Source organism: Panthera tigris, chromosome A1, assembly GCF_018350195.1.
Source record: "Panthera tigris isolate Pti1 chromosome A1, P.tigris_Pti1_mat1.1, whole genome shotgun sequence".
Lineage (NCBI taxonomy): Eukaryota > Metazoa > Chordata > Mammalia > Carnivora > Felidae > Panthera > Panthera tigris.
The window spans coordinates 15,950,845-16,022,933 of NC_056660.1; the positions used below are offsets into that span (position 1 = coordinate 15,950,845).

General features: G+C 36.8%; 1 long non-coding RNA gene across 2 annotated transcripts; it reads right to left on the reverse strand.

Annotated features, from left to right (window-relative positions):
• Positions 1–1,454: 1,454 nt before the first annotated feature.
• On the reverse strand, positions 1,455–50,834 carry LOC122231354. Of its 2 annotated transcripts, XR_006208574.1 has the most exons (6): positions 50,697–50,834; positions 45,153–45,259; positions 40,429–40,499; positions 39,079–39,217; positions 2,297–2,396; positions 1,455–1,510 (listed from the first exon to the last, which is right to left on the reverse strand). It is a non-coding gene; the product is annotated as an uncharacterized LOC122231354 (long non-coding RNA). The 2 variants fall into 2 exon arrangements; XR_006208567.1 differs by lacking the exon at positions 40,429–40,499.
• Between the last annotated feature and the right edge of the window lie 21,255 nt (positions 50,835–72,089).

Below are 72,089 nucleotides of genomic sequence, written 5' to 3' on the forward strand. Positions count from 1 at the left end.
ACCACACATGATAACAAGTTTTTTCTTGATACATCTTTATAATAAGCAAATAATATCAGGAAGATGATATTTTATGATTTTATAAAATACCTGGTCTTTAACTCCAACCAAATAATTAGATTAAGAGTGTTGATTAAATAAGAAAATTATATTTTGCTTAAATGTTAATACTTTCCTTACAATACTAAAACAATAAGTGACAAATACAATTAATATAGAGATGTACAATTGAATACTTGTATTTTTAGTTAGTTGTGTCATAACCACTCTAGCCCTTCCCAAGAAGTGAAATACATTTGATAGATCATAACAGCATTGTTTGTGGGCACACGATGAATGGAGAATGCAAGTCAAACAAAACTTTCTAAGTAGTCCTGCTTTTTTTCCCTTTTTACAAAAATACATTTTGTAATAGTTTATTTCTACTTCAATGGAACATAAGAATCACATCTTTAAAAAAAGAGAAGAAATATGTTAAATGGTTGGGAAAGCAATTATGTTACACGAAGAGAATTGAATTCTCAACCGATTTTTGAGCGTCTTTTAGGTTGGCCTTTTATAACCAGTTTTTGAGGATATTTTCAGGAAGATGGATGTGAGGCCTTGCTTTGGTGCTACAGGGCTAATGCAACTCTCTATGCTCTGGGGTGAGGGACTGGTGAATCCAGGAGTCAAGCAGGAAGATTCTGGTTGCTCATGGGCTGATTGATCTTTTCTTACCCATCTCTGCCCCTTAAGGAACAGAAGGGAGTAACATGTCAACTATTCTCAGAATCTCTTTGCAGAATGCCCAGATACTACAATTTCTCAGGCCTCTAGACAGATGCTGTGTCACACTGCTGAGGAGCATGGTGTTGAACTTCCTGCTACCTAAGGCATAATCAGCATGTCAGCAGCTTTAATTTTCTGTTTTCCTTCTGAACATTTGGCATAAACATGAGAATAAACCACAATGTCACTTTGTACAGCAACAGTGACCTCACTCTCAACTTGTGTGTATAATCATGCAAATGTAACTCTTACAATACACATATTTTAAAAACCCAAATGAGTCTCATGTGATCTGGTCCTGCTTCCCATGAAGCAAGTCATTGAAGATGTGTGCTTAGGGACACATGGGAGAATGTGTTTTTCCAAGTCCCTAAGAGTTGAGTCAAAGTATTCTTAATTAGATGAACAAAATAAAAACATTAGATATAGCATTGAGTGGTAAGTCTATGTGAGCATATGATAATCTTCTTTTGGTACATGTTCCCCTTTGGGCCTCAACAGTGTCTCCGAGCAGTTTTGTCCCTCGTGTGGCATCTCATGCAGAGCCATGTTTTAGGCTCCTACCAGCGCCTTGTGCATATTCCACCTAAGTAATGAGTACTTACTTAACTCACAGATGTGGCCCTCACAACTTTCAAAACTTCACACTTTATTTTAGACACATCTAATACAGCATATTTGTTTATAGCTTTCCTTTGACTTCACTTTGCAGTTTGGAGAGTGAATTTGAGCATCACCTCTGTGGAAAGATTAGATTAGTGTTTATATCCCTCTCACAGTGACGTTCCATATTTCTATGGCTTGATACTTAACTCATCAGTCCCTGAAAATAATTTCAATTGTTTCTTCCTTTTTTCTTTAGCTTTGCTTGATTTGTCAGTAAATAATTAAGAAATCCGTGTTGTGCTAATTCAATTATATATCATAGACAGCCAAAATAATAGCGGTTTAAGGAGAAGTTAGGATTCAGAGTTCAGTACAGTCAAGATGTCTCAGTAGCTAACTGGGACTCAGGCTACTTTGAGATCTCCACGATGTCATTCCTAGGGAACGATCTTCACCCTCCTGGTCTAAATTGTACCTCCAGCTACCACATCCACGCTTTAAGTAGGATGGGGGAAAGGGAGAAGAAGTGGCCTGGACTTGCCTTTATAGTATGTCTCAGAATGTAGTTACATCATTTCTTCTAACATTTCATTGATCAGAACTTCCCGCAGGGTCATGGCTAGCTGCAAAGAAGGCTGGAAAAGTCTTTCCCCTGGTACTTATGCCTGTACCCTCATCCCTTCCCCCTGCTCACAGAGGATTTCTATTATTGTTGAAAGTTAGAATGCTTCTTAAAATATACATAGCACACTCAGATACTATACACACACACACACACACACACACACACACACCAGTTTTCCAGAATATGTCACCATTTTACACTCTTTAGCAGAGTAGGAAGGTATATTTTCCAGATGTCAACTAAAATTTAATTCAATAGAAATGAATTACATGCCTATTTTGAACTGCAGCTTACCTAATGTTGTACATCAACCTTTGCCATAGATTGCTATGAGGTTGTCAATTACACTGTGTGGTATGAGCAGGTTAATCTCTGTGATTCTCCATTTCCTCACCTGAAAATAACATATAACTTACTGAGGTAGTATCGTATTTAAATGATATAATTTATATATATATTTCTTAAAACAGTGTTGGGCACATAACAAATACTCAATGAAGTTAGTTTCAATTAAAAAATTCTCAAGTACTCTGAAAAAATAAAATAAAATAAAATAAATGAGTCCCAGTCCCCTCACTAAATGACTTTATGGACATTAAGTCAGCTTAGTGTAGAGAAGAAAGAGTGAAAGTAAGAAGCAGAGAAGAAACTTGTAATTCTGACCTAATTGCATGAACTTGAGCAAGTTACTTCTGTTGTATCTGATTTTTTCATTTGACAGATGGCATCAATTATAATATATGTCAGAGCTTCTTGACAGGGCATCTGGGTGGCTCAGTTGGTTGAGAGTCTGACTGTTAATTTTGGCTTAGATCATGATCCCAGGGTTGTGGGATCCTGAGCGTCGAGCCTGCTTGGGATTTTCTCTCTCTCCCTGCCTCTGCTCCTCTCCCCTGCTCATGCTCATTCTCTCTCTCTCTCTCTCTCTCAAATAAAAATATTAAAAAGTCCACTGTTATAATAATAATAACATATGTCAGAGCTTCTTGAATATTACCTTTGAAAACTGAGGAGCACTACTTTATGGGGTATAATGATGTAGTATCTGCTATTAACAAGTATTAATTCACACAAAAATTGTGCTGAAATCTTTATACATACTATTTCACTTAACCTGTTTAGGAATTCCATAACATGGGTATTATTCTGGTGGTTCCCCAAGGAACCCATTCTGATTCCTCCAGGATGAGAAAAAAAGAGACTTAAAGTTCCAAGATCACAGCACAGTTTGTTGGAGGAACTAAGCGTTCAGACCCAGGTGTATTTGTTTCTAAAGCTAATATTGTAAAATAAAGTTTATGGTCTTTCTAACAATGGAGTGGTTGAGTGCATGGGGAGAATGTTCTGGGAACAATGGATGGTTTAAGTTAACCAGATGACAGAGAATAGAGTGGAGTAGTGAAAGTCAAGACTGGTGGTTAGGCTGGAAACACTGTTTGGAGAGCTTTAAATATAACTGTGAAGATTCAAAATGTTATTGAGAAATAAATTTTAAAAATATGGAGGATGTTTATGAATATACTAACTACAGCTTAGAAAGAGTAGAAGAGTTTGGATTAAGGAATGGAGAAGGAAAAACAGGAGATGGCTAAGAGGCTATTTTAGCATTCTGGGATGGAGTACAATTGGGCCACTGATTATGGGAATACTACTTAGTGAGTCTTGTCTAGAAATGTTAAAGTTCTCACATATTATTTATTAAGCAGTGTGTTCAAGAAGAAATTGTTAATATGTCATTTTAAGGCAACCCTCTCATATTATCAGGAAGGCACCAAAGTTATACTACAACCAGAATTCTGGGTTTGCAGAGTTCTTCATGTGCTAGGCCTTTGCCATATTCTCCCTTCTTGTGGCTTATCTCTTGTTTCTTCTTGCTTGCTTCAAATCTATCTTGTATATTGACACCTTCAGTTTTCCTGGCCTTCGACCTCTGTGTTGTAAAATGTAAGTATTCTTATTCATATTTGGTGAGGCCAACAGATCAAGTGAAGGTTTTCGTTTGAAAGAGTTTATTACTCACAATTCATAAGAGGAGGGGACACATCACACCAGACAGGGACACATAGGGGATCCACCAGGATTGGTCAGGAGGCAGAAGGACCAAGGGGAAAATGTAGGAAAGAGCCTTTATTGTGGTTTCTGCAGAAAGTAATGGGCAAGACAGGGAAAGCAGATTTGGATTGGCTAGTTTGAATAATTTCAGTGGGCTCTGGGGTGTAGGAGCTATTCTTAGTGTTACCAGACAAGGACCTGTTCCCAAATATGCAGCAATTCAAACACTGACACCAGTGTCTTTTGTGGCAGAGAAAAAGGTTTTATTACAGGGCACCAAGCAAGAAGACAGTAGAAAAATTTTCAAATCCACCTGCCTGAGGGTTGGGTTGGTGTATTTAAGGGTAAGGGATAAGGCTGAATGGAGTAGGATAATTAGATATAGGGACAAAGGGAGGAATGAGCATGTACATTTAGGAATCATGCCTCTTCATAGGATATGTGTTCAGAAAATGGTGGCCTAGGAATGATGATGGGGGAAAGATCTCCAGGTGGGTCATCACAGATGTTCACTCTTTTGTTCACTCTTGGTCCCTTCTGCACAGCTGCAAGAATTCTTGCCATTTTGCTCCAATCTTAGTTAGTCTCATTGGTGGTCAGTCAGCTTCTGCAAAAAAGGCTCATACGCCAATCAAGTAGCCAGTTTCGTTAGGCTAGATTGGTAGAACATTTGTTAATGTACAACATTAACATGCGTTGGTTTCAATTAGTTTTCTGTTTCCTGGCTCTGGGATAATTAGGGCAGGAGAATAGTGGCCCAGAGTATGAGAGAGTTTTGGTGTGGCCTCTAGATTGATTGGTATACATAGGGAAGATGTACTTGCAGGCCAGTTCTTTACTATCCCTAGGAATTGGCTGGCCCCAGGAGGGGCACTGTAGAGGAGAAAAAATTAATTCTTTCTTTACCTCTCTAGGTTCTTGTTTGAGACCCTTCTGTAATAAAGGACAAATTAACAGGATAAAAAACAAACATTTGATAACATGCATGCCTCCTGTATACATAGGAGGTACCTAGGAAAATGGAGTAATACCCAAATGGCTCAGGTCACCACTTTAAATATCATCTCCAGCTAAAAACAAAAGATGTTGGGATGAGGGAAGCCAGTTATGGGAGGTTATCAGGCAAAACACAGTAAAGAAGGGTATTGTTGCTATGCAGATTTAAGTCAGGTGTTTTCTCCATTCATGAGCCTCTAGAGTTATAGGCATTGTCCTCTTCCTGATACAGAGAGAAAGACACCCTTACAAATGGAGATTTCCCTTGTAAATGTAAATGTCTTTTACATAAGGGTAATTTCCACTGGTTTTCAGAGATTTTCTTGTGTTCTCTGTTTCTTAAAAATAATCAGCTTAAAATAATCTTTATGCCAAAGAGGTATAACCCTAACCCTTAAGCCTAACCCTAATTTTGGGATGGCATATTTATTGTGTTTCCCTTAAGCCTCAAATGTCAAAGTATCAAATATAGAAACTAGGAAATGTTGCTGCTACACTCTCACCCACTACTTTTTTTCCTAACTCATAATTGACCCTTTTATTCTTGACTCAGCAAAGACAGACTTACTAACAAGTACTTTTTAAGCTTTCTGTTTTAGTCCAAAGCATTTCTTAATGGGCAAGAGGAGGTGGGGTAAAATAGATCCAGTGAGCAAGGTCTCAAATCAATGTAATGGCTAAATTCTTGGCTTTTTATAATGATCAAGACTGTGAGAAATACAGCTTAGGTATATTTTAAATGGTGTGTCATAATCTGTATGTGACATTAACTCATTCGTAGGTAATGATGTGGTAAACATAGGCAAAAGGAAAAATTAAATTTCCTTGCTACTGCCGTGATTATGGCACTTTGCTAAGGGAAAAAGGCAATCTTACTACATTATCCTGACCTCCAGGATCCGGTAAGTGTACATACAAAAATTCCTCTGGAAAATTCCTTCATCTCCACCCCCCAAATGGATGTTAGCAATTATCCTCCAAGCAAGCATTTGGCCCACTAAAATACATCTGAAGGGTCTCATGACTAAGGTTTTATAGACAGTAATAAATGACCTTTTCTTAACAATAGCTAGCCCCCTCAAGGTCCTGGAAACCTTGCTTCCAAAATTCCTTAGAGACTTACACTGTCCCCAACCCTTTCCCAACTTGAAAATGTATTATCAGTCACCCCTCACAACCTCAGTGCCGCTCTTTCTGCCATGGCAGTCCTGTCCCCGTGCTTTAATAAAACCACTTTTTGCACCAGACACATCTTAAGAATTCTTTCTTGGCCATCAGTTCTGAGTCCCAGCATTTCCACATCAGTTAACATATGGAATCAATGTATGTTCTATACAATCATTTATGCAGTGAGGATTCAGTCTATTTTCTGTATTGACACCATCTATGCGACTCTGGGTAAGTCCCTTTGCTTCCATGGCTTTCGTTTTTCTCTTTTGTAAAGAAAGGATTGGATTAGGTGACCTCTAAAGTTCTTCTAGCTTTATCATTCTTCTATGTTAACACTGAAAAATAAAATCATGGAATACATACAGTATACTACCTATAGGGATTTCTTTTAAATTTTAAATTGATATGCCAACTAGATGGACTTTTAGTTTTTAGCTCAAGTATTCTATTACACCCCTCATCCTTCCCTTCAAAAGAAGTGCAATGTTAGGGAATTTATTACACATAACAAAACATGTGTTTATGGTTCAGTATGAGAGAACCCACTGTCCTCCCCACCCCCAATATTGGATAAAAAACAGCAGCTTAATCAGTGATTATGAATTCTGAGCTCAGTTTTCCATTTACAAACAGTGAGGCTGAAAGCTATAAACATTCTGACTTCTGCCTGGGGAGAGTTGAATGTTCCAGGAAATGTACATTGCACTGGAAAATCCAGGATTAGTTTTCAATTCCGTAACATGCTGTTTCCACAATTACTCCTCAAGTTAGCAGAATGTCCTCAGGATTTTGGATATTACTGTGTCCTGGCAGGACTTAGGAAGTTTCACTTCCTCAGAGCTGGACACATTGAGCTAAAGCTCTCAGGGGGTTAGAACTTTATTTAACATTACCCTCCCTCACTTTTTTTTTTTGTTGAAATAAGGTGGTCAAAACAGTCTATTGACTTGTGAAATCTTCAAAGATGTATCTTTTTAAAAAAAAAACACTTCAGGGGTGCCTGGGTGGCTCAGTTGGCTGAGCGCCTGATTTTGGCTTAGGTCATGACATGATCTCATGGTTTGTGATTTTGAGCCCCGTTTCGCGCTGTCTGCTATCAGCATAGAGCCAGTTCCATTCAGATTCTCTGTTTCCCTCTCTCTCTGCCTCTCCCCTGCTCGCACATGCATTCTCTCTCTCTCTCTCTCTCTCTCTCTCTCTCTCTCTCAGTCTCTCTCTCTCTCAAATCACTCTGTACATATATTTACATCATGAGGAGAGTCAGGGCTGCTTATTCATACTAGCTGAGTAGCAATCTTTAAATTCATATTATAATTTTAATGGTCGAACAGGAGGAAAAGTAGTTGAGTTTATGAATGGTGGTGATAAGGAGAAGTAGAAGGAGGGGATTCAAAGAAGGCCTGGTTGAATTCTCAAGGCATACCTATTTGGTAATGTTTTCTTAACTTGAATTACATACAGAAAAGCTCAATAATATTATTTCTTTACTCATAAATTGTTAATAGAGTGTCATGAAGGTTAAGTGTTCCGAGACGCAAATTATCAGACTTTGAATTGGTAGATATTTCTTTATAAACACTCTAGTGCCTGTATTTCTCAATACTTCTAAGGCAAAGACAATGTTCTTTCTCAAGAAACCTTGAGATTTCTTGAAGGTAGAGAATAAATGTGCCATCTTCTTGGAACAACAGTTTTTACTTGAAGGTTATTTTTATATTGTTAAAAAGAAAACTGGAGGCCCAAAGTGGAGTCACTTGTTCCAGGTCAGCAAAACAAGATTTAGTTGTAGTTTTAACCTCTCCTGGAGTAGAATTTTAAGCCAGTCAATATGGAATTTTCTAGTTAGCACCAATGAGATTACCTGTCATATGGGCCCACTCTATGCCCTGCCCTCAATCCCAAAGGAAGAAAAAACCTTCCATTTTGCACATCTGCTCAGAACTCCCATCTACTTGCTGGATTGGATGTTGCCTGATTCATGAGTTACTTGGTAAAGCCAATTAGATCTTCACATTTACTTGGTTGAATTTTTTTAACATTATTAAAATAAAATTTATGAAAATAAAATGTCTATATTCAAAATAAAACCTAAAACTTGAATAAAATTTCCAGTGGTGAGAGGCTGTTTCTAGTTATACTCCCTCACACCCTGAGGATAAGTACTGACCATCCTCCGAATAGTTTAAATGTCACAGATCTAGATCATCGCTTTCACTTCAGAATTTAGGCTATTGTACCATAGATGTTACGTTGCCATGGCAACCCAGATCTGCGAACTGCAATGCTGTTCATTCATTTGTCCGATAAATGTTTAGTATTCATTCACTATGTCCAAGGCATTCTCCCTTGGTCTGCTGTCAGAGAGTCTCTACCTTCATGGTCCCATGATAATAGAAACCATGCTCCAGACCTTACAATGTCTCACTTTCACATCCAGAATAAGAAACAAAAATTTATCTTCCACAAATAACAAGGGGTTGCATGTCATTTGTTCTTACTGGATCGTGCACTTATTACAAAACCAATCTCTCTTTCTGGAGAATTATAATGCTTTGATTTGCTTATGCCAGGTGAAATGCTGCAACGCTTCCTGAAAGGAGGGAACCTATTTAAAGCACATGGTCAGAAAACAGGGGATGGATTGGTTTCTATAAAGAAAAATGACTTATGATTGTGAAAGGAAAAGTGACCAGATACTGGATGGCAAAATAACACGTGTGCAGTAATAATACTCCTGTGACCAAAATAATGACAATGATTATTTTTTTTTAATTTGAAGAGCTTAGTTTTTTGTAATACTATGGCAGAGGTTGTAATTTGGCAGCCTTTGGGCCAAATTTAGTCAGAATAGTGTTCTTAAAAAGCATGTCGGAAAGGCTTTAGCAGCGGTATGCTTCCATAGTTCACTCTTTTTGTCTTTGGTACCACTAGGGACTTCATTCATACACGCTACTTACGACGTCTGACTCCATATAAGGGATACTTTAGGGAATTTTCAAGATCATAACTAACTAACAATAATTTTAAGAATGGTTATTATCCAACAAAAAGAAATATTATGCTCTCTGTGCCTAAGTGATTTGCTAATGACCTTTCCCTTCCCCCATGACTTTTTATGTCTCATGGGTCAATTCTGTTTTGAAGTTTACAAAACCTTTAGCATTGGGCCTATGGGAAGGACTCAAATTTCATACCAGAACATTTTCTCATTGCCCATATATTACTCCTTATAATTTTGACAACTTCCCCAGCAGCCCAGCAGTCTGTCTTTTTTTGCCACATCCCATTAATCTTGAGTGAACACAGACTGTGCCTGGTATAGCTCACAAGTGGGGTCCTTCTCCAAGCAATATTGTTTGGTGTCTCACAGAAGGTCATCCCAGTAGGATGTCAAGCCCACGTGAGCAGGGTCTTTCTTTTGTGCACCATTCTTTCTTCAGCTCCTACAACAGTACCAGGCATAAAGCAAGTACTCAATATTTATTGAGATGACTTCATGAGCAACATGTACCCAGTGTATGACACCACAGTCAAGAGTATGGAGATAGTTTTTCTTCTTTCTTTTCTTCTTCATATGAACACTTGCCAGTGTTGTCTTTCTTGCTCATTTTCCTCTCCTGCTTGCGTGAGTCTCAGAACTGACTTTTGTCCTTGTTCCACAGCACTGATTTCTATTATACATTTGGGCAGGGTTGGGTTAGTCTGGGGAGCTAAGTGTCATCAAAAAGAACTGTGTTCGTGTGTAAGGATACTGTACCACACTGCAGTCACAACCTGTATTGCAAAACTCTGATATTGAGAGGTAGGTGCGCTAAAACAAGACCAGATGAAGTGGTCGCTTACACATATTGACAGTTGCCTATGTGTTGAATAACTTTACCATATGTTAAAAAGAATGTATGTTTATAAAGCTGGGCTTTATATCTTGGAAGCTGGACTTTAGATGAAGACTTTATTCTTTCAGATATTTCATTCCTATCTGCATAGTCCCAGTGTAGATTTTGGGATTCAGAAGTTTATACCATTCTATCTTGGACATCGTGACTGGTCTCTCTGCTCTGTACCCTGATGGTGCTGTCTTCGTTTTGTGACTCTTACATCAGTAACTCTATTCGATGTAACTAAGTCATTCTATATTTGGTAGTTCTCTAATTCCAAGCCTACATCTGACATTTTTATTTATTTTTATTTTTAATTAATTAATATTTTTACAATTGACAGTTTTAACGCAACACTTATTTAGTCTGGCTGTGGTGATAAGCAGAATTGGTAATAAGTTTCTTCCTTTCTTATGTTCAAGAAATATGAAAAGGACTTAATATAATAGTTGACTTAGACTGTAATCAAAAGTACTTTGAAGGAGTTCCTCAAGGTTAAGTGGCAGAAGAAATTCAAACTGGCCTTTCTGATTTTCTAATATAATTATATGGTTAGAGTAGGATATTCATGTATACTTTTAATACTATGTTCCGTCATTCAATTTTATTTTGACAATTAACACAAAGTTATTGCTCATGGAAAATACATTTCCTTCTAAAGTTACTCTAATGCTTTTTATATTTTAGTAGTAACTTTGAAAACAAAGAGGACATATCTTTTAGTTTGTTCATAACCACAATATCTAAGTAATGATATTTTAAGGGAAACAAAGACAAAGAAAATTGACCACAAAATTGAATACAGAATTCCTTTCTGATAAAACAAAGCCACTTTTTTGGATTAGTGGAAAAGTAAATAACAAAACAGTTTGTATCTCTGGTTACTATATTCTTTTAACTTGAAAATGGAGTGACTTTCTGCTCCAATAAGAGCACTAGCACTGGTGTAGATGTTCTTGCTCTGTTAGCTGTACAGTGACTCATACTCTACAGAAACCAAGAAGAAAGGCACTGTTTACATCAGTTATGTGTGGATTTAAAATATGGTATAAAATAACTTGCAAGAAACATATTTGATAAATGAATATAACAGATGTTCATAAAACTGACTTTTTAATGTACTTTCAAAGTAGAACACGTTTTTATTCCTTTCTAAAAAACAAAGTTCCTCCTCCAAGTTGAAGCTTCAATTAGGTATTTACAAGGGGGAGATATGATCCAGCTTTCTGAGTAACGTGATTCTAAATCCAAAACATAGAAATAGATATGACCACCAATTAACAATTGACTGAACTCCCACTAAATGCAAAGAAATGACCTAGATTTCTGGGCATCTTATGTAGTTTATTATTTCAAAGGGAGTTTTTACCCTCTAGTTGAAAATGTTTATTAAAAAAAAATAAGAAGAAAGAGAAAGAAAGAAAGAAAGAAAGAAAGAAAGAAAGAAAGAAAGAAAGTCACTTCCATAATGAGCTACCTCTAATTTCAGAATCTGAGTTTGCTTTCAGATTAATCATGTGTTCTGCCAGCAGTGGCTTGGGTGGGGAGTAAGGAAGGGCTGTGGGTTATGGAAACTGTGGAAATTGTGGGAAGCAAAATGCACAGGAAGGCGAGACAGAGTTCCACAAAATTAGAGATGGCAATGACATGAGTTGGTAAAACAAGGGTGATCCCTCCTGGCATGTATGTTTTCTTCCACCATGCCTTGGTCTGGGCTTTGTCCTCTCAACATTCCCACACAGCCTTACATGTCTGTCCCTTACTTTAAGAAAATGCCTGACTCAAGGGAAATTCTAGATGAGCCTTGATGTTCCAAGTACATTGCTATTACTTTTTGTCCCACCATCCTTCATTTCATGTTGAGTATTTCCTCTGCATGCAAATGTGGTTAAGAAGTCAGATACCAACTAAGCACTAAATGCATGGGGGCTGCAAATGATGCTGTATTCAGGGCAGATTTTAAGTAATGCTTTTTCAACTTGGTATGTAAAGACATATAACAAATTTGAAAAAAAAAGTGAAAAATTTTGCCAATTCTCTCATTGTTTTGAAATATCTAAATGTATTTCATGTTATAGCCCAAATACCTGTATGGTGGGCTATTTTTGTCTCTTGTATTTTTTAGAGTTCAGTATATATAGATTCAAACTCACAAATGCCTCTAAGCCTTTGCTTTAATCATTTAGTGTAGAACAGATATTCTCCAATTTCATCATTCATATCCAAACAATGTAAGCCCTTCTAAGTGCTGATTACTTTTTTTTTAAATATTGAACCTTATATCACTTGCTGAACTTAACCTGGGTTTAAGTTTATCCTAAGATAGAAACTAGGTCCTCAAGGGTTAGTATCTTTCAGTTGTTGATATATATGCCCCAAATTTGATTGTGGACCCAGAAACTTAGATAAATTTGGATGTTAGCAGTGGGAAAAAACTGAGTTAACACTTATTCAACATTCTCAGCATAACCAAGGAGGAAATCCCTTGGTTCTCTTAGCGGAGTTTCTTGACTTCCTTTCCTAATTCACAGAGTTATGAGTCAAAGCATAGAAGAATATTCTAACTTGGTTCCATGTGTGACCCTTGCTCATGTCCCAGCTTTCTCTTCACTGAAATTAGGATATCATTTTAAAATTATGTTTGTCGGAGATCATTTTTATTTCACCAAGAGTTGCATATAAGCCCCTCTATTTTAGCTCTGTCATCTGTTTTTTTTTCTCAATATTATTGCTTTATGATAATGCTCAATAGCATGGAAATTGCTATTTGATTGGAGGCATAGTGGTTTTTGTGTGATTGGCAGAAACTATAGCTGTATACAGCACACAGCTCAGGCCACATTTCCTCCTAAAAACTTTGACCTTCACAGAGAGCTATATTCTTTTGGTGTGCTTAATACAGAGGTCAAAAAAAAAAAAAAAAGAGAGAGAGAGAGAGAGAGAGAGAGAGAAAGGAACATTTCCGTATGAACACACAAAAGTGTTAATACGTAGCCCATCACTTAACATAGTACTAATATAATAGTTTAAGCAGAGCATTAATAAGTCAACAGATTCTAGAAGAACAGAGAAATAAGAGATACTTTCAATTGAGAAGTCTTGATCGAAAGAGAGAATTTTTAACTGGATCTTGAAAAATAAATAGCATTTCACCAGAAAGAGAAGGAATAGAAGGGGACAGTGCATAAAAATATATGGCTTTAAAATATATATGTGGTTATAATGGGAGAGGAAGGTTAGGCCAAATTTTGGAAGGCTTTGAATGCCGTTGTACCACATTTCATCCTTAAACGATGGAAAAAACTTTAAGATTTTGTTAGGTAAGTGACATATTTTTGTTTTGTTTTTAGTTAGTTCATCAGGTCTGAAACAGATGGCATATTCCAATCAGGTAATTCGATAAGAGTTTAATAAAGGTATTCTACAAAAGATGTTTGCAAAAGTATGGAAATCAAAGAAATACAGCCACTAGACCTTGAAACTGTGGCTGGAGGCAGGGCTTTACCGTCTACAACTCTAAATAATAAAATTTGGAGAGAGAAGTATGTAAAGAGGGCCACCTGATAGAATCAAAGACATCGGGGCAATAAATAACCTGGATTCACTTTGCTTTTACCCTTTGAACTCCTACCAGCATTTCTCATTGGGAAGATAAACCAAAACCAATGGGAAGCTAAAGGACAAGAATTCTTCTTGATGTATTCCAGATACCTCAGCTTTCAGGGGGACAGATCAATGTGGATAAGGATACAGAGTAGATTTGAAGGGACAAATGGGAGAGACCCGGTACAGTTGCAATTTGGGAAATAGTTTGGGATGGCAAGAGAATAAGCAGGGCAGTAAAGCAAATAAAGGAAATTCTTGGAGCAGTTCAGACAAAGCTACCAAGGGTCTGAAACAGATCAGCATTAATGACAATGGAAGGGAAGAGAGGCTAGTTGGCATATAGAGATGGAATTGTCAAGACTTAGTAATGTTTTGGATGTAAAGGGTAGAAGAGAAGAAGAAAACAAAAGCAGGTTACAGAAGAAAGAATTGATGTTTTTAGGGACAGTAACAAGTTTACGCTTTGGAGAGTAGTAACTTAATTTCTTAAGTTTCTATTGATTATGTAACTTTGCATTGAGCTCTAAGATAAGCAATACTGAGGATATAAAATTGACATGGAACATACTGTTGCTCTCTAGAGACTCACAATCTTATTGAAATTGCTGGAACATAACGCAGGCAATATAAATAATACAAAGCTAAATGGAATATTTTTAAATGATAAAATATTTGCCCTGGAGAATTCCATTGTTAGTCAGAAGGAAGAGACTAGTTTCACTTGAAGATGTTACAAAATATGTATCAGGATCTCCAGCTCACAGTTCATTAGAATGTAAGGCCCCCTCAAGAAATACTGCTAACATTTCTTTTGTATGGCAGTGGTTTCTTTTCCTTACAAAATTTGAAAAAGGTAAACTGAAGCATGAGTTAACAGTAGGACTGATTGTGATGAGTGAAAGTGTGAAGGAAAAATCTGGACAGAGGAATAGACATAGGGAGAACTTCATCGGAAGATTGGAGTTTTGCAACCAGCCAAGGAACTACTAGTAGCTAGAAGAAAAGCCTGGAACAGATCCTTAGAGCCTTCAGAGGGAGCTGCCCCTGACTATACCATGATCTCAGACTTCTAATGTTCAGGATTGTGAGACGTTACATTTCTGTTTAAGATACTCTGTAGTACTTTGTTGGGCTGTCTGTGTGGCTCAGTCAGTTGGGTGTCTGACTCTTGATTTTGACTCAGGTCATGATCCCACGGTGGGATGGAGTCCAGCATCAGGCTCTGCACTGGCAGCACAGAGCCTGCTTAGCATTCTCTGTCACCCTCTCTCCCTGCCCCTCCCCTGCTTGCTCTCTCTCTCTCACTCTCTCTCAAAAATAAATAAACATTTTTTAAAAAAGATATTCTGTAGTATTTTGTTAACAGCATTCCTCAAAAACTAATATGCCATCTTATCTACACCTAGGGTTTCCACTACTATCATAAACCTACAGTTTTCTGGGGAAGAGATTTCCAAACTGTGTGCCCCCAAACACTGGTCCCTGGAGGCGCTCCACAAAGAAGGATGTTAAGGGCAAACACCTGGAGTTTTAGAAGACACTGTAAAAAACTTGTTTCTTGAGAGTCCTGCAGTCAGTGAAAAGTCAGAATTCCTCCCATATGTGACCATATAACACTTTCTGATTATAACATGTTTTGAGAAATTCATTCTGGCCATATGTATAGTGCAATGAACTGCAGGCTTTCAAAGTGTTACTGTTGCTTGAGTAGTAAACCTCCAATACAAAGCAATTGATGTCATAAATATATGTTTTAAATATATTTTTTAAATTTGGGGCAATTTTAACACCTTTTGTTATAACTTCTAATGCTCTTCCTCAAACCCATTTTGCTAATTGCTGTTCTAGAGACATCTTAAAACTGACTTCAAATGGTATGCTGTATTGTGTGTGTGTTCTAAAATACATTATTACATATTTTGGATCACCAAATGAATAATAACTTTTACTTAAAGTGCAGTTAGTCTAAATTTATTTCTGTAAATAAATTGGAGAGTTGAAATAATTTAAGATGAACACACGAGACTGATAATTGCAGTTCTCCACTTAATTACTTTGTAAATACTGCTTTAAAAATAAGCATATTATATGAGGATGAAACCCAAGTGTCAACTTTTCCTATCTACAGGATAGCACCAACCTCTTGCTAGTCTTTATCCATCATAATTCTGAATATCAATAGGGTAGAACACCATATTTTTTCTTGGAAACATTTCCTTTTATCTTCAATAAGCAGAAGTTTTCTCTGATCAGCATCTTAGAAGTCATTCAGTTCCACTTAGAGTTAATTGGTGATCATTTCATTTTATGCTTATTTTCGATAGTTATATTTTTCTGTCTTATTTTCATTGTTTGGGGGGGTTGTTATGTTTTTATGGGAGATTGCTGTTATATTCTATTTGCTAAACTTACTGCTAATTTGCTCTTTTGCCCTATGCTGTTTGTGTGGCATCTGAATCAACTGCTTTACAAATGTTTCTTCAGCCACATAGATGCAACTTTGAAACAGAATAAATTGGCAGACAAGACCACATAGACACTGAGAGTGTAGAGCAATAATAATCAGTCCTTAAATCACCCAGGGTTTGCTCCTTTAGGGCATACTTTTTGCATTGTGTCACAAGAATAATTTGTGAGAAATGTTTGTACCAGAAATGTAGGGAAACACCCATAGCTTTGAATACTTTGTACTTCTTATGAAGGCTTAGCTTGTGAAGTTGGCAGATTTGGGTTTTACTGAAAGAAAATAGCTAATTACCACACCATTCTTTTCCTAGATGACTAAAGTGGCTTTAAAAGAAGTTTAGCATTGTCTCACACATAGCAAAAGAAAGCCAACAAGGACAGAAGATAATTTCCAACTCTAAATGACCCTGTGGGTCCCATGTCTATAAATATGGATGTCTCAAAGCCAAGAAAAATAAGTATCATATAAAACTCTTGGCCTTTTATGCATTAGTACTATTGACTATTATTAGGGAAGAAAGAGCATAGCAAACTAAGCTTGTGGTAAACTTAGTTTACTTTATCATTAAAGGTTTTGACTCTAAGGCCTAGTATTTTCTTAACCAAACATCTTTAGACTACATAGTCCTTCCTAATCATTATGTTCTGCCCACAGTGAGGTTGCTTTTCCTCTTCCCGATCTAGACATCATTCACAGTCTATAGGATATAAGAGGCATATGCCTGAGTATTTATCATTCTGCACCATTAGCACAGAGGCCACTTTAAGAATTTTGTACTACCTGAAGGGTTAATTTTGTGTGTTTGGAGTTCCCTGAGTCTGTTAAATTCTTTAATCAGCTCTTTGCCTGCTTTGCTACTGTGGCAAACTTTTAAACTGAAATAAATTCCAAGCCAGTTGGTCAGGGTCTTGGCAGTGTTTGAAGGTCAACCTTCTCAACTTCCAGTTGGCCATCAAATGCTTTTCAGAGATTGTCCCATAGAGTTGCCAAAAGTTTGGGGCTGCATGTGGTGGATGAGAAAGCAAGAACCTCATTTTTCCTATGAATTCTTGTCACAATCTTTATTGGTAAGGATGAATTTAGCATTTTCTTCTCCTTGCTAATCTAGCTTTTCTCAGAGAAATATGCAGTACCCTGTTATAATGCAGCTGCTGGGCAGATTACCTAGGTTTTTGTTTTTGTTTTTGTTTTTGTAGAGGACAGTGAGTAATCTGAATGGATTTTACAAGGGATGTGTGTTTAGGTTGTGTGTGTGTGTGTGTGTGTGTCAGTGTGTCTGTTTGTTGCCTGTGGATATTTGATGGAATGAATGAAGGAGGGAGGGAGAGAGAAGGAGACAGAGTGAGAGGGAAAAAGTGGTACCTTCAGTAGGAAGTTGAAATGGGGTGAAAGAGCAGAGATGCATAAAGGAGATACTTGGGAAGTTTGTTCATGCACAATATATTCCCCTTCTCTATTTCCCCAAACAATAGTGTAGAAACTTGTGTTTCTTCATTTCCCCTGGTTTTTCATTTTGAAAATTTAAAAAATGGAACACCTGTAAACCCTTTACATAGATCCATTTGTTTTTTATGATTTTGCCACGTTTGCTTTTCTCCCTCCACACACAAATTGTCATTTGGTGAATCATTTGAAAGTAAATTGTGCACATCGTGGCACCTCAATTCCAGATACTTTAGCATATGACTTCTAAGAATAAAGATTCTCCTATGCAGCCATTATTGAACATAGAGATTTTAACAATAATTCAATAATGTAAAACACCATCATCTCATATTCAAATTTCTCCAGTGGCCTTGAAAAGTTTTTAGAGTTAGTTCTTTTTTAATTTTTAAAAAAATCCAAGATCCATTCAAGATTCCTCTCTCGTATTTGAATGGTTCTGTCTCTTTAGTGTCTTTCCACCTGGAACAGTGTTCTGCTCACCCTCCGTTTTTTCCTCTGACATTGACTTTTTGAGGCATTCAGGCCAGTTGTCATACAAAATGGTTCACGTTCTGGATTTGTCTGACTGTTTCTTCATGATTAGATTAATGTTGAGCATTTTGGGGGAGAATTCTAGATGATATTATGTAATTTTTATTGTATCACATAATTACCAGATGTCCAACTGTCATTTGGTTAAGTTGCTAAATGCCAGATCTCCATTGTAAAAGCATATTCTCTCCTTTCTAATCGTAAGAAATTTGTGGGGCGATAGCCTGACTCCGTGTAAAAATTCTGTTTTCAACAATCTTTCACTCAATAGTCTTACCTCTTTGATGAGTCAATTATTATACTGGAGGTTTAAAAATACATTTTTAAAAAATTCTGTCACTTTTCCCACATTTATTAGAGTTTCTTCTCTCTCTCTCACCCTCTGTTTTAGCTATCTCTACTGACTCATGGCTTCCCTGTGTTATTACCTATAACTTTTATTATTATTCTTTTTTAATTGAAGTATAATTAACATACAGTGTTACATTAGTTTTAGGTATACAATATAATGATTTAATAATTCTATACATTACCGAGTACTCATCGAGGTAAGTGTACTCTTAATTTTCTTTATTTCTATTACCATCTTAATCATTTTACAGTATAGTAGTGTTAATTATGTCAACGTTGTGCAACAGATCAGTAGAGCTTTTTCATCTGGCAAAAGCGAAACAACACCCATTGAACTCCTCTTTTTCCTCTACTCTCAGCCCCTAGTTAGTGCCATTCTACTTTCTGCTTTTAAGAGGTTAACTACTTAGATATCTCATAAGTGGAATCATGCAGTATTTATATTTTGTGACTGGCTTTTTTTTCGCTTAGCATAGTATCCTCAAAGTTCACCAATGTAGTAGCATATGACAAGATTGTCTTCTTTTGGGGGCTGAATAATATTCCATTGCATTAATATACCACATTTCCCATGTCCATTCGTCCTTCGGTGGGCATCTAGGTCACTAGATGAGGGGATGGGCTAAATAGGTGATGAGCATTAAAAAGGGCACTTGTTGGGATAAGCAATGGGTGTTATACGGAAGTGATGAATCACTGGGTTCTACTCCTGAAACCAATACTATACTGCATGTTAACTAACTTGAATTTAAATAAATAAGTAAGTAAGTAAATAAATGTAAAGAAATAATGAGACACACACACACACACACACACACACACACACACACACACACACACAACCAGTTGACTTCAAGTTAAAGTGAGATCATTCTGGGAGGGTCTGATCTAATCAGGTGAGCTCATTAAAAGAAGTCTCATGCTTTTCATTAATTCGGAAGTGTGAACCAGCAGCCTCTTTCTTTCTCTGTCAATTTTTCTCTATCTCTTGTTCTCTTTTGCTGTCTTTGAAGAAACATGTTTCCGTGAATTCTACAGTTATAAGAAAATTAATTCTGCCAACATTCTGAGGGATCTTAGAAGTGGGTTGCTCTCTAGTCAAACCTCAAGATGAGAGTACGGCATAGCTGACACCTTGATTTCAGTCTTGTGAAACCCTGAGTAGATAAGCCAGTTAAGTTTTGCTTAGATTCCTGACCCACTTAATAAATATGTGTTATTTTAAGTCAAAAGTGTGTGATATTTTGTAAAGCAGCAATAGATAAAGAATACAAATGTTGAATACATATGAAGCAAATATTAAAAACCCCTAAATATATAACTCAATAACTTAAAGAATTGTGAGAATAGATTAGTCAAAAATTGATGTGAAGAGTTTGAGATACTTCTCTCAGAAAATGATGAACAAAGCAAATTTAAATATAAACAGAGATAAAAGGCTTAAATATGATTAATAATCTAATATATATATAGGTTATAGTATTATCTGAACCCACGAGACCAGACGAATTTCACAATTTAGATTTTTTTGTTATAATGAAAAATGATATAAAACATATGCTATATATTATCCCTGGAGGGATCTAGCACAAGACTCCATGATCAAATCTTAGTATTTCTATAGCTAAAAAAAAAAAAAAAAAAAAAAGACACTAAGTACCTGCCTATCAGTTAGGGTAGGTTTTTGTCAACGAATCTATTCAGGTCAGCTTAGATTTTTCCAACAAATAAGTTTAAAAAATTTTAACTATGGAGACTTTTGGGTTTTAGAATTGCAAATAAAGGATTATAGTCTTGTATTTTATATGTAACTTTACATCCCCAAATATGAGAATCCATATTCTTTTTGAGCATGCAGATGATGTTTACAAATATTAGCCTTGTGTTGGGCTTTTTAAAAATCTTCAATATATTCTAAGGAATTAGTACCAAATAGACCATGTCTTCTTACCTTGGTGAAATAAAATTTGAAACTAGTCACAATAGGATAGCTTCAAAACAAAAAAAGAAAACCTCACATGTCTGGAAATAAACTGTTAAATACCTTTCAATAGAATATAAAATTACAAGATATTTATGGAATGCAGTATAGCAATACATTAAGCGGTTATTACCTCAAATGCATCGATAAGAATATAAATATATTGAAAAATAAACTAAGAATGCACTACAAAGCCAGAAGAAAGTGCAGCAAAGAAAGAAAAAAAAAAGAAGAGAGACACACAAATGATGGCTGAGCAAACAAAGTGGGGCCTGCTTAGCTGAGTGGTGGATGGAAAATCAATACTGCCATATGGTATGTATGGAAGCAGTGAGAAGAGGAAGTCCTAAGAGTTCTCATCACAAGGGAAAGAAAACATTTCTTTTCTTTTTTTTGTTTCTGTTTTTTTGTATGTATATGAGATGATGGATGTTTAACTAAACCTACTGTGGTAATCATTTCTCAATACGTGTAAGTCAAATCATTATGTTGTATACCTTAAATTGTATACTGTGCTGTAGGTCAGTTATAGCTCAATAAAACTGGGGAAAAAAGATTGAAAAATGAAGAAGAAAATCACCTTCCCACGCAGCGCATCTGACAGTGTGCCAGCAGGAGTACCACCTGCTTCTGGCAATGGACAGTCACCTCCGTTTTGGGGCAAGGGAATGCAGCCTGCTTCCATTTATTTGGGTGGGAGGTAGAAGACCAGCTCCTCACTTAGCCTGCTGGGTCTGCAATGGGTGGAGGCAAGGAAGAGGGTTTTTCAGTGGTGTCTGGCCGAAGTACAGCAGGTGTTGCTGAAATTGTTAGGCTACCCTTTCTTCAGTCCCTTGGCTACTGGAAACAGGCTTTTCTTGGAGCTCACTTTGTCCGTCTGTTGCTTGTTCTGGCTTGGAGGCTTCTACAGCACCTCTTCTGAGATGCAAGGAGGCAGCAAGGAAACTCAGGGAACCCACATACCTCTGTGATGTTCCTCAAGGTCCGAGGTCCCTAATTTGTCAGATTTCTGTAGTCTTCCTTTCAGGGTCTTCCTGTACTTTTTGGTTGAGTTATATCCAGGGATTCTAGTTGTAACAGGGAGGACGTAGGAGGAATGAGGCTACTTCATCTTGGTAGAACTGAGAGTTTTCCAAGCACTGTAATTTTTGTTGTTGGGGAAAGTGGAAGGTCACCTCATTCTCTTTCTCTCTCTCTCTCTCTCTCTCTCTCTCTCTCTCTCTCTCTCTCTTTTGTGGTACATATTGTCAGAGAATAGGTTTTCAAATCATGCTACTCTGTTGACACTTCAGTGAGAGATTTCAACAGTGTTTACTTCTAGTGTCTGTTTTCTCCAGGATCCAGGAATGCTTCCAATGAGAGAGGGGCTGTTTTGGAAACAGGCACATGTTATGCCATAGTCAGAATTACCCCTGTGCCCTCTGGTTCATTCTTACCTTGGAGTGAATTCTCTCAGGAGGCTTGTCAGCCCTCATCCAGTAAGACTTTGATTTTCCTAGTCCAAGGCTTCTTAACCTCTGCACTATTGATATCTTGGACCAGATCATTCTCTGTTGGCTTTCCTGAGTATTGTAGGGTATTTAACAACATTCCTAGCCTCTACTCATTAGATGCCAGTAACAATCCTCCCCACTCCTACAGTTGTAACAAGCAAAAAGTCTTCAAACATTGAAAATGTCTTTTGCAGGGTGAAATTATTATTCTGCAAATAATAAAATCTCACCCTTATCATTGTTTTGAATGTACATTCTTCACTGATTTGGGTAGAGATGGGAGGTGATTATTTAGAAGAGCCTATCTATACTTTTGTTGAAGAGTGCTCCACAGGCACTGTGTCACTATGCCTATGACCAAGTTTTTTATAAAAATAATTGTGCAGAACAGAAGGAATGGCTTTAGTAGTGTTATGAGTTGGTACCCAAAAGCATATCCATAGTTCATTCTCTGGGGCGGTATATACTTTCCTTGGGATATCTATGCAGCCTGGGAGTTACTGAAAATAAATTGTCTCTTCCATTAAGGGCAGACCTAATTGAAGAAGAAATTTGAAGAAAATAGCAGGAAGATTTTATTTCCTTTATTGTTTTTATTGAGTTCCTCTCTCTATGCCCCGGATGGAAAGAGATTTGTATCCAATACTGTGGCTTTATTTCTGGGAGCCCCAGAGGCCTTTCTATTAGTCTCTCCTGCCTTGCTATTTTCTTTGTAAGTTAAATATATATTTTAATATTTGGGAAGACTTTTATGGAATTTCACTTTATCCTCCAAAGAGTTCTGTGCATTCCATATTCCAAATCATTGTGCCTAAATTGAATAAAAATAATATGCCTATATTGAATATAAAACCATAAACACAACTCATTTTATTTTATTATTTTATTTTATTTTTTTAACGTTTATTTATTTTTGAGACAGAGAGAGACAGGGCATGAACGGGGGATGGTCAGAGCGAGGGAGACACAGAATCTGAAACAGGCTCCAGGCTCTGAGCTGTCAGCACAGAGCCCGACGCGGGGCTTGAACTCACGGACCGCGAGATCATGACCTGAGCCGAAGTCGGCCGCTTAACCGACTGAGCCACCCAGGCGCCCCAACACAACTCATTTTAAAATTCCATGCCTAAATTCATTTCTAAGATGAAATAAAATGTTAAAGCACAATTTTACATCCTGTAGCCTAGAATAAAACACAGATGACACTTGAGCCTATCTCTCTGGACCCAATGTTAGCAGTTAGGGCAATATTTTATTTCAGCATAGACTGTAACCTTAAATTGTCACCTGAGAGGTGCTTGGGGATAAGCTTGACCAGCAGGCAGCACACCCTGGGAATCTAGATCCAATCATGAGGTAGAGGAGAGACTTAGGCACAAAATGAGACCTAAGTAATGAGCGATAGTTCCATCTGGCAGGACAAATAACAACTCCAGAGCATATGACAAGGCATGTTAGGGAATAATCCAGGTAGCAGGTTTTATATTTCTAAGCAGGCAGGCAGCAGAAGATGGTGCTGAGGCTCCAAAATAAAGGTCCCTATAGGAATTGTCACATAGCAAATACAGGGTTTATGAACTGGGATCTAGTTCTTAGTTGGATTAGAAGATGGAAATAGTAAGGTCTCAGAGGAGTGGAGAAGATTGTAAGGCAAGAAATCTTACCCAGAGAAACCAATAGATACAGCCTATGAGTGGAAACCAAGTGAGGTGTTATTTCAGAAGCAAGGTAGAAGTCCTATTACGAAAATTGTGTGTTGAAGTAAGCCTATGGCTGACTCATGTGAATCATTGAACTAGGATTTCTTAACTTCCCTACATCATATTCAAGACTGGATTGATGTCAGGTCCTGGATGAGTACTGAGTCTGCAGGCGAGGGTCATACTACTGCTAACCTTGGAGAGAGAATTCTGTGAGAGTTGTCAATGTAAAATTGCACCGGACAAGGTGGACTGGTAATAAAAATGTTATTAAAGACTGTTGCAAAAAGAGATAGAGACTGAACTCAACTCCATTAAAACAAAAGGCAGGAAAGTTTTTAAGCACTAGAGTGAGCTAGTGAAAAAGTACCGAAGGATGTCAGCGGGGACCTTGGTCTATGTGATTAGGCTGTCTGTATTTGTTATTCGGTGCTTATTGAAGTTAGACTACAACCCTTTCACAGAGACTAGGAGACATAGGCCCTGTCATTCTTTAAATCAACAACAACAACAACAACAACATTACTTTTTAAGACCACTTTTAGATAAACAGTAAACTTGAGAGGATGTTACAAGATTTCTCAAGGAATCTTTGCCCCTACTAATGCATAGCTTCCCTATTATTAACATCCCCCATGAGAGTTGCACATTTGTTACAACTGACGAAACTACATTGACAAATCAATCTTCTGAAGTTTATAGTTTACACTACAGTTCACTCTTGGTTTTTTACATTCTGTGGGTTTGGACATGATTCCATTATTATTTGGCATCAGACAGTATTTTCACTTTCCTAAAAATCTTCTGTGCTCTACCCATTCATCCCTTTTATACATTTAAACCCTAGCAACCACTGTTATTTTTACTGTCTCCATAAGTTTACACTTTCCAGAATGTCATGTAGTTAGAATCATACAGTATATAGCCTTTCAGATAGGCTTTTTTTCGCTTAGTAATATGCATTTAAAGCTCTTCTGTGTCTTTTCATGGTTCGATAGCTCATTTATTTTTAGTGTTGAATAATATCCCATTGCCTGGACATATTTTTTAATTTATACATTAACTTATTGAAGGACATCTTGGTTGCTTCCAAGTTTTGGCAATTATGAATAAAGCTGCTATGAATCTCCTTGTGCAGGTTTTTGGGTGGACATAAGTTTTTCATGCCTTTGGGTAAATACCAGGGAATGTGACAGCTGGATTTTGTGGTAACAATATGTTTAGTATTGTAATAAACTGGAAAACTGTCTTCCAGAGTGGCTGTACCATTTTGCATTCCTACCGGCAATGTATGAAAGTTCCCGTTGCTTTACATCCTCACCAACATTTGATGTCAGTGTTCTGGATTTAGGTCATTCTAATAGGTATTCTAGAAGTACCTAATTGTTGTTTTGATTTGCGTTTCCTAGATGATATAGGATGTGGAGAATCTTTTAATTTGCTTATTTATCATTTGTATATCTTCTTTGGTGAGATGTCTGTTAATGTCTTTGGTACATTTTAAAATCAGATTGTTTTCTTATTGTTGACTTTAAGAGTTGTATACTTTGGATGACAGTCCTTTATCAGTTGTGTTTTGTAAATATTTATCTCAGTCTGTGGCTTGTCTCCTAATTTTTTTGACATTGTCTTTTGCAAAGAAAAAGTTTTTCATTTTAATAAAGTCCAACTTACCAATTATTTCTTTCATGACATGGTGTTGTGTCTAAAAAGTCATCTCCATACTCAAGGTCATCTAGGTTTTCTCTTATGTCATCTACTAGGAGTTTGATAGCTTTGCATTTTATATTTAGGGCTATGATCCATTTGAATTAATTTTTAATTTTTATGCAAAGAATAAGGCCTGTATCTAGACTCGTTTTTTGCGTGTGGATGTCTGATGTTCCGGCACCATTTGTTGAAGAGACTGCCTTTGCTCCAATATATTGCCTTTGCTCGTTTGTCAAAGATCACCTGGATATATTTATATGGACCTATTTCTGGGCTCTCTATTCTGCTCCACTCGTCTATTTGTATATTCTCTCACCAATACTATACTGTCTTGATTGATTTAGCTTTATAGTAAGTCTCGATGTCTGGTAGTGTCACTCTTACAGTTTATTCTTTTCCACCAGCATTGCATTGGCTATCCTGGGTCTTCTACCTCTCCATATAAACTTTAGAATTAATTTATCAATATCCAGAAAATAAATTGCTGAGAATTTGATTGGGATTGCATTGAATCTATAGATCAAATTTGGAGGAGCTGATATCTTTACAATACTGAGTCTATCAATGAACATAGTCCTTTTTATATCTTCTTTGATTTCATTCATTAGAATTTTGTAGTTTTCCTCATACTGCTGGAAGCCGAGCTATCCCAGCCTGAGTGGCAGGGCTGGGGCTGTGGACGGATTGGTGACTGCAGGGCGGCCCGCCGACAGTGAAGCTTCTTGTACTCCCGCTTTTAGGTAATTTGGCCTTGTTAAAGTACCTGGGGTATTGTCCGTTGGGGAATTGCCCTCGGCAGGCCCCCTGGGAAAAGAACCATTAGTGAAGAAAATAAGGTTCCAAGAAATTGTGCGGCCTTATGTTTAGCCCTTGCCATCCCCTATGGAGACTCCTGTACTTACAGGAAGGATACCCTCATACGTTTGCCAGCAAAGAGGGCCTGTAAAGGAGAGACATATGGATTTGAAAGTCCCACTCTGGCAACTAAGGAGTGTATCTCTGGGCACAGGTGACTTCAACCCCTAGGCCCACCTGGCCCCCCGGAGGCATTCCAGATGATGACTGAACCTAGTCGGTTCATTGGTTCCTAGGTGCATTGTCTCTCTAAGAATGTATGAGGCATGGGTTTCTAAGGCTTTTTCAGCCCCTTTCTGGCACCTCGGACCGAGGCAAACACATTGTTCTTCTGGCCTCGTGTGGTTAGGAGGTCATGTCCCTGAAACTGTTCCACTTGAGGTGTTGAGAAATGGAGGGCCTTTCACGAGAACAGCAAAGCAAATGCTTTGTAGATTATAGATTAACGCAGATGCATAATGGAATAATGTAAGAAATTAATCAGTAACCAAAGGGTATGCAGGAAGATTAGGGGAAAATCACCATGTTATTTCTTAAAGGTTGTTTACACATAGGAACATTTTCAAAATTAGGTAATGTTAGAAAAACATAGATGACGTATGTTACAAGGAAACCACTAGAATATATAATGCCACGTTTACTACAATAAATCGGCCAGTTCAACACACTGCTGTCGTCTGTGTCCGTTTTTATTTTAGTTTTAGTTTTTTATTTTAGTTTTTTGTTTTCTAGTTTTTTATTTTAGTTTTGTTTTATTTTCACCGACGCCGTTCTTCCTTCGGGAACCCCTGGTTGCTGGAGCTGGTCTCTGGCACTCATACAGATTGTGTTCATATTTTATTAGATCTGTACCTAAGTATTTTATTTTCATTTCTTTACTCTTTTTGAGGGCTAACATGAATGGAATTGTGTTTTTAATTTCAAATTCCACTTGTTCATTGCTAGTATATAGGCTACTCAGTTTTGTATATTACAACCTTGCTGTGATCACTTATTAGTTCCAATAACTCTGTGTGTGTGTGTGTGTGATCTTTTGATTTTCTGCATAGAATATCATGACATCTGCAAACAAAGACAGTTTTATTTCCTCCTTCCCAATGTGTGTACTTTTTTTCCCCCTTTACTGCATTAGCTAGAACTTTCAGTATGATGTTGAAAAGGAGTGGTGAGAGAGGATATTTTGCCTTGTACCTTATCTTTAGCAGGACCACTTTAAATTTCTTACCATTATCTGATGTTAGCTGTAGGGTTTAGATATTCTTTATCAAGTTGAGAAAGCTCCCTTCTATTTTCAGTTTCCTGAGAGTTTTTATCATGAATGGATGTTGGATTTTATCAAATGCTTTTTCTGTATCTATTGATGTGATATTGTGATTTTTTATTTTGTAGCATGTTGATGTGCCTGGATTATATTAATTGGTTTTCAAATGTTGAATCAGCCTTACATACTTGGGATAAATCCCACTAGGTTGTGATGTATAATTCTTTTCATATATTGTTGGATTTAATTTGCTAATATTTTGTTGAGGATTACATCTATATTCACAACAGATATTAGTCTGTAGTTTTTCCTTGTAACATCTTTGTCTTATTTTGGTATTATAATCTTTTGTCTTATTTTGGTATTATACTGGCCTCTTGGGATGGGCTAGAAAATATCTGTTATGCTTCTAACCTCTCAGAGAGATTACAGAAAATTGGTACAATTTCTTCCTTAAATATTTGGTAGACTTTGCCAGTAAACCTATCTGGCCTAGTGTTTTTGTTTTGGTAGATTTTTAATTATTGATCCAATATGTCATAGATATTGGCCTGTTCAGATTGCCTATTCTTATGTGAGTTTTGACAGCTTGCGTCTTTCAAGGAATTTGTCTGTATCATGTGGGTAATCAAATTTGTGGACATATTATTATTCAGTTTTCTTTTATTATCCTTTTAAGGCCTGTGGGATTTTAAATGATGATCCTTCTTTTGTTTCTGGTATTAATAATTTGTCTTTTTTTTCCTTATAGCTTTGCTAGAGATTTATCAATTATATTGATCTTTACAAGGAAACAGCTTTTGGTTCTATTGATTTACTCTATGGGTCTCCTGTTTTCATTTTCATTGATTTCTGATCTAATTTTTTATTCTTTCTTTTCTTCTGTTTACTTTGAGTTTAATTTGTGCTTCTGTTTTCATTTTCATTGATTTCTGATCTAATTTTTTATTCTTTCTTTTCTTCTGTTTACTTTGAGTTTAATTTGTGCTTCTTTTTATAAGTTTCCAAAGGTGGAAATTTAGGTTGCTGATTTTAGATATTTTTTTTCTAATATAGTTATTTAATGCTATAAATTTCTAAGAACTGCTTTCATTGGTTCCCACAAATTTTGGTAAGTTGTGTTTTAATTTTCATTTAGTTAAAAATATTTTAAAATTTCTTTTGAAATTCCTTCTTTGACTCATGTGCTATTTAGAAGTGTATTGTTTAATCTCCTTAAATTTGGTATTTTCCAGTTATCTTTCTGTTCTTGATATCTAGTGATTCCATTGTGGTATGAAAGAACACACTGTATGATTTCTATTCTTTTAAAACTGCAGAGGTGAGTTTTATGGCCCAGAATGTCATCTATCTTGGTGGAAGTTCCATGTGGGCTTGAGAAATATGTGTATATTTGCCTATTGTGGGGTGAAATAGTCTATAGATGTGCATTATATCTAGTTTAGTGATGGGAATTTTTGTGTTCAACTAAGTCCTTACTGTTTTCTGTCTGCTAGGTCTGCCCATTTCTGGTAGACTAGTGTTTAAGTCTCCAATTATGATAATGGATGCATCTATTTCTCCTTGTAGTTCTACCAGTTTTTGTCTCAGGTAGTCTGATGCTCTGTTGTTAGGTATATATACATTAAGGGTCATTGTGTCCTCTTGGAGAATTGACCCCTTTATCATTATGTAATGCCCTTCTTTATCTCTGATCACTTTTCTTGCTTTGAAATCAACTCTATCTACTCCAGCTTTCTTTTGATTTCTTGTTAACATTATATATTTTTCTTCATTCATTGGCTTATCATCTTTATGTGTCTTTATATTTAACGTGGGTTTCTTATAGATAGCATAGAGTTGGGTCTTGTTTTTTGATCCACCCTGACAATCTTTTCTAATCAGTGTGTTTAGAACATTGACAGTCAGTATGATTATTGATATATTTGCATTAATGTCTTCCTTGTTTGTTACTCTTTTCTAAATGTTGCCCTGTTTTTTGTTCCTATGTTTGTCTTCTACTCTTTCTTACTTCCGTGGTTTTAACTGAACATTTTATATGATTTCATTTTCTCACATTTCTTAGCATATCAGTTATACTTATTTTTAAACTTTTTAGTGATTTCCCTAGAGTTGGAAATATACATTTACCATGAATCCAAGTCTGCTTTTAAATAACATTATACCACTTCATGGGTAGTGTGATTACCTTATAGTAACAAATAATCCTATTTCTTCTGTCTTGTCCCTGGTATTATTGTTGTCATTCATTTCAGTTATGTATAAGCATACATTATCAAATACTTTTTGCTATTATTATTTTGAACGGACTATTTTTTGTTAGATCAATTAAGAATAAGAAAAATTATAGTTTTTGTTTTATCTTCATTTATTCCTTCTTCAATGCTCTTCCTTCCTTTATGTTTGCATATACTTGTTTCTTACCTGTGTCATTTTTTTTGTTTTGCTTTCTCTTAAAAACCTTTCTAACATTTCTTGTATGGCAGTTCTACTGGCAACAAATATTCTTTAATTTTTGTTTGAAAGTCCTTGTTTCTCTTCACTTTTGAAGGGTAATTTCTTAGGGTTCAAATTCTAGTATTTTTTGTTCTCAACACTTTAAATATTTACCTCCACTTTCTTGTTTGCATAGTTTCTCAGAAGTCAGATGTAATTTTTGTCTTTGTTCCTTTATCAGTAAAGTGTTTTTTCCTATGGCTTCCTTCAGGGTTATCTTTGATTTTCTGTACTTTGAAAATGATATGCCTAGGTGTGTTCTTTTTGCATTTATTCTGCTTGGTATTATTTGAGCCTTTTGGATCTGTGGCTGGTGTCTGACATAATTTTGGAACATTCTCTATCATTATTGTTTCAAATTTTCTTCAGTTCCTTTCTCTCTTCTCCTTCTGGTATTCCCATTATGCATTTGTATACTCTATGTAGTTGTCCCATAATTCTTGGATATTCTGTTCCGGTTTTTTTGTTTGTTTGTTTCAGTTTTCATTATCTTTCTTTTCTGTTTTGGAGGTTTCTTTTGAGATGTCCTCAAGCTTAAAAATTCTTTCTTCACCTGTGTCTAGTCTACTAAATAGCTCATCAAAGGCATTCTTTATTTCAGTTACAGTGTTCTTGATTTCTAGCATTTCTTTTTGATTCTTCTTAAGATTCCCATCTCTCTGCTTACATTGCTCATCTGTTTTGTGTTGAGGAGGAAGAATTTCCTCTGCCCTTCAAGGCCCTTCTAGTTGGACTAAATATGAAATTGACATGAGACAGATAAACAGAAGAAAATTAAGTTTACTAGCATACATACAGGGAATCCACACAGACACAGAAAGGACAAGCACCACTAACAGGAAGGTGAGTGGAGATGTTCAGAAAACAAAAGTTTCCTATTATACAGTTAAGTTTTTTACTTAAAGAGGGATTTCTGTTAATAGCTCTCTTCTTGGTAGAGATAGGCAGTTGAGGAGGAGTTGAAGAGCTTTTCCTAAATCTGCTGTGGCTTGATTGCTTTTAACTCAAAATGTTTATGCCAAAGTGAACCATCTTGAGGTGGCCTATCCTTAGCCCCTACACTTGCATGCTGTCTACTGTATTCATTAGAGCCCTTAGCATAATAACTATAGTTGTTTAAATTCCTGGTTTGATAATTCCAACATCGTTGTCATGTCTAGTTCTGATTCTTATTTTGTCTCTTCAAATTGTCTTTTTTGCCATTTGGTATGTCTTATAATTTTTCTTGATAGCTTATTAACATGATGTACCAGGCGAAAGGAATTGTTGTAAAACTTTGAACTTCACAAATGTTTCTGTCTTTTTCTCCATGTTTAGCTGGGATAGGATGGCTAGAATGGGCTGGAATAAGCCATTTACTTCCCCCAGGTCAGTTAAGCTATTGATCATATCCAAATAGGTTAGTCTCCCGGTTAATGAGTTTTTTCCTAAGGTTAGTCCTTGTTAAGAAGAACAGAGTGCTCTGGAGTATTCCTAAATGGTTCCTTTCCCTCCCCGCCTGCAAGAAGTATGAGGACTAATCTCCTTACACATGGAACTGGTCCTGGAAGTCTCCCTAACTTTCTCACTGATTACACATCAAAGGAATGATTCCTATGTTCTTTAGAAAGGGTTGTAAAACTGGCAAGATACTGGAAGGAGATTTACATATCAAAGAGACAGAAAAAATTCACAATTGCAAGTTTTCTAAAGTTAATGCCCTAACAAAAAGGGAAACCAGGACTTACAGTCATGAAGTCTATTTAAAGTTTAGTCAAAGTGAAAGGAACTTGAAGACTGTTGTTCAGAGCAACAGGATGGAGTGGGGAGGGGAGATGATACTATTTATTATATACTGAATATGATTTCTATAAAGTAGATGTTCTTCTTTTTTTAATAGAAAAAGCAATTTTTTAGAGAAATTAACTTTTAGAGAGATTAAGAATCTTAAGTTACACAGCTAGTAGGAGATGCCAACAGTATTTGGATCCACATATCTCTGACATTTGCTGTACCAAGTGAATCATACCTTAAATCTTTTGAACTTCAAAGCCATCTGCTTTGTTTTCTCATCTAATTACAATGGAAATTTCTGCGTATATATTATATACATGTTATATATATTATATATATGGATATGGCTACTATGTACATATATTTCAACTTTTATTACTTTTCTTTTAACAACCCTGGCAGTCTCCTATTCACATTTACTCGTGGTATACACTGATTATTTATGAACACTTACAAAATCTGCCTTTATCCAGGAAAATCTAAAATATGTTATTAACATATGGCAATGTGTCATAGGATCATCCAAGATGTTTGGAGAAGATTTGAGTTTTTTCAACCCATAGATCTTAAAAAGGAGACTGTAACTTCAATTGGAAAATAAAATACTGTGTTAATATAAATATGTGTCTCATTATAAGACTATTGTAGACATTCGGTGATGATTGCTCACAGCAGTGCCATGCTGTGAATTCACTTAATAACATGGATTTCAAGCAAGAAATCTAATTACACCTACAGGCATTATGGCTAAAATAGTACTGACATATGTAGTTCTTTCTCCAACATCACTCTTGCATTTCAGGGGGAAAATGAAAAAAAAAATGCAGCCAACATTAAGAAAATTTCCTACAAGTGTTCTAGAATAAACTGTTTACACATTTTCATTTTGCCCTTCCACAGTTGTTTAAACAGAAATATAGAGTGGGAGAAAAGAAAAGAACTTCACCATAATCACATGTCAAGTCTAATTTATACCATGATGTCACCTAGTTTGACCAAAAATATCATAACCAGACACGGTTGTCATTGTCTAAATATGCTATTCCTGATGATGGCCCAAATTGTAAATAAAACAAAAACATTATATTTCTAAAAATAATTTATTTTCAAATAATTTCAGTAACTAAGAAGGACATACATATTGACATTTTAATTAGTGATAAATAACCAAAGTCATTTTCACCTAATTTTAGGTAAACGATCCTATAACATACCTTTTTTTAAAGTGCCTTTTTAGTTCTAAATTAACATTTATGTTTATTTTTGTCTTAGATGTTTCTACTCACTCACATGGGTTCTCTTTATCCCTGAAAGGAAATTCTTCACTTCATCTGTTGTGTTAGCTCATAATGTTTTTACGAAATAATTGCAGTTGTGATATTTTTGAATCATCATACTCCATTCTTATGTATTTACTTTTGATGAAGAACATTAGGGGTGTGGTATGGCCTATAGCTTTTTCCATTCTTTGATCTAGTAAATTAATAGCTTACATACTTGTAAACTGTGGCAAAGACCCTTGCTAAAGAGCTGCCAAATCTCCAGACCCAAATCAGATGCCATGTGAGCAGGACACAAGGGGAGGGAGGAAAGCAGAGAGAATCCGTCCGAGCCATGGAAAATGCACAGAAGCCAATAGAGAGGCTAGCTGTTGAGTCATTAGGGACACTTACAATGAATGTAGTAATGAAATAGGCTTAATGTCCAAAGCTCAGAGGATTAGTTCATATTCAAATCTAGTTTCCTCTTTCTATAAAACACAGACCATTGCATTTTATTTTGTCTTAATGTTTATCTATTATTTTTGAGAGAGACAGAGACAGAATGCAAGTGGGTTAAGGGCAGAGAGAGAGGGAGACACAGAATCAGAAGCAGGCTCCAGGCTCTGAGCTATCAGCACAGAGCCTGACGCGGGGCTCAAACTCCTGAGCTGTGAGATCATGACCTGAGCTGAAGTCAAACGCTCAACTGACTGAGCCACCCAGGTGCCCCAGACCATTGCATTTTAAAAACAGAGTCTATTATAATGATGCTGATATTATTAACAACAACAACAACAACAACAACAACAACAACAACAAAAAACAGAGAGAGAGAAGAGATTATAGTCTTATCTGTCCACAGCAACAGCTTGTCCATAAAACAAAGTTATGATAGAGTGCCTGTAAGGTCACTTCTGCATTTCAATTTTTATAATTCTTTAAGTCTGTAATGATAAAAACTTATATTTATATATAAATCTGAATTTAACAAAAACATTTGTATGTTCATGTTAGAAGCAGATGTGTAAATTTAGAATCTGAGCCCCAGTATTTTGTATATTGTTTCTTCTCACTCTGTTTCATCCCCAATTTCCCTTCTTTGACTCTTTCTTTTCTGAGTCTTTCCAAGTATAGAAACACTCTTCCATTTGCTTGTCCGGCCTGGAATGCAAGATCACTGTACTCAAGAAATTCTGTTACTGCCCTCTTTTTGGAAGGAACTCAAGAGTCAAGGCTTTGATGAATATGTGGAAGGTTGCTTCTTTATAGTTTTGCTTGAAGTATGATTGAGGAATGATTTTAAATATGAATGTTACACATATCAATGAGGCTGAATGGGAACTTTTCATTGTTCACAGTTAAATGCACAAACAATCTTACATCATTTTTTACAAAAATAAAAGAGAACAGAAATCAGGGAAGTACAGTGTTTGTAAAGAATGGAATACTCAATTTTGTACTGTTTAAAATAAATACTTTGGTATTTTTATTATGCTTTATTCAATTTATGTCTAGGTTTTACTGATTTTAGTATTTGGTATTCAGATACCATGTGAAGTCCAAAATTAAGCCTGGAACAATTCTGCATCATTGGTTTGACTGAAAGTCACATACACGTTGAACATTTGCTTGAGACTGATTGTCTTTTACAGTATATATTTCTTCTTTTCATTATTATTAACATTATAAACAGTCTTTTTTCAGAGGTCTTATTCTTTCCTAAAATAGAAAACTGTACACATTGTATTTTTCTCATGACTTTGTCATCTCGGCTTGGCTCAATTCATTTCTTTATGATTTTTGAATCACCTTTCTCTACTAATTTTTCAGAATTTGAACAACTTCTCTTTCCATTTATAAATTAGAATAGTGTATAAGTCAACATCACCTTTATCCATGTAATAAATTTAAAAGGATAACTTTGGTTTAGAATGGGAATACTTTCTCTCACTCTCTTGTTTGCCATAGCGAGTTAGTTACCTTCTATATTTCTCTTGTGTCCACCTAACTCCCATACTCCATTCCTCCTGCCTCTAACAGACTCCCTTTGCTTCTTGTTTAGGTTATTGCAGTAAATATCCAAACTATAGCTCACTTCAGTTTTCCCTTCCAATTCATTCAAGACATAACTGCCTGATTAATGTTCCCGAAGCCTCTGGCTAACCAGAAAGCAATCAATGGCTCACTATTTCTAAATAGATAAAAGTTATACAACTTTTCTTGACAAATATTTATTTAAAAATTTTTTGTCTCACTTTCCTCCTAATTGTTCTGAATTAGTATTAAGTCAGGTTAATTATACTAATTGTAATATCTGTACATTTTATGTATTTTTTCTATCTCCATTTCTTTGTTTAAGTTCTTCCTGTCACCCGGCAAATCTCTCCTTTCCCATGTCGATTTTCCCAAATCATAACTATAATTGGGAAACAGATCACATAGGGTCTCTGAGGCTGGCTAAGGTCTTTCAATTTTCTGCTCTTCTATAATGACTTTAACTGTATGCTCTTATTGATAGTACTTTCTAAATTGTATATTAATCATGTGTACACTAGGACCTTCTTCTGGGAGACCATAGCTTCTTGGTAACAGATTTAAAGCTCCTCATTTCATATTTGGGATTGAGAAATACTTATTCTGTTATCCCCTAAAGTGCCTAAATACTCAATAAATATCTGATAAATATCTATTCTTTGATCAGAAGAATGAATAAATAAATGAAGAAGAGAATTTGGAAATGGGCATTTAATTATGTTTTAAGGTAATGGTCTTGCTTTTTTCTTCTGAAGCAGTTATAAGATTGTTACTATTTATAGAGAAGGAGAATGGGAGAAAGAAGTTTAGGTGACATGGACATTTTTAAGAACAGATGTAGCTTGTGGTTACATTATATTCAATAAAAGAATAACAGTAAATGCTATTTTCCATTGTGGTAAAGAAAAATTGGAAGCTAAAGTGGTTCAGGTCAACTTGGTTTCTAAATTTTTTTCCAGTAACATTTTTCTGTGAAGGCTGAGAATTTGAGGCTCAGAATCCTGTAAGTTTAACTAAAAATCTGTTATTAACCATACCGAAAAGAAGTCTTTGATTTATTTAGTTTTGTTTATTTATTTTGGGAGAGAGAGAAAGAGAGAGAGAGACAGCATGCATGAGTGGGGGAGGGGTAGAAAGAGAGGGGAGGGGGAGAAAGAGAATCCCAAGCAGGCTCTATGCTGTGAGCACAGAGCCTGACACAGAGCTCGATCCCACGAACCATGAGGTCATGACCTGAGTCGAGATTAAGAGTAGGACACTTGACTGACTGAGCCACCCAAGGCACTGTAAAACAGTCTTTTTAAAGACTTGAAATAACTGTAAGTAGATAATATGGGGGAATATAGCCAGAGATCAAAAGAATGTAAAATTAAAAAAATACCTCATAATCATCAAATAGACATTGGCTACTGAATTTGACAGAGTGTGAATTTATATGGTTGTCTGCTCTCTATATACTTAGAAAAAGGTTAGGAGATATAGTGAGCTGTTCATTCAGGTAGGCAGTTAAGTTCAGTCAGGTTGAGCTGCATTAGAAGGGCAAGCTCTGAATGGGAAGGGTGAATGATCTTTTGGGAGAATCAAAGTGCCATTTGATAGTGCTCACTTCAGCAGCACATTTACAAAGTGCTATTTGATAAGAAGTGTCTCACTTTTTCCACCTACAGGTAATATATTCTATTTCACTTGATTTCTCTTACGGATCTGTGCCTATGTGAGACTTAAAGGAAGTGATTATTAATGAACAGAGAAGGAGGTTACCTTGGTCATTCATTTTAAGGAAATAATTTGGTGAGTCTAACTCTTCTGTCATGCAGGAGAGTACCTTTCAGGTATTTTCACATTAGTATCTCACCTCCTTAAAAATACCACAGGGTCTGATTGCAAAATGACTTGCATTCATGCAAATGTTTAAATGGCTATGTCATCTTGAGAGCCAGAATCTATGAACTATAAATTACAAATTTCACATTTATTGACCAATGTGTGCCAGGAACTGTGTCATACTATTGCATACATATTAAGTCAATCGATCCTTACATAATTCTGTTTTTATTTCCCATTTTATGAGCAAGGAAACTCAAAAAGGATGGAAAATAATGTAGAAATGACAATATTGTTACTATTATCAATAATGCACAATATTTATATGGCGCTCCATCATTCATATTTTCATTTGGAATTTTGGATTAATCCTGTGATATAGGCAAGGCAGGAATCTTGCAAATGATGAAAATGAGTCATTGTCCAAGTTCACCCAACACATATATAACTGAACATACAAACAAACACAGGTGTTTTGGTTGTTCATTATTCACATCTGATTATTCAAGTGGTTAAACCCAAATGAAATAGAAGTGAGGAGCAAAGTTTGAGGAAGAAAACTTGGATAAAAGAATCCCTACCATGAATAAAACTTTCCTCTGAATTATGCTTCTTTTGAAAGGATGCTTGTGTTTGCTCACTGGTCTTCATCAAAAAGTGCAAGTCAGGTCACTGCTTAAGCTGTCTGCTTTGGGTCTGTGTGTTATACTCTGAGAGGGACACAAGACACAAATTATCAGGAGGAGAGGAGCCAGCTTAGTGAAAAAGACTTGAATCTCTACCATATCTGAGAATGTTAGAATCACCAGGAATGTTTCAGCCTGAGGAATAAAAAGTTTTGTTGGGAAGAATCAGAATCATGTGGATGAAGTAGATTCAGTCTTTAAGCCCTTCGGGAAAGTCCAGAACAGATGGTTAAAATTACAGAGAATGAATTTTCTTTTAACTCAGAGAGTAACTAAAATACTTTAATTTCTCAGATGAGGAGACTTTATTTTAAGGTATCAAGAGAAGGCTAATCTTTATTAACAACACAAGATCAAGCAATAATTTCACTGGGTGTTTTAACTACGACTACTGAAGCAGTGCTAACTGTCTAATGTAGAAATCTATCTGCACTTACAAGTGAGACTCTGAGGTTCAGAGAGGTTAAGTAGTTAACTCAAACACAGCTAGCAACTAGCTACAAGAGTTTTTGTACTAGTTGTGAGGTTGCACTAGATGACCTTTCAACAGTAAGACACTTACTCTTTAAGATGCTGTCTCATTTGAATGCTTCATGAAGAATCGACCTAAAAGTCACTCAGCAGTCTGACAAATGAATAGAACACCACTGACAATGAAATAAGGGCCCCTCATAAACCAACAGCAGAGATCGGTGTGCGTTCAAGAAATTAATAAGAATAAAGTGATCACTACCTTCTGCCTCATTTCCCCAAACATGAAGTGACAGAAGGTACAGGCTTGGTTGGCAAGGGCCACTTGTGAATCATGGAACTAGCTTTTGAGTGGGAGAGATATTCAATTTATGGTTTAGTAAATAAACAATGGACAAGGAGAAATACATAGTTAGAAAATAAAAAAGGAAAAGTTAGAAAAATTTCTCAGGTGTGTACAGTTGATATTTGGTTTCTGATAGTTCTTTATACATAGAAAGGGCTAAATAGCAGGAGAATGAGCCCTGCATCATTCAAGAAACCATAAATTTTATTCCTCATAAAATGTGGTAAAATGTCTAATCCTGATTTTACATTACGTTACCGACGGTGGTCCAGCACCTAGCCTCTCCCCCAGGCCCATTTCCACCCCTTATTCCTTGTGTATACCAGGAATAGAACCCAGTAGGTAGCACGGGAGCAACGATTTTAGAGATTTCAACATTAAGGTCCAGATGGTTTAGCAAAAAGTTTAAGTCATTCCTTAGAACAATAAAAACATAAGGTTATCAGGACTGTGTGTGTGTGACTCACAGACATCTGAAGCCTGGCTTATGAAAACTGGCTGTTCATGGGAAGAATTAGCACATAGCTTCGACTGCTTATACTATCGACCCAAAATAACAGTATCTTAAACAAAGTAGTGTTTCATTTCCCTGTCATGTAAAAGTTGGAGGAGAGCAATTCCTTCAGTTGCCAGAGACCCAGGAAATTTCATCATGCAGCTACACTAGGTCTATGGTGTTGTTCTCACCCTTCTGGTTTTCCATGGCTCCTTTCCACATCCGCTTTTCAGATAGCAAGGTGGACGAAGGGGGAGGGTTATGACATGTCCCTCCACTTCAAGCTGCAGACATCCCCTTAGCCAGAACATAGTCACATGCCATATCTACCTGAAAGACAGACAGAAATACAGTCTTTATTTTAAGTGGTAATATGATCCAGATAAAAGTTACTATGAAAGGAAAGAATGGATTAATGAGGTAAATAAGTGTCTCTATGGAAACTTGGCCACCCATGCCTAAACATAGTTTCTCTCTGTATCTCTCTCTCTTTTTAGCACTTTAATTTTCAATAAAACCACATTCTAGTCATTTTCTAAAAAGTACTCATTAGTATTCTTCCTCTATAGACATTCTCAGTGTTTTATTTGGCCAGTTTATTAAGGCAGCCTTTGGGGCAGGCCATATGGGTGTGTTTAGCTGCAATGAGCTGGTCATTTTAGTAAAGGAAATGTCTGTGCAATGAAAGGACATTTCTGAGAAAGCCAAGTATGGCTAGAAATGACAAATGCTCTCTTTTACATACTACATTAGCTGCAGTGATTTTGGCAGGGAGGGGAAGGGGACAGGTGGGTGAAATCTGATACTCTAATTAGGGAACTGATGAAGTATTGTAAATTTTAAATCATGCCCCTAAATAGGCAAAAGGAACAGACTTTTCAAGATGTAATTGTACGTGAATCACAATCTTAATGGTAGCTGATAATGATTAGACTAGCTGAAGAATTATTATGAGACAGAATGGACAATCTAAAAATATTAAGAAGCACCCAGTATTATCTGGGGCGAAAAAAATCCCTGAAAACCAAGGCAATAATAAAAATGAGGAAATGCAAGTGGTTCACCAAGGAGTTGAAATTTGGCAAGAATGCCATAGTATTCTCCAGAAACTTCAATCCAATGAAGTCCATCCTGTACATCTCCTTTTTGTTTTTTTGTTTTTTTTAATGTTTATTTTTGAGAGAGAGACAGAGTGTGAGTGGGGGGGGGGGGGAGGCAGAGAGAGAGGGAGACCCAGAATCAGAAGCAGGTCCCAGACTCTGAGCTATCAGTACAGAGCCCTATGTGGGGCTCGAACCCACAAACTATGAGATCATGACCTGAACTGAAGTCACATGCTTAACCGACTGAGCCACCCAGGCGCCTGCATCCTGTACATTTCACATTAGTTTTATGTTTTCGTATTTTAACCTTAGAAAATAAGAATGTTAATATGCTAAGCAACTGTTCATTCTGAGTTCAGCCAGCCTTTGGCAATTATATTAGCATCATTTTCAGGAGAGTTACATTTCAGGATGATATTATCAGAGGTTGGAGCTTACTTGAGCGCTTCTTCACTCCTCTATGTCTCTGAACATTTAGAAAGAACTCTTTTTCTTGCCAGTGAAAGCACCTGAGAAAATAAAACCCTTCGATTTTTATATGGCTTCTTCCAAATGTTTTGCTGCAGATGACATTTTATTAAACTTGGATTCACTAAAAAGGAATTTTATAAATACACAAAGATGGCTTTCATTCTGCTTGTATCCATATGTATACATTGCACACATATGTGCAGATGCGATGCAAAGGAGAAATTTGCTAATTATTGAGAAATTGTACATAAACTTTGCTGAATATACATAAAAATGTTGGCTTTGCAGATTGTCAGGTGAATTGGGTTTTGTCTGAATTATAGTAAACAATTGAATATATTGTCACACCTGAAGAAAACCATCAGAATTTTCTCTTTGAAAGTTGGCAGTTTCAAAGAACTAGGATGAGAACTGTTTTTGTCTCCAGTTATGTGTATTTCAAATAAACTCTTAGGTAAATAATTTCTGATGAGATTTTCAAATAATTTCCCCATAAATAATGACAGAAGCTATTTATTTCTATTCTATTTCTCTCCAACTCTGTGTTTATGTGTATAATGGAATTTTTGTTTTTCAAGTTCTACAAGGCATAAGTCCTTATCATTAGCATTTTAATGTTTATATATCTTTTTGGTCAAATTTTTATGATTGTGGTCATGGTTTTTTAATTAGAGCAGTAGTCTAATTTGAAAACAAATGGAAAATGTATTGTAATCTATTTCTGGAAGCATTCAGCTGGAAAAAAAACAAGAGAGAAGATTCCAAGCTTTTGATTAGCATCTTTAAAATATAAGGACATCATTTCCCTCAGGGAAACAGTGAAACCAACTGATGGTAAAAGTCACTTAAAAAGCAAACAAAAAACAAAGCAAAAGAAAGAAAGAAAAAAGAAAACTTCAACAGAGAACTTTCACAAACATTTACACTGTAAGAATCAACTTTGAAAAGTGTGATTTAACGGTCGATTTCTCTTTAAAAAATGAGCCAAAACGGTGTGATATGACTTATAAGTAAAATCAATTAAATTTTTGAGTTTTATGTCTTTAGAATTTGAGACTAAGAGAGTGAGACAGTAAGTGAACACAACCCATCGGAAAGCACATCCTCATTGTTGTAGGTTTCATGTTTTTCCTTCAGCAGTGTGAAAAGAATATTTCTCTCAAAAGATTCTGATTAACTAGCATGCTTTAAGAACAGATCTTTCTGTATACTAAATTCAGACTTACTAAGTCAATCACTCCCAGTGCTAGAAGCAGTAAAAGCAAGCAAGGAATAAGCAGGCTCATTGATCGGCTTACTCCCTGTTCTTCCCCTTAGCCCTCTGAAATCACTGTTGCATGCAAACCAAAACTTAAAAAAAGAATGAAAACTTTCCTGTGAGAGTCAGCTATAGTGCTGCTGAAGAAATGCCCCATCCTCACCTCCCCACCTCTGGTGGTGGCCTCTGCTCCTCCCTGTGCTCCTTCCGGAAGAACAGCTCTCCTGATACACTAGGTAGAGGACAGTCACGTTCAGCAAACACGAATTCTTTCCTGTTACAAATATGCCCATCCCTATATGTCTTTGACATTGAAATGCTGTTTCTTTGATCAAAATTGCCTAATTTTACCTTTTCCTTTTGAAGCCTAAGTCCTTGAATTTTGAAAGGGATTTTGTGAATCTGTAAGATACTTTACTTGTGAGCTGCCTGCTTGTTTACTAAAGCCCCCTCTGACTGTAGAATAATGCAGCAAAAATATGTACTGTGGAACACTACCAGAGACAGTGCAGCCAGAGAGAGATCTGCTGGTACGTGGGGAGGGACCCACCTGGTTCAAGTAACCTGTATGTGTGGAAGGTGACACTAAATCATACAGAACTTCATTCCAAATGTATTGACAATTAGTGTATTTTAAATGAGAAAGAGAATGCAAGCCTGTAAAGTGAGATAGCAAATATTTGGTGGTCTTGTTAGCAGAATTGTTGGCAAAGTCTGTGCTTCAGCTCTTTGAAGGGAGTTGCTCAACAATTGAGTTTCTAAACTCAAAGTTGCTGATGATCTGTTCTGGCAACAGTCTCCCTGAGAAGAGCTCCTTTGCAGCTGATCACCTTTAGCCAGAAGCAGCCTTGTGTGCCTCATGTGTACTATGTGGGGAGAAATGTTGGTAAACACAGCCATGAGGTAAGATAGACCGTCTCAGTCAAAAAAGAAGCAGGGTCACTTATTAGAAATATCTGAGCTGCAAAGACCAGTAGAAGATCAAAAGATAGCCTACCACTTTGGTGTCCTCAGAATAAAATGAAAGCTACACACACACACTCACACACACACACCTCTTTATCCTTCTCATCAGAAAAAAATTGTTATATTGGAGATTAATACAAATAGGGAAGCAGACCTTTGATAAGACCTCCAATCCTCTCATTGCCAAATGACTGAAGCATGCAATAATGGAAAGTTGGGAATAAATAAAACTACGAATAAAAAACCTAAAAATTTGCCTTCCACTTCATTGGCCAATAGTACCCATAGAACACTTAACATCTGAAAAAAACTTTTTAACCCAAAAGCCTATTTTATCTTTGAAAATGGAAAAATGAAAGGCGCTGTCATTTAATTGGTAATTCAGTACCAAAGCCTTGGTCATTATCTAAAGATGGAGTTCTTCGTTCAATTTAAATGTCCCCTTTGAGGTAGATGTTTTGGCAATCGCTTCTAGACTTTTCATTTTGAATTAGCTGGACGAAAGTTTTCTATACCCTCTTTGTCTAACTAGATGTAATGAAATTTCTCTAGATTATTTTTGGTTTATTTTTGTGGTGAAGATATGACATTAATATTTCAGAGCTAGAAGGAAATTCCACGTTTGGTTTTTAATGGCTGATTTAAAGACAGAAAGGGTCCTATGTGGGCAGAATCTAATCCTAGTCCACACAGACCTTTCCACTCAGATGGTTTGGAAGTTAGGCTGTAGTAAGTACTGTCTGAGTCAGAGGTTTCTCCTAATCCTACTACTTCCTATCCTACATCAGGGGCTGTCACCAATCGCGTATAGATGTGGGAAAGAACATGAGTGATATAGCCAGGATAAAATCTAAGACAGCAGTGAGCAACTTTATTTTTTCACATTGCCCACTAACCTCACTCCCCACTCCTCAAAAAACATCATCTGACCGCTTTTTAAAGTTCAAAATGAATAAAAAATATTTGAGTCCCATAGGCTCCTACATCTTAGATTGTCTTCATTGAACAGATTTCAATGGAGAAAATTGGCACTGACTTAAGGTGATAAAATTGTATATCAGCCCACCTTTAAGAATTAGTAGCAGGGAGGCAATATTCCATTATTTATCCTGTAAATGTATTTGTCTCTTAAAAAATTTATTAGTGAGTTTACACTCTTATTTCACCTTCAGATTAGGAAGTTGAAGCTTAGAAAGATGAAGTGGCCATGACTCACATGAAGAGCTTCCCCAAAGAGGTGTAAGTTAGAATTAGAATGTGTTCTACTAATGGCAGCATTAACACAATTGTGTCTGTCGCTGTGCCTGGCCACTGATGATGACACATTGCTGGTTGAGCTATTGTTTCTCTCATTTAAACTGAATTTGTTGATGGGGCTGCCCACCCTTCTCAAGGTGGTTTCATGTCCTTTAAGTTTTAGCTTAGCAGGCCAGTGCCATTAGCATCCTAGAAGGCTGGGTATACTGAGGCATTCTTGCTACTCTGAGAAGTTGCCCTTTGGGGGGGCTGACTAGGATAGAGCCCTGGGGTCAAGCCTGCTATGGACCTCACCCAGATTCCTGTCCCATAAGCAGTGTCACAATGTTTATGGCCCATGGGATGATCTGTTCCTTAAATCTCTCATTTTATCTCCTAGGCTGAGAAATCACTATGAGGCTTTTTTCCCCCCTTGATCTTTAAGGATGAAATCATTTTGGATTAGATCACAGGCTGTACAGTGGAGTTGGAAGTCTGTATGTGGCATGTGTAGATAAAATTCCTTTTGAGATGAAGTTTGCTTTTAACTCCCTTCCACCTTTTCCAGTACAAATATTAGTTATTTTACTTATGTTCTTTAGTATCTTACATTCATACATTGTTTTATAATTGTTATTTTCCACGTACATCTTGTCTTTTAAACACACTAATATTATGTGACAAATATAATCTCTTTTACAGATGAGAGACCACAGACTGTAAGCCCCTCCAGGGTAGGTGCCTCATCTGTCTTGTACACCGCTGTGTCTGGTCTGCATAGCCTACCGCGTTGTATGTGCTAAATTGTTATTTGTCGACTGAATGAGGAAATGAGGGATGACTTGCTCAGGATTCCACAGTTGACAAGGGGTAGTATGGCTTTTTATCACTGACACCTGGTTATTTAACTTTTGCTCCAACATATTCAGTGATGAGAAATTCATTACCTTCCCAAGTAGCTGTGGTGCATTTTATTTTATTTTGGTTTAGTTCAGTTTGGTTTGATTCCATTTTTTTGCCTGTTTGCTTTTGCCTGCACAGCTACCTAGGGTCTCTCTTCTACTTAGAGTGATTCTGCTGATGTCAGTCGTGGTTGCCGTGATTTTATGGACAGGCATGTGACCCAGGGTAGGTCTTGCACAGCATCCATCCCCTATTGTCTATAGTGATTGGTCTAAGAAGTAACTACTTTGGGAGCCAAGCGGACCCGCTGTACGCTCTTATAACTCACAAATGGAAGATGGGAGAAAGAGGTCTGCTTTCTTCTCTCTGTAATTCAAGTCCTGACAAGGCTGGTTCTTCCAGCGGCTCTCTTGGTTCTTCTGTTTCAAGAACTCACTTAAGAAAGAAACCAAACAAAAAAGAGATGAAAGCTTGGAAATGGAGAGCATCATGACACTGCTTGAACCTCTGAATGTGGTATGCTCAAACATTTCTTGAGTGTGTGGTCAATAAGTCCCCCTTTTTTCTTCCTTTTTTTTTTTTTGTTTGTTTGTTTTCCCACTTGTGAGCGAAAGAGACCTAATATGGCAACCTATCCCATAATGATACAGTTTTGACTTTTAGAACATTTTTCTCTATATGGAGCCTAGATGTCCTTGTTGGAGACAGGCAGAACAAACGGGACTTTTCTTCCAAAAAACAATGTTTTTAACACTTAGAGAAGGTTACTCTCTGTTTTTCCTCGCATTTGCCTGAATTTCTCTTCCCCAGGCTCTCTGTTCAGTCCCTTCAACTTTTCTTCATGTGATATAGTTTCCCATACCACCTATTTTCTAGTCTTTCAGTGTATTCTCATTTGCCTATAGACGTCTTAGCATGAGGGAGAATTACACACTGGTCAGAGCAACATAGAGCAGGATGATAATTTTTTGTTTGTTTGTTTTATGCATTGTATTCTTTCACTGTTCCTGAAGGTCTCACTGGTCTTTTTGTTGTTTGTTTAATATCGTGGTACATAATTGTCTCTTAATAGAAGTATCAACAATTAAAACTCCCAAGAATGATACATTTGCTAATGAAGCAGATCTCCCATAATTTTCAATAATTTTTCTTTCTTTTTAACTGATTTTACATTTATTTCAACTAAAAGGATTTAGTCAGATATGGTCCATCTTTTCTATTCATTGATATCTATTGTAAGTCTATCAGGAAATGTATTTGCTATTTCCTTTGACTTTATATTTTCATAAAGCTATGTTTAAAGATGGTGGGTTTTTTATTTTTATTTTTTGTTATATCATTAAAGAAGTTAAAAACTTCTTTAGTTTAGTAGTTTTCTTAAATGAATGTAAAATCCAATAGATTTATTTGTGAATTTTCACTTTTGTAGATCTTTATTCACCTTGAAGTTCTAACAACTATTAGTGTAAAAATGTGATTTCCATTCGGTTCTTATCTGAAAAACTAGAAAAAAAACACAACAAAATAGCTTCTTTGCTTTATTTGCCAAATATTTTGCACAGTGCTTATTTTGTATTTTTCCCATGTTAAGTGTAAGAAGAGACTTGTCGACACATTATAAATAAGCAATTAATGCAGAAAAATAAGCCACTTCTAATGCCAGAATTTCTCCAGGAAATAAAGAAGAGATGAGATCAGTGCTCTAAAGATTCTACAAGTGTCTTTATGTATTTTTTTCTTCCTTTCTCTGCAGGATAAAATAAAATTTGAGAACAAACTAGATAATTGAAATATATGCACACTACCTTAGTTATTTCAGTTTTTCATACAAAAAATATGTTTGCCTTGGATTATATTATTAACCTCCATATTTTAGTCATGATCTTTTTCATTTTTAAAAGAAGGAAAAGGTAAAAAAATGAAAAAAAGACATTCTGAGTTGTGTGTGTGTGTGTGTGTATGCGCGTGTGCACATAAAGAAAGAGAACATCAATAACAGGAGCACAAACACCGCAAGGCCATTAACTACAGTAGTAGCTTTGATTTTAAAGCTGCCCTCTTTGGGGCACCTTGGTGTCTCATTTGGTTGGGCATCCCACTCTTGATTTCAGCTGAGGTCATGATCCCAGGGTTGTGGGATTGAGCCTCCTGTCATATTCTATGCTAAGCATGGAGCCTGCTTGGGATTCTCTCTCTCTCTCTCTCTCTCTCTCTCTCTCTCTCTCTCTCTCCCCCTCCCCCACTCACACTGTCTCTGTCTCTCTCAAGTAAAATAAAATAAAACTTAAAAATAAAAATAAATAAAAAGAAAAGGTTCAGTCCATGTAGGTCATAGGTGACACTTACCCCATACCAGAAACTCTCCTTCATTAAGTATTTGTATTTTCTCCAAACTGTTACTCCCATCACACCACCACTGGTGTTTTTCATTGTCTTCATTTTGGCAAGTCTGTGTCTGTCCTCACAAGTTTTTTCTTCAGAACCTCAGATCCTTTACCATTTCCTATATGGAGTAGCTTCCCCACTGCCTTTTGTTTAGGCAGACAATCCTTTCCATCACAACTGGCTTATTATTTTGGCTTAGAAATCTTCCTTCTAAATAAATACAAGGTTTCTCCTGAAAAGAATTTTGTTTTCTTTTTCTATTCCATTGTAGATTCTTTTCATCACATAACAATATTACATATTCTCTTGTTTTGTTTTGTTTTGTTTTTAATTCTGCAGTTGAGGGTAATTGTAAGAATGGAAAAAGCAAGACCTGTAACTATTTCTCCAAACTCACTAGCTTTATTATTCTGGAAATAAACTTCAAGAATTTTAAGTAATTTACCTGTGTGGGGCCACTTATGGCAATAACTCATCAAGAATTTGTATCTAGACTTTGCTTCTATATGGCAATTTGTATCTGAAACTATTTTCTAAGTATAAGGGTTAAAAATAAGTGCTAGCCTAGGATTCTGCTTAAGGAACATCTGTTCTAATCTACGATTTTACCACAATCACTCTCTTGAAAAGGGAGGAAGAAAACAGTAAACTGGCCGGATTTCTGTTTAATGGACATTTAATTGAAACTGATATCCTTGAGAAGAAAATTCACTTAAAGCCTTTGTGCATGGTATGCTTATAAGCAGACAGTCTCTAAGATTACAAACTGTAAGAAACAGGAGGAGACTTTGAAGTGCACAGCAACTTCTAAAGTTCTTCAGCATATTCCCTGGTGGAATTTTCGTTTTGTATCACGTTTTTCCAAGTCTTCCTCCAGATGTTACATAGTAGTGTTTTACTTCAGGGAAATAGGGTTTGGAGTATGATGATGTAGACATCTTGTGAACAGACATCAAGGTCAAAAAATGGAGACATGAGCTCAGTTTTACAAAAATGTCTCATAGTATCTTATTAAGGAACGTTGGGATCATTCAAGTAGCTTCTTCTACCCAATTTCTACACTCTCCACATATCCTCTTTACAGTCCTACCTAACCTTTGGCCTAATGCCCATGTTAAGGAAAGCAGACCAGTAGTTAAAACTTATTCAATCTTTCAAGAGGCTTATAAACACTGGTTAATTAGTGAAAGAATCAAAAGAACAAACACTCTCACAATAATCATACAGATAACAGAGTGCCTAAAAATCCTTTTTAAAATAGTGAAATATACAGTCTGTAGAAGACATAGAGGACGGTTGTTAATTATATACTGGAGACTGGAAACTATGCCTCAGGTCTCCATGCATTTTTTTGTGGAAGATAGACAGCTGTCAGGTTTCAAATCATTCAAGACAGAGATCTAATAAAAGGTATGGAGAATTTGAAGGAAAATAAATAGACAAATTTGGCTGAAGACAGTGCTGTGCTAGTAGATGTTGGAGTGTTAGTGTAAATTTAAGTTTAATGCATATTAGCTGGAAAGGAATGATGACAAACTAATATCCTTTGCCCTTTCCCATTCGAACAGTATAATTAATTAGTATAATTGTCTTAATATCCAGGTAACATTTAACCAGCCTATGTTAATTTAGCTATAGTAGTAAAATCTGCCCCTGGAAGCCAAAAAGAAAATCAAAAGGATCCAGAACATTGATTTTCAACTTCAACCGTATATAATTTATTAAAAATATTTAAGCAGGAGATTTTAGTTATATTTAAGTGGGAAAAGGAAAGGAGTAAGAGAGAGTCCCCATTCTTTGAGTGCTGCTCTTTTCCAGCTACTATCCCAGTTATAATGACCCCATTAACTCACTACTATCATCAGAAACAGCATTAATGGGGCAGTCAGTTAAGCTTCCGACTGTGGCTCAGGTCATGGTCTCACAGTCTGCGAGTTCCAGCCCCGTGTCAGGCTTTGTGCTGACAACTCAGAGCCTGGAGGCTACTTTGGCTTCTGTGTCTCCCTCTCTCTCTGCCCCTCCTCTACTCACACTGTCTCCTTCCGTCTCTTAAAAAAATAACATGAAAAAAATTAAAAAGAAGCAGCATTAACAAAAATGAATGAGTCCTTAACTGATGTGCTTATTTTTGGCTTGCCAAGACACCACTGATAGGGAGAACAGTCAACTCACTGTTTATTATAAAACTACAAACAAGCACTAGCATACAGCTTTGATATATTGGTATACACTTTGAATCTGTGGCTGTAGGGTTTAGAGAAGACAGTTTTAGATGTAGTTATGTGCTAACTCTCAAGTGTTTTCAATGAGTGCTCTGAATGCCCTCTGTTTCTCATTTAGATGGATGCCTTCTTAGGTGCTCAAAGGCTTTTAAAAGCTTTCTCTCTCTCTCTCTCCCTCTCCCTCTCTCTGAACAGGGTAAGCTGAAAGAGGCATTTAGTAGAATAGAGTTTTTGCCCTGGCAGGAGAAACCAGAGATTTCAACAAATAAAGACATGCATTTATGATTGGACTGATTATTATTTTTTCTCTGAAATGACTGAGAGCCCAGTTCTCATTAATTAGTAGGTGATGAAAGAGAGAGAGAGAAAGGGAAGGAGAGTTCTATCGGTGAAATTCTTAGGTTTAAGCTAAAATAAGCCCAAGAATGATGAGGCAAAAAGAAGGTATATACATGGAAGCAAAAAAAAAATGAAACTCTTGTCAAAAACAAAGAACAAAAGGGGCGCCTGGGTGGCTCAGTCAGTTAAGCGTCCGACTTCGGCTCAGGTCATGATCTCGCGGCTCCTGAGTTCAAGCCCCGCGTCAGGCTCTGTGCTGACAGCTCAGAGCCTGGAGCCTGTTTCAGATTCTGTGTCTCCCTCTCTCTCTCTGACCCTCCCCCATTAATGTTCTGTCTCTCTCTGTCTCAAAAATAAATAAACGTTAAAAAAAAATTTAAAAAGAACAAAAAACCAGAAGTCTGGCATCTCTGAAAATATTTTAATCAGCTGAGAACAGACTGATCATTAGGATCAAATTACTATCTTCATTCACATTATCCTGATAATTTAAACCCAAAATGGATAGGGTTTATGTTTAAAAAAGAAATAGAAATATTTTGTGGAACTTGGTCTGCCAACACTAGCTCATTTGTTTGTTAATTAATTAAATTATGCAACAAATACTTATTGAGCATCTCCTTATGCAAGGCAGTGTTCTAGGCAGCGAAGACAGAAGGATGGAAATGATAAATAAGATATATAAGGCCCTTATGGAATTTATATTTTACTGCAAGATTTTTCTATCTTTACAAGAAAATTGTCCCACATAGCTTTAAAAAGTAGTTATAGTCTACATTTTGTATTTCTTTCATCTTTCGATAATTTCTCCCTCTTTTGCCAATTTTATAGACCTTGTAAATATTTTAAAGATAGAGAAAAAGTGATTTTTAAGTGAGGTACTAACATTTAGGACCTTTGACTTTTTGTACTTAAGGTATAATCACCTTTCGTCCAGAAGAGAAACACTTCATTCCTGTGGCCGTAGTGTGAGAAGAGAGATGATTCATTTTCAGAAGTACCAAATAAAAGCTGTGTGTCTGATTGACTATTTGTTTACAACCTATGGGAAAATGTATAAAACCCCTCCCCCACCCACAATGGCGTCCCAAACCCTTAGACACGTCACTTCCTGGTTCTTTCCCTCTCGTTTCAAGGGCTTAGTTTCCCAAGCTTTGCAATGAGCATGCGCCAAAGAACTGAAGCCTGCGCCGTCACCTGAAGGAACGTACATTTGTTCCAGTCAGACTACTTTTTGCCTTACAGGGGCAGCGGCCACGCCAGGGTAAGGCTGTAGCCTCTGTAGTTCTCAGCCAATGAGGAATCAGGAGCGGGGACTTGCATGCTAGGAAATAAATTCTCTGCTGTAACCACCCCGGTGTGCCTGTCGGTCAGACACTTGCTCCTGCAAGAATCATTAAAGCTTCACTCACTGTGCTCCTCCTCTCCCTGGCCCTCCTTTGATTGGGTCGGTTGGCTTGGTTCTCACACTGGTTTACTGCTAAAATTCTTTTACATGTTCAGCAGCATTTGGTGTGAAGTGTGAGTGTGCCTGCCTTGGTCTGCAGTACTTCTCTGCCTAGGAAGTCCCGTGCAGGCCGAAATTTCTGCCTCCTTAAATAGGTAGCTGGATCTGAGCTGTATTTCTAGCCCGCAGTTGCCCCTCCCGTTGCCATTAAGTCTTTCTAAATCTTTCCCCAAGCCTGGGGAAACTCGAAGAGGGAGGGGAATGTTGGCTCTAAATGATTGTTTCTGTAGTTTTGCAATTAAATATATTAATCTAATACCTGCTGTTTTTCTTCATGGTATTCACACTGGATCAGACCACAGTTTACATTTTCCATCAGCAACTTTGAATTTTTCCTTGTACTTGAAGGAGGTAGTGTTTATGCTCTACTCAAATCATGTGGAGAGCAAGGATTAAAATAGACCGCTGCTCAAGCCAGGGACAAGTTGCAAATTAGAGGCACTATAATATAGTTAAGACCGTGGACCATGGGACCTATTATCTTAGTTTAAATCCCAATTGATCTCGGACACACAGTTTGCTCATTTGTCAGTGGGAAAAATAATACTACGTACTTCACAGGATTGTTATGAAAGTGAAATTAGTTGTCACATGTGGATCGCTTAGAGAATTGCTTGGCATGGGGCAAGCCCTATTAGTAAGGCAGGATTATAGTCTGAATTAGGTGAATGGCAGTCCTGAGCTAAGACAAAAGTTTAAGTTATTATAGAAGAGTTAAAGTTTGGAACTGACTTCTTGGTTATCTCTGAACACTTTCATCAATGACAAAATATTCAGTATGACACCAAATAGAAAACTAACTTTAATTAAAAATGTGATCTCATATAAATAAATGGAATATTGAATGTCCATTTGGGCTAGGAATTCTATAATTGACATTTTAACTTTCCTCTTCTGTGAACTGCTTTTTCAAATCCTTAGTAAAGTTTCTATTCTATGTTCTCTTTTTATCACTGGTTTATAGGATTTCTTGGTATACTCTGCATATTATGGGAGACCCTCCACATTTCTGACCTAATTTTTCCACGTGGTGAGGTGTCCACAGAGTTGACATTCTTGGTCAAGTGCAGGACACTTAATGCAGGTCTGCTCTGTGCTATATAGCAAGGTCCCTGTCCTTATGGGAGAGACCCATATTTGCCCAGCTCTGCCAGCACCAGGTGGGTAATTCTAATTCAGAATGAAGTATTAAAAAGTATTTAAAGTCTCATGTGACTGCAGATCTAAAAACATGTATCCTTTGTTATTCTGGATCATGATAAAAAAAATAGATGGGGACTATGGTCTTTCTTGAGAGTTAATGACCATTATAGGGATATGGACAGGCTAGGGAAAGCACTGAGGACTGGGTAATACCCCAGGGATTTTAAGCACAGGAACCATTACTACAGCAAGACCTGAAAGGAGAGAGATGGACAGTAGATGTAGAAAGAATGCCTGGTAGGAGCTATGTAGATGCAGGGGACAAAGTGCTATTTATTATACTAACTTTGCAAGGTAATGCCAGTTTAGATATACTCTACTATATTCCAACCTGAAATCTGAAATGCTAGTCACCATTCTTCCCATAAATTATCAGGGAAAGAAAGGGAGGAAAAATCAAGTGGTTAGAGAGCAGAAAGTTGTTTTAGACCTGCTTCTGTAACTATTTATGAGGCTTAAGTTGAGAGTTCTACTTCTTCCATCACCATGTTCCCCTTACTGTCTGTCAACACCTTGGCCAGGTGGAATTCTTAATCTAATGTGTCCCAAACCTTCAATTATGCTGGATTTAAATGTTTGGTGATCCTATATTCATTGTGTTGGCCAGTCTTTCATTGACGGTGATCATTGGTCAAGTGAGTATTAAGGGATATTGCAACAAATTTCCTGTGTTTCAGAGATTGTCTTTTTTTTCCCGTAACACAATTTCTTATTTGCAATTGGGAACAGTTAACCCAACCAGTACATTGATCCCTTTCTTTCCTGTTTGGAAGACAACTTACAGAGGCATGAAAAGCCCCAAATGACTAAAGCATCCAGTTTAACAGATGCATGAATATATTTTCACAGTTCTTCCTGGGCACCAGGACCTCCAAACCACAGATTCAAGTCCATGGGAAAAGAAGAAAATATTGGTTTACTCCTTGGTTCCCAGACCAGTGGCTGTGGGGAGTTGACACATATATAGGCTATTGGTCTAAGGTATATATTGCATTTTCTAGGATAGCACTAACCTCAATGACTTTTATTTTTCAATTTGTTACATGATTGAGTCTTCAAAAGGTATCTACTGTTCAGTGAGTCATTTTCTTCTGGGAGATGGGACTTGTGGTTAAGATTAGTGAATCCAATGAGCATGAGGCCATTGTCTCACCTCCTTCACTCTGTGTCTTTATTCAGAGGTGATTGTTGTGTGGAGTAATTTAGCAATGGATGGATAAGATATTCTGTAAGTCCTGCTGGTAAGGAAGGGAAATCTGGCTTAAAATATCTGTATATTCCTGGGAGGGTAAATTGCTGTTTGTAGTATAATAGAACTGAGCCATTATAATCAAACTGCCACTAGGTGATCAACCATTCCCCCCAGAGGTAGTTACTCAGCATTAGCCTGTTTCTTAGAAGATTGGGCACTCAGCAGCAGTAGTAGCCAAATCAGCTTTGAGGAGAGAAAGTGTAATATGGCTCAACAATATGTTGAGCCCATGCATAATCCAATCCCTGCTACCAAAGCTCTTTATACATGAACTCATTGAGGAAAAGAAGCTTCCATAGCATGATTCATGATATAGATCATCTTCTCATCATAATAGACAATCTCCTTTGCAGTGAACATAGGAACTTCATACTCTGCATGCATTTAGAAGGATATACCACATAACTTTTATCACCAATTTTTTAATCTTGTGCTTTCCAAGTCTCTGACCCTGAAACAGGATTGGTCTGTACCTCAGACTATGTTTGCTTCCACACAAAGTGTACAACCAGATGTTGGATCCTGGAGTTCTTCCCATAGGAAATACTTCCTTCATTAATATCTTTCAGAGGTACCATTTGAGGGCTGTAATATTGTATCATTTACTTTTGAGTAGTTCTTGCATTTGAGTAGTTCTAGCAAATCCATTGCTAAGTAGGCCCATTCTTTTTCCATCTTTTTAAAATGGAGCTTCCAATGAGATGGTATAGATATTCTGAGGAATTGGTGAAAAAGCAGTACAAATAGGTATTATGGGAGTCTGAGCTAGCTGCTTGTGAAGTTACCTAGTGATTTCTGAATCTTCTAGGATTCAGTCTTAAATATATTGTTTCCATTTTACAATGGAATTCTGCTGTGCATGTCCAATTTTGTGATTCAATAGATTATAGAACACCTTGTTCAGGATGGGCAGTCTGTTGCATGTCATAGAGTCAGGTGTTTAGTTCTTACTAAGGCTCAGCAGCAAGCCTTTCAAGTAGAGAATATTTGTAAGTGAAAGAAGGCATGACTTTATTCCAAAACTTTGGGGTATATGTTACTATTTTTTCATTGAAATTTGCCAAAGATTCCACGTATCATGTCTGTTGATCATAAACTTTTCCAAAACCATTGGGTCTGCCAGTTATAACCTTGCCCCTTACACAGTTCATAGACAAATAATACTCAATATGTCCTCCCATGCATCGTACTAAGTAATGTAACTAGAACACTTGTCATTTCTTGCTCACCAGGATCAATTAGTTAAATGTCATCAATGTTACAGTTTTATGTAATGCTTTATGGAATATTGTAGGGACCAAAGTACTTCTAGATTATATTATGATGGAAAGCAGGGACACTGATATAACCTTGAGGAAAAGCATTAAAGATTTACTCTTATCCTTGCCACAGGATGGCAAATTTTTCAAAATTATCAGATTATCTTTTCTGATAAAGATGGGAGTTGGATGGAGGAAGGCTTTTCTAAGTCAATATCTTCATACCATGAGATAGGACTTTGTTGATATGCTCTAGTAAAGATACCACAACTGTCATCATGACCTGATTATCTTTGGTGAAATCTGTATGAGGCTATTCTCTAAGAGCCCTGTTGCTCTTGCATAGGCCAAAAAGGGCTCCCAAAATGGCCAAATGGTCCTTTCCATGTGGGTCATGGGACAAGTATGCGAGTCTTTCAGTTACTAAATGTTTTATTTCCACTATATATTCTCAGACTAGGAAAATAACCTTCTGTGAGACAGATTCAAGCTAAAATTCTGTCATCTACCCTTCTTCTATGCACTGTGACAGGATGAGTGTGAAAGTTTGGAAGCTTTTCCTTCCATTTCTATTTTTTGGAACAGCTTGAGAAAGATAAGTATTAACTCTGCTTTAAATGTCTGGTAGAATTCCCCTGGGAAGCCATCTGGCCCAGGACTCTTATTTGTTGGGAGATTTTTGATAACTCTTTCAATTTCTTCACTGGTTATGGGTCTGTTCAAATTTTCTATTTCTTCCCATTTGAGTTTTGGTAGTGTGTGGGTGTTTAGGAATTTGTCCATTTCTTCGAGGTTTTCCAGTTTGTTGGCATATAATTTTTCATAGTATTCTCTAATAATTGTTTGTATTTCTGTGGTGTTGGTTGTGATCTCTCCTCTTTCATTTGTGATTTTATCTATTTGGGTTCTCTTTTCTTGAGAAGTCTTGCTAGGGGTTTATCAATTTTTTTTTTCTTTTCAGAAAACCAGCTCTTAGATTCATCGATCTATTCTACTGTTTTTCCAGATTCTATATTGTTTATTTCTGCTCTAATCTTTATTATTTCTCTTCTTCAGCTGGATTTGGGCTTTCTTTGTTGTTCTACTTCTAGTTCCTTTACATGTGTGTTTAGGTTTTGTATTTGAGATTTTTCTTATTTCTTGCAATAGGCCTGGATTGCAATGTATTTTCCTCTTAGGACTGCCTTTGCTGTACCTGAAAGGGTTTGGACTGTCGTGTTTTCATTTTCATTTGTTTCCATATATTTTTTCATTTCTTTTTTAATTTCCTGGTTGATCCATTCATTCTTTAGTAGGACATTCTTTAACCTCCATGCATTTGGAGGTTTTTCAAATTTTTCTTTTGGTTGATCTCAAGTTTCATAGCATTATATCTGAAATATGCATGGTATGATCTCAATTCTTTCATATTTATTGAGGGTTGTTTTGTGACCCAGTATGTGATCTATTTTGGAGAATGTTCCATGTGCACTCTAGAAGAATGTGTATTCTGCTGCTTTTGGATGGAAAGTTCTGAATATATCTGTCAAGTCAATCTGGTCCAGTGTATCATTCAAGGCCATTGTTTCTTTATTGATTTTCTGCCTAGATGACCTGTCCATTGTTGTAAGTAGAGTATTAAAGTCCCCTGCAATTACCATATTCTTATCAATAAGATTGCTTATATTTGTGATGAATTGATTTACATATTTGTATTTCCAAGTTGGGGGCATAAACATTTATAATTGTTAGCTCTTGATGGAGAGACCCCATAATTATGATATAATGCCCTTCTTCAACTCTTGTTATGGCCTTTAGTTTAAAATCTAGTTTGTCTGATATAAGTATGGCTACTCTAGCTTTCTTTTGATTTCTAGTACTGTGATAGATAGTTCTCCATCCCCTCACTTTCAATCTGAAGATGTCCTCAGGTGTAAAATGAGTGTCTTGTAGACAGCATATGGACGGATTTTGGGTTTTTTTTTAATCCACTCTGATACCCTATGTCTCCTGATTGGAGAATTTACATTCAGAGTTATTCCTGAAAGATATGGATTTAGTGTCATTGTGTTACCTGTAGGTTTCATGCCTGTGGTGATGTCTCTGGTCCTTTGTAGTCTTTGCAGCATTCCATTCATACAGTCCTCCTTAGGATCTCTTGCAGGGCTGCTTGAGTGGTTATGAACTCCTTCAGTTTTTGTTTGTCTGGGAAAGTCTTTATCTCTCCTTCTATTCTGAATGACAGCCTTGCTGGATAAAGGATTCTTGGATGCATATTTTTCCTGTTCAGCACATTGAATATTTTCTGCCACTTGTCTGGCTTGCCAAGTTTCAGTGGACAGGTCTGCTACTACCCTTATGTGCCTACCCTTGTATGTTAAGGCCCATTTGTCCCTAGCTGCTTTCAGAATTCTCTCTTTATCTTTGTATTTTGCCAGTTTTACTCTGATATGCCATGGAGAAGACCTATTCTTGTTAAATCTGAAAGGAGTTCTCTGTGCCTCCTGGATTTGGATGTCTGCTTCCTTCCCCAGATGAAGGAAGTTCTCAGCTATAATTTGTTCAAGTAGACCTTCTGCCACTTTCTCTTCTTCTAAAACTCCTATGATGTGGATATTATTATTGAATCACTTAGTTCTCTAATTCTCCCCCCATGGTCTAGTATTTTCTCATCTCTCTTTTTTTCAGCTTCATCTTTTTCCATAATTTTATATTCTATTTTGCTTATTCTCCCCTATGCTTTTTCCATCCTTGTTGTCACAGCCTCTAGTTTATTTTGCACCTCAATTACACCATTTCTTAATTTGTTGTGATTATTTCTTAGTTCCTTGATCTCTGAGCAATAGATTCTCTGCTGTCTTCTATGCTTTTTTCAAGCTCAGCTATTAATATTAGGACTATTATTCTAAATTCTTGATCAGATATATTGTTTATATCTGTTTTGAGCAATTCTGTAGCTGTCATTTCTTCCTGTCTTTTGAGGAGAATCATTCTGTTTCATCATTTTGGCTAGTTTTCTGTCCCTTGTGTATTTTAGTACCTTGTTATGTGTCCTGCACCTGCGAGCACTGCTATGCTAAAAAAGGATCATACCCTGTCCAGGACCTGGCCCTTCAGGAGGTGTTTTTGGAATGTGTTGGGTGCTCTCTGTTGTTGTGACTCTAGTTGTTTTATCTCTCTACTCATAGTGGTGGTTTGGACTTTCCACCAAGTGTGCTTTGATTTGTTCATTGAAGTAACCCTGAAAAATGTTCTAAGGGGGGTTGGTGGAAGAAGATTTATCCCATAGAAAGAGAGAAATGACGGGAAAAGAAAAGAAAAAAAATTGCATAGAGAAACTATACAGCTTAATCCAGAGAGAGAGGAAAATAAAGAAGGAGATTCAGAAAGGGTATAAAAGGAATAGATTAAAAATGTCTGCTTAAACAAACCAACAACCAGAATAACCAGAGGATGAAAAGGAAGAAATAAAAAATATTATATATATTTATAAATATATTATAAATATTTTTATAAATATTTTATATATATTTTATATATATATAATAAGAATTGACCAAGAATCAAATCAGAAAATGCAAACCCACAGGACTTATACCTGTGACTTGGAACCCATGGCTGCACTGGTCTGGAGTAGGGGCTGTCTGGTTTCGTCAGTGTCAATCTTGCTCTGGTTGATAACTCAGTTACCAGGTATGGAGAGGGAATAGTTTGGTGTAGGAGGTCCTGCCTCCAATCTAGCCCTAACTTGTTGGTGATGGGGAGAAAAATGGTGACACCCCAGTCTCTCTTCCCTGGTTGGGGTGACCCAAACCATTCTGTTCAGGCCATCCTCACAATGACACATGGGTCCAAGTGGGCCGGTTTGTCCCGCTCTACAATCTCCTGCACCTCCCAGGCACTTGGCTGGGATTTAAGCCCCATAGTCTTAAAGGATACCACCCCAGATCCGCATGCCCTAGATCCAGGGTAGTGCCACTCTGTTCAGCCAGCCAATAAAGGGCCTTTGGCTTGTGGGTATCTGCAGGGTCTTTTGTCCTTGGAATGGCTATATGCATTCTTCCCACAACACTCAAGGGAGGAGTTGCTCTCTCCAACTCTGCATCCGAGCTTGTGACTGAGCTCAGGGCTGGCTCCTCTCCTCCCCAGGTGCGTGAACAGGGCAGTTGGCCCCAGTCCAAAGAAAGCCCCACAACTCTGGAACGAGTTACAAATTGGTTCTTTCTCCATTTTTTCTGTTCCCTGGTCCATGGTTTTTCTCATGTCCAAATACAATCCTACACTTCCACAGCCTCTCTTTCTCTTCCTTTTGGCTCTCCACAGAAGGGGATCCCTCCGCTCTGTGCCTACTCCATCTGTTTTGTCTCTCCCAATTCACAATCACGCACCTATGGCCTGCCAGGTTGTCCCTGTGAGCCCCTGGAGATGTTTCTGTCCCTCTGTAGCCTGTATTCCTGGAATTCCAAGTCTTCTGGCCTCACTATGGCTGTACTTGATTGACAAGGGAACTTCGGGTCCCCCTACTTCTCTGCCATGTTGACACATGCCACTTGTTGCTCTTTTATAACCACATCCATTTGTTTTCTCTCTCTCTTCTTCCTGTCTGTTCTGTCCTTAAATTCTGGGAACCACTAATTTTTTTCTCTATTCCTATAATTTTGTCTTTCAAGAAGGCTATATAGATGGAGTCATATCACATGTGGCTATTTGTTACTGTCTGTTTCACTCAGGATAATTCTCTGGCAATCCATTCATGGTGTTGCATGTATCAATAGTTTGTTCTTATTTCTTGCTGACCATTGGTGAATATTCCATGGCATGGATATACCATATTTGGTTAAATACTCACTGTTGAGGGGTGCCTGGGTGGCTCAGTGAGTTAAGTGTCCAACTTCAGCTCAGGTCGTTATCTCGCAGTTCATGGGTTCAAGCCCCACGTAAGGCTCTGTGCTGACAGCTCAGAGCCTGGAGTCTGGTTCACATTCTCTGTCTCCCTCTCTCTCTCTGACCCTCCCCTGCTTGCACTCTAGCTTTCTCTTTCAAAAAATAAATAAACATTTAAAAAAATTTAAATACTCACTGTTGAAGGACACCAGATTATTTCTGGTTTTTCAGTATTATGAATAAAAGTGCTATGAACATTCATGTACATGTTTTTGTGTGAGCATAACTTTTTATTTCTCTAGAGTAGCAAGCCAGGATGGCAATTTTTAGATTTTATGGTAGTTGCATACTAAATCTTTAAGCAACTGTCAAATGGTTTTCCAGAGTGGCTTTATTATTATATATCTCACCATCAATGTATGAATGATCCAGTCTTTCTTCAATCCTGCCAGCCTTTGATGTCTCACTATTTTTTATTTTAGCCATTCTGCTAGGTGTATGGTGATACCCATTGAGGTCTTAATTTACATTTCCCTGATGGCTAATGATGTTGAATATCTTTTTATGTACTTATTTGCCATCTGTATATCTTCTTTGGTCAAGTTTCTCTTCAGAAATTGTTTTGCCTATTTTCCAATTCGATTATTTGTCTTTTCACTTTTGAGATTTGAGACTTCTTTATGTAGTTCAGATACTAGTCCTTTGTCAGATACATGGTTTTCAAATATTTTCTCTCTGTAGTTTCTCTTTTTACCTTCTTAATAGGGTCTTTCTTGGAGCAAAAGTTTTAAATTTTCGTAATGACTAATTTATCAATTTTTCCTCATATGGATCATGCTTTTGTTGTCACGTCTAAAAACCTTTTTTTATAGAATTGTTGAATCACTATGTTGTACACCTGACATTGTACGTACATTGTACGTACATTGTATGTCCACTATACTTCAATATAATGAATAATAATAATAATAATGATAACCTTCGCCTTGTCCTAGATCCAAAAGATTTTTCTGCATAGTTTTTTTCCTAGAATTTTTATAGTTTTACATTAATTTCATCATCAGTTTTGAGTTAATTTTACGTGAAACAGGAGATTTAGGTCCAGGTTCACTTTCTTGCCTATGGATATCTAATTACCCCAGGAACATCTCTTGAAAGACTATCTTTCTTCTATTAAACTATTTCTGAACATTTGTCAAAAATCAGTTGGGCATATTTTCGAGGATCTATTTCTAGGTTCTCTGTGTTGATTCATTGATCTGTGTATCTATTCTCCACCAATAATACAACACATTCTTAATTATTATGGTTATATAATGTCTTGAAATTGAGTACACAGATACTTCTCACTTTATTCTACCTTTTCAAAATTATTTAGATATTCCAGTTTCTTGACCTTTCCACATAAATTTTAGAATAATCTTGCCTATATGTACAGAAAATCTTGTGGTGAATTTGATAAGAATTGCATTAAGCATTAAGTAAAGAGAATTGACATCTTTAATATGTTGAATTTTGTAATCTATGAACAGAATATATCTATTTATTTACATATTCCTTGATTTTTTCATCAACATTGTAGTTTTTAAGTCCTATACACATTTTGTTAGGTTTACAACTATTTTGTAATTTTCTAATTTTGTATCTGAATTACTTATTTTAGCTTTCTATAATGTTATGACAAATCACCCCTATTTTCCAGTATGTAGACATAGCTGTAACATCTTAGAAATAAAACTTCTTGAGTCTTAAAAATAAAAAGTCTAAAAAATAAGACATCCCACCCCTGCTTTTTTTGCTTAAAGAAATTTATTTTAATGTTTATTTATTTTTGAGAGAGAGAGAGAGAAAGAGACAGAGTGTGACTGGGGGAGGGGGAGGGAGAGAGGGAGACACAGAATGAGAAGCAGGCTCCAGGCTCTGAACTGTCAACACAGAGCCTGACACAGGGCTCAAACTCACGAACTGCGAGATCATGACCTGAGCTGTAGTCAGACACGAAACCAACTGAGCCACCCAAGTGTTCCTCCCTACCCCTATATTTTAAAGTGGGTAGCTGGCACACACTTCCAAAGCATCTGAACAGTATTTGAACACTGTATTATTGTCTTATTATTTATCATAATGTTCTCTCCTGTTATCATTTAGGAAAAACACCCTTATTTAATGTTTATTAAAATGGGGTTATTAAACTGATTTGTTTTCTTTATTTCAAAGTATGTAACAAAATTATGATTTAAGAAAATTTCTGTATGAATCATACATTTCCCCCCCAAATTTTATTAGCTAATTTAAAATATTTCCCACATCTTTGAGACCGGGAAATGACTAACAACTAACATTTCTAAATTAGGGCCTCTATCCTGAATCAAAATAGAAATTTGAATGTTTGCTACTTCAGGCATTTTTTTTTTTGCTGACTAAAGAGCATGTGAAAATCGTATTAAGCAATCTTGCTAAATTAATTCATTCCATTGAGAATACTATTTATCTTTTAAGAACAAAAATTTGCTGAGGCACCTGGGTGGCCCAGTCGGCTACTACTTTGGCTCAAGTCATGATCTCAGGGTTCATGAGTTTGGGCCCCGCGTCAGGCTCTGTGCTCACAGCTCAGAGCCTGGATCCTGCTTCTGATTCTGTGTCTCCCTCCCCTCAGCTCCTCTTTTGCTCACACTCTGTCTCTCTCTCAAAAAAAAAAATAAAGATTAAAAAAAATTTTTTTTAAAAAAGAACAAAAAATTGCTGTTAATTATTATTCACTTGTTCTCTTATTCTTTTGGGATGTTATAGTCAGAAGTTGAACACACAGAGGAAGTTCTATTTATTGTGAATTTCATTATCTGTTTCAAAGTTCAAATTGTCTTTTAAGTGGTGTCCTGGATATGTTAATGCAGACAAAATGCTCACTAACAGTTGGATTTTTACTAATTAAACATCAAAACAACAACAGAAGTCCTGCCCATTCTTGGAGTACCTTATGGTTTCTCTTGGTATGTTTAAGGATAGATAAGGTATAACATTAAGCTTTTCCTCTTCATTTTTAGCAAAAATATTTCCAATAACATAGACATATTACACATTTCCTGAATTTTTCTGGTTCCTTAAAAGTTGATTAAATCAAACTTTTCTGACATTATATTGGAAATGAAAGAGTGAAATTTGCAAAAAAAAAAAAAAAAGAAATTTGCAGAATTAATTATTGGAAAGGTCTTTTTATTTAGTTCATTAGGGCAAGGTTGATATATTTAAACCTGGAAAACAGTGGTAAATTGCCAGTATTGTCAGCTTGACTGCTAAAATAAAATTTCTAATCCAAGAATATGGGTCACTAACCATTGGTATTATAATAATTTTGACTTATTTTTCTTGCTCTGAAAAAATAAGCACAATTTATACTAAAACTTTAGATCAGAATAACTGGTTTATTCCATGAGAATACAAACAAAGGGAAGAGGAAAGGAACAAATACATTTTTATTTTAAATAGATTGATTAGGGAACAGCAAATCAGACAGACTTGTCATTTACTGAATGTGAATTTGAGCAATTTAACAGTTCCTGTGTGTAAAATGCACTAACAATACTTTCACAAAGGTTGTTGAGATGACTAATCAAGGCAGTGTATTTGGCTATTAGAGTATGCTCATTTTATCTGGTATGATTGCTATTTCCATGTAAACTTAATGATTAGCTGAGTTTCTTTTTTTTTCCTCCTGGTGACTTATACTACAGTAAAAAAAATTGGTAAATTCCTTGTATGTTTTCTCTTGCTCAGTCAAAACACATAGTAATTAGTGTGATTAAAAAAACTAATATAAGTGTAATCTGTTAAAGCTGATCTGAAGGAAAGTGAAGAATTTCTAAGATCTTAAAAAATACTATTTTTTATTTTAGGGAGAATTGATTTCTGAAATTTGGATAAATATAAAAAGGCCATAAAACCTATGGCCCACAAATCCTTTATTTTACTTTTGTGTATCTTAAAAAAATTTTTTTTACGTTAATTTGTCTCAAGAGAGAGAGCGTGAGCAGGGAGGGTAGGGACAGAGAAAGAGGGAGAAAGAGAATTCGAAGCAGGCTCTGTGCTCTCAGTGCAGAACCCAACGCAGGGCTCAATCTCATGAACCATGAGATTATGACCTGAGCAGAAATCGAAAGTTGGAGGCTTAACTGACTGAGCCACCCAGGTGCCCCTACTTTTGTGTATCTTTATGTTAGGGTTACCTGTGCCTAATAAAATGTGAGCTTATAAAACTTTGATCAAATGCCATCAGAGCATATAACTCTATTTTTGGCTCCAGATTCTGGTTTGCTGCAGTACCACTGTGTTCCTGCCAATCAAAGAACATGACTCCATTATAGAAAAGAGCAGAGGAGCCACACCTTAGTGTTCGCAGTTGTGCATATAGGGTCAGATTCAAATCAGCAAACACCGTCAATGGAAATGAATTGATACACCAAATTTCTTGCACCACATTTTCATCTATTTGTAAATTAAAGTTTGTTCTAACCAACTAAGAAAAGTCACCAAGTGTTAGCTATCATTAAAGGTGACAGCCTACACTGACAATATTTATATTTTACTAATAGTTTTCACACACACCCCCATGCTCAAGTCCAATTGAGTGAGTCAGTGTTCCCTCATGTACTCCCACCTCCAAGCCCCTACACATGCTGTGACTTTTGTCCAGAATGCCCTTCTCCACCCCATTCCCACCAAGCCTATCCTTCCCTGTCTCAGCCACCTCTACCCCCTTCTAAAATTGTACACAACATTTCTCCATTTAAATCTGACCTATTCTTCAAAGACCAATTCAAGTATTGCTTCCTTTGCAAAGCTTTTCTTGAATCCTACTTGCCACAAACATTTCTTCTTTCTCGGAATTTCTGTGTCTCATACCTTGCAGACATTGGCTTCCCTGGGACAGGAGGGCTTAGGGAGGAAGAGTGGTAGATAATCTGGGCGAGTGATATGATGGAGAGAGGTTTGAAAAGAGTGTGCTACAAGGATGGCAGAAATATAGTTTAGCTATTTCATGCAACTTTGCTTAAGGCTTAGGTGCAAAGTTCCATGGAAAACCATAGACCCTGTAGCCCCTGACACCTATGGAGTACATGCTCTAATGCTACACTGTTTCTAAAGACACTAAATTAATAGTGTTACCCGCATGTTTATCTGACAAGTATGATGATATAGCACAAGTATGAGGTTGGTCAGACGTATTTATGATGGATTAACTAATAATGCTAATAATGTATCTAATTCAAGAAAATTATGTTACTCTAATAAAGCCATTTGTTAACTGGAAAAAAAAAGATTCTTGTTTGCTTTGAGCCTTTAAGAAGTTATTTCATTAAATAAATGTAAACATTTTAAAAAGTGATGAGAGTAAATTTTCCTTTAAAGAGAACACCATAGTCTCCGAAGAGGAAAAGGGAAGGATTAGATTTCTAGCCCACTGGCCTTTGTTTTTGCATCAGGGTGGGACTGCCAAGATCTGAAGAAGTAGTATTTAAGTGTTTTAGTTTCTGTTAACATTGTAATGAAAATAGAATACCGATTGATGACACGAAACACCTCTTTGTACACCTTGTTTTCCAGATATATTTACCTAATCTCACCCCTTGCCAGGAGAGAGCAGTAAGCATGGAAATTTTGTCCTGCTTCTTATTTCTCGTGTTCCTTTCTATTTGTTGTACCTCTTTCAGTTTTGCACGTTCCACACAGTTGGCATTTGGCAGCCAGAGGTACTCGGGAAGAATTCCTTCAAATTCTTTGCTTTTATACATCCGTTTGACACACAGAGCAGAGAGCCCATAGCTTCGTGTGACCAAATCAAGATGTCTAAATCTCCTTTCTTTTTTGTTAATAGCTTCTCTCACTGGCCCACTGGCCATCTATTGTGATGGAAAACTTTATTTATATACATAGTTTTGTGTTGACTTGAAGATCCATTGAGACTTTCTTTGCTGAATATTTCAACTTCACATAAAGGGTTCTGTTTTGCACTATAATTGTCTCTTCCCTGAAATAATTTGAATCACCAAGAAAGTAAAGATGGTATCTTACTATTATTATCCTGGCATGCCAAGCACTACTGCTGAATGTGTAGTTGGTTCTCAGTAAATTAAAATTTAATTGAGGGAAGACATGCTGTCTTGGCGGGATCTCCACTTACCGAGACCTAAACTATGCTGCCTATGGAGTTATATGCAGCAAAGCACGTATCCAGTGCACAGGCTGTTGCAAGCAGAAGGCGGAGAGAGGGGTAATCCAATAATGCTCACATGGAAAAAATCCAATAGCACTGACTTGAGTGCACATAAATATTCCTGTAGAGAGATGACAAGTAGGGAGGATTTCATTTGTGCTTACAGAAAACCTCTCCAAGATTAGCATATGCAAAGATGCCCATAGCCCACCAACTATAGGAAATCCAGGACCGATCTTTTGGTTTAAAATTATATATTAAAGGTATGTACAACTTATGAATGCATCGGTGACATTTCCTTCTTTTCATTTAACCCAATTGGTCTTCATTTCAGTGTCTTTTAATTCGCTTACAAGGAATAGTGACATTCTATTTCTTACTCATTCTGTGAGGAGCAAGGACAGGATGAGAAAAATTACCCAGATTTCAGACTAAGTTACACAAGTCTCTGTGTGACACATTAGCAAACTCTGAGGACAAGTCTGGGAAACTTGAGGGAAAAAATCTTTTGGGAGAAAGATATCTTAGGTACACAAAATTTTAGATAAAGTAAGCAGATGAGCTAAGAAGTGGGTTTTTTTTTTTCCATAAAAAATAAGAGATAAGGAATAACCTCCTATACCAAGCTTAAGCTTTGGAGGAAGAAAGCAGTGGCTTAAATAGGAATGAACGATGCACCCAGCACTCTTTACTTTTGTAGAAAATCCACTGACTTGATCTGGAGGTATGTGTATATTTACAAATAGATGTTTCTTTCCCCAATCCCTGTTTTTCTTCTTTAAAATTTCTAATTTGCCATTCTTGTTTCAAATCAAATAGGTATGCTTCTGTTTCATCCTTCCCAGTCATGTTCCCTTTCTTCTCATTGTTCTTAGGTTTGCTTCATTTTTTAATTTTTTAATGTTTATTTTATTTTTTGAGAGATACAGAGACAGAGCACAAGCGGGGAATGGGCAGAGAGAGAGGGAGACTGAAGCAGGTTCGAAGCTCCCAGCTGTCAGCACAGGGCCCGACGCAGGGCTTGAACTCACAAACTGTGAGATCATGACCTCAACCAGAATCCCACGCTTAACCGACTGAGGTGCCCCCCATTGTTCTCAGTTTTTTATTGTGTTTCTTCCTCTTGTAATTCTCAAACTAACCAGGAAATCTCAGATCGTGGCAGAATGAGACATCTAGAAAATGGTGGTGGTTTGTGATGAGGGATAGAAGCAGAAAAATGTTCACCTTTAGCCCGGAAGGCTGACATCTAGTCTGCATAGATCAAATACGTACTGGTTCCTACATTCTTAAAAGGTCTCATGACTGCCTTTACATCTCAGCGATAGTTAATATCGAGCTGGATAAAGAGCTCCAGAGAAATCCTGTGAGAGTAATTTTATGAGTAGAAATTCGAAGAAAACATTTATGATGTAATACTCCCTGCAGGTCCCCTCCTTGAACACAGCATAGAACTGCTAGGTTCATACAACAGAAGTGCGGCTCTTCTTGACCCGGGTCCTGTCCCTGTGCTATAATAAAAGCCCCGTTTTGCACCAAAAACGTCTCAAGAATTCTTTCTTGACCATTCACTTGCAACCCCACATCAGTTTGAACAGTCCCCAAGATAAAGAATCAGAAGCTTAACTTATCAGGATCTTTATGCTCAGTAAGATAATTTGGTTCTTATTGCTGGAAAGGAACTACAAACTTTGGAGTCCTCAACCATGTCTGTGTTGCAGAAGGCCTAACAGTATTTGTTGTTTGTTCTGTTCAATGGAAGCAATCCAAGTAAAGACACGATTTGGTCTTGCTCTCTGGGAAACTTGTGAATCACCATATTTACGGATAATGTGGAAAACTTCAGATTAACATGAAATTCAACATATGAGTGCTGGATATATGAACCAAGATGAGGGTGGGCAGCAAGGAAGAGCTAGAAGATATGTTTAGCAGCACATGATTATATAGTATGTCAACCACACAATTCCAGTGACTGTAGGTAAACTCAAGAGCATAGATAATAGTGAAATATAGTTAAAAAAATTAGGAAATGGTGGCTTTGAGTATTTATCTTTGTTTTCAATGTAATTGATTTAATTTTAAGTTTATATAATTTATTTTTACTAATTCTAGGATTAGCAGCTAGCTTTTTAAATTCCTGTTGGCTCTCACGAGCTGTCATGAGCCAATTCCAGCATGCTCTTATTCCTGTCCACTTTCTTGCTTTCCCTGGTTATGGTAGATTAATGGTGTACCTACATTTAACATGGTCAAAACTTTTAAACTACGTAACTTAAGTGCTACATGGAAGAGGCATACTGGGGCCTAATTATATTAGGAATATAATTTTTTTCAATAAAAGGAAAAAGACCTCTGTGTAAACAAATTTAGAGTAACACATTAGCTACAGTTGGACCCACAAATCAGGACATTGTTTAGTATATAATATATTAGGAGCAGTAGAAGCACAAATTCCGTAATATCGCACATGAGCTATTGAAGTCTCTGTCAACGAAAAATAAAAATTAAGTAACATCTGACTAACAGCTACTTTTCATGCAGTTATTAAACTTTTAAGAATACGTTCTGTATTTCAAGGACTCTTCTGGGTGGTGGTTTATAAAGATTGTGTGAGTGTAGCAGGAGCAGTAGGAAAGATTTAACAAGCACTTGTACTATTATAAGTCCTTTGATGGAGGAATATAGGTGCTGTAGGAGCACAGAGGTCTTGATGGAGAAGAGTCCTGACCCCTATCATCACCACCACCACCACAGACTCAGCCTCCTGCTAATTCCGACAGAAAGCCTAGAGTAAGACAAGAAAGGCTAGAGTAAGACAAGAAGAGTGTCAGATTATAAGCAAGGGAAATGAGAGCACTTCACACAAACAGAGCTCTAGTTGAGACTGGTTATAAAATGCTTTCTGATAATAGATCTGAGCAGGCATCCTACGACATGTCTGTGGATAGTCATCTAGAGTCAGTTGTGGTCATATAATCTGTGAGCAAAGTTGTGGTATGAATATATCACTCCTTGCTTTCAAATGGATAATGAGTGAGAAAACATATCCACAAGCACAGTTATTTCAGGAGAGGCTGGATAAGGATGTACTAGACAGTAATGCAGTTCTTGTGTGGTTGGGGGTATACCTTTTGTTTATTTTATTCAAGAAGGTTACAGAGGAAATATATTTTCTGAGTCCTTAAGTATCTGAAATTTTGTTGCTGTCTTAGGTAAACTCCAGTCTGGCTGGGTCATCCAAATCACATGCATTCAAAACCTTATGTTTGTGCTAAAGCTTTTTCTGTTGTTACCTGAATTTTGAAAAGCTGCTTGTGGAGATCTTGAGTTTTGTTATTTAAATTTTTTTAATGTTGATTTGTTTTTGAGAGAGACAGAGACAGAGCGTGAACAGGGGAGGGGCAGAGAGAAGGAGACACAGAATTTCAAACAGGCTCCAGGCTCTGAGCGCTCAGCCCAGAGCCCGACGTGGGGCTCAAACCCACAAACTGTGAGATCGTGACCTGAGCCAAAGTCAGGCACTTAACTGACTGAGCCACCCAGGTGCCCCTTTAGTTTTGTACTTTAAGAGATCTTCACATTTTTTGCATATTCAGTTTCTGCATAGATGCATGAAGGTATATGTTTAATCTTATTAGATAGGCTGTTTTTCCAGGATGTATCTAGACGTTCTTTTTCATTGTCCTTCCCCCTCAGAATATATAAAACATCTATATCTACACGCTCAGATAATTTTTTTAAAAACTCAGCAATGTTTTCTTCATTATATCTTTGGTTATTAATTTTGGTTCGCTTACTCTCAGGAGCACCTGCCATTCTTAATTTGCTCTTCTGTTCTCCATCCTCCACTGATGTTATAGTGTTAAGCTTTTTCTTTTTCCTATAAACTCTGGTTCATCTTTTTATATTTGTTGTCTGTATCATAATTTCATTTCTTCAAAAAGACAATTCTGTTCTAATTCAGTATAAATTTTGATTCTGTTATACAACAGTTTCCTTGAAATCCTTAATCTGTTTTATTATTACTTCTATTCAACTGCCTAAAGTGGCCATTCATTTAAAAAGTTTTCCCAACTTACATTGTCTTTGTCATTGATCTGCATTTTACTTTTTTTTTTTTTGTAAAGTTTATTTATTTATTTTAAGAGAGAGACCGAGTGAGGAAGGACGGGCAGAGAAAGAGGGAGAGGGCATCCCAAGCAGGCTCCGTGCTGTCAGCACAGAGCCAGACCCTGGGCTAGATCTCATGAACAATGAGATCATGACCTGACCCTTGAAACCAAGAGTCAGACGCTTAACCGACTGAGCCACCCAGGCATCCCTGATCTGCATTTTGAATTGTCTTCAAATTTTAGTCCAAATCCAACCATCTCATGTTTGTTAAATTAATCTAATTTAATTGTTTGAAAGTTGGAACTATGAAAGTTGGAACTATATGTGGATGTTTAAGAAAGTATAGATTTTAAACATTTAAAAATAAATTCTTAGTGAAAATATCTGTATGCTAATTCTGTACTTACCCGATTCTTATTGTAGTCTTTTCCTTTTTTGGATGCAGACAAATTGTTAAACCAAGCACCTTCCCAAATTAGAAGCACAAAATACCATTCAGATAAGTCAATTTACACTGTGTTCTGCTAAGTTGGTTGGATTTTCTCACACTAAGTAAAATCTATTGCTTACAGATGTGGGGAAATAGCTTGTACTTTTGAAACTCACTAGACATGTAATTTATTTTGATTTAGACTCAACCTGAACACTCTGGTATGTTAACTTTGTTTCTTACTATTTTTTTTTTCTCTTTTAAGGGAAAAACTTGAAAATTTGGTTGAACTGAAACTCTTGACCATTTAGAAGTTGTTAGAACTGTTAAAAATAACCAGAGTTGATGAATACTGTGATTCAGTGTGAAAATATTTTTATCTAGATCTCATCCTTTAAAAGTTGGCTCATATGCTTTTTTCCCCTTAATTTATTAAGTACACTTTCATCTCCCTTCTTTTGTATCCAAAGCACATCTAATTGCTCCTCCATTTTTGTTTCCTCCCCTCCTGACTCAAAGGACAGGGAATCGGAGCTTGAGAGGCATGCTAACCTCTCCTGTCTTTCCGGGGGCATAAAGAGCATGGACTTTATCAGACAGACTTGGATTCAGGTCCTGCTCCACAATTTATAATGTGTACAGCCTGGGCAAATTATTTAACCTTCCTCAGCCACAATTCTCTCATAATGAGAGTTAATGGTTTACCTTAAGGATTTATTGAGATGCTTCTGTAAAGTGGGAAGGTCCATGACTGACAATGATGGCCACAAAGCAAACATGTGGTAGTTGTGCCCTTTTCTGTTGACATGAGGAATTCATCCCTTCACACAGTTTCTCTTCAAAATCTTTGATAATTCTATCTCCACTTTTGTTTTCTTCCTTTGAACATATCTAAATCTCTCCTGTGAAAAAAAAGGCTCTATGATTTGTTTTCCCAAATGCTTATCCTATTTTTTAAGTTTATTTATTTATTTTGAGAGAGAGAGAGACAGAGAGAGAGCAAGAGAGAGAGCAGGGGACAGACAGAGGGAGAGTGAGAGAATCCCAAGCAGGCTCCATGCTGTCAACACAGAGCCCAACACAGGGCTCTATCCTACCAACTGTGAAATCATGACCTGAGCTGAAATCAAGGGTCAGATACTTAACTGACTGAGCCACCAGGGTGTCCTTATCTTGTTTCTTATTTCATTCTAAGAGGCTTTTTTTCCCCCATGAAGTTTATACCTGCTTTCTTCCCTTAGAACTTAACCTTTTTACTCGCTCAGTGACTGTGTATTGTATCTTATTGCTGTTATAACAAAATGTCACAAACAGTGGCTTACAGCAACATAAATGTATCCTCTTACAGTTCTGGAATTCAGAAGTCTAAAACTCAGTTGTCAGGCCTGTGTCCTTCTGGAGACTCTAGGGATGAATCCTTTCCTTGCCTTTTCATCTTCTAGAGACTGCCTGCATTCTTTCGCTTGTGACCTTGAATC